We start from the raw sequence: 72,089 nt of genomic DNA, 5'->3' as shown, positions 1-72,089 counted from the left end.
CAAAGGAATAAGAAATAAAGGTAGAGGTATAAAACAGACTTTCGTTTTGAACTTGTGTCAACCGATCAACCTAGAAAAAGTATTTGCTATCGCTAAGGGTTTAATCTTATAATTATTTTCAATATTTCCTGAACATTTGCGTAAATTGTCAGGGTATTGTAAGAGACTTAATGATGAGAATAAAGTTGTAGAATATGCAACACTTGCATAATCTTCCAAATGATACCTTAACAGAATATTTTATTGATCATGTTTCGTGACAGCCTGCGGCATTATAAGCTGTAAAACTTATGACTAATGTGCTTAGTGTTTGTCAGTGGGTGATAATACATTTACATGAAATCAAATGATATATTTATTTAGTCTTTACCTACAGCATGTTAAATGGCTCCATAAAACTGTTAAAAAGCTTTTATTAAAATCAATGAATTCAGATAAAGCAAAAGTTAATATTTATGTTTATATTTCATATTCGTATTTTACACATTGTGGTTTTGTTCAAGTAATGCTTAGGCAATTAAAATCATTACTATTTTATGCATTTATGAAACTAAATTAGTTTTCTATAGAAATGTCTATTTCAGAATGCTGTTAAAATTAAAACTTCACTGTATATTGGGCTTATAACTTCATAAACAAATATTACTCCAATGAAATGTTTAGCTCTTCATATTCATGTCAAATGACCATTGTATGTGTGCATAAAATGGTTTGATGTATATTATGTACAGTGAATGACAAAATTATTTAATTTTACAGAAATATTTACTGTTAAAAAAAAAACTACTCAAATCTCATAAGGCAATATTTTGAATTACAAGAAAGTAACTCAATTTGGCAATAAAACATGTACGTAATTTCAGTGAAAGATGAATTATTAAAGCCAACAACACTATATTTTCTGTGACCTTCCGCAATTATTTATGATTTAAAAATGGGTTTGTTATTTGATTTATCAAAAGTTGAATACATTAATAGGAAACAGAAGAGCCACTAGAGCACACCTAATGAAAAGCATGCTAACTGTGCTCATGTACAATATGTTTTGTCTCTGTTTTTCTGCACTGTAAAAAGTAATACAATCTACCTACTCAATAAAATTGTGGCAACAGATTACAAGCAAAATTATTAATTAAATTCAACATAAAAGAATTGAGTTAGAATTAATCAAATTCCTTAAAAGTCAACCATTTAAAATGTGTGAAATTAGCAAACACCATTACAAAAAACACAAACTGACATAAAAAGCAAAGAGTCAAACCGAACAACTTAATGAAATACCGATCTCCATAATGATGACCAAGCATTATTAATAAATTCAACATCAACATCTAAACCACTGTTAATTCATGTGTTTCTCTTTCCTTCAGTGAAATTCATCATTCATTCCTTCAGGTTCTTAATTCATCTTTGACATCTGTTATTCAGATATTTTTTTTAAATTTTACTTGTTTCAAATGGTTGACATTTAAGGAAATTATTTAATTAATTTTAACTCAATTCTATTTGTTGAATTTAATTAATAATATTGCTTGTAATCTATTGCCAAAATTTTATGGAGTAGATATAGCGTATTACTTTTTACAATGTTAAAGAGAAAAGTAATACATTGAAAACATACAGCAAATTTAATTAGCTTATTCATTCCCATTCTCTCCTCTCTCCACTGTTAGTGTGACTCCACTGTTAGTTATTTCCTTCCTCTTTTCTCTTTTCCCTTTTCCTCCACACACACACACACACACACACACACACACACACACGTTGGGTTTTCATGTTTTATGGGGACATTCCATAGACATGATAATTCTTATACTGTAAAAACTATATTCTATCCCCTAACTCTACCCCAAAACCTATCGATCACAGAAAACTTTCTGCATTTTTACATTTTCAAAAAGCATTTCAGAAGGATTTCAGATATTGACATCTTTGCGGGGACATTTTGTCACCATAACGTAGGGTATACCTGAACCACACACACTTAGCTTTAAATGGGACATTTCATATACTTCTATTGTTTTTATATACAGCTAGTTATAAACACTATAACCTAACCCTAACATCTGTATTTTGTACAATTTAAAACACAATGAAACTCTCACAGTCCAAAATATTTCCAACATCACATATGCAAAAATTATGACACAACAGCTACTTTATTTTAAATTAATTTAATCCTTGAAGGGTTAGCTCACCCCAGCTCTGTTTGGGGTCTGAGAGGGTGGCACAACCAGTCGCTCACATGAGATCACAGTAATTGCATACCACATCCATCCAACGATCAAATCAATTCTCGATGGAGAAAATGAGGTTTCATGAAGCAGTTTCAATCATATATATGTCACAATGGGGAATAAAATACTAACGCAACTTTCATTATATGCTGACTTTAAATGACCTGAATCTCTGAAAGACTGTGCTATCTGTCATAAACTTTGATATATTTTCATAATTATTTGCTACAAAATCTACAAAACAACCCTAGACTGAATTAATGTCAAGTACAAAAGGTGCTGTTGAAAGAGTTACAGTAACAGTATGGGCTAGGAGTACTAATAAAAAAATCAATTGAAAATCAATTTTAAAAATCAAATGAATATCAATTTTACTTCAATTTTACCATCCCAGTCAAAACCTACCTTTAATTTTGTGCATTTTAAAAAGGTATTAAAAATTAATTATTAAAAAATAATAATAATCCAGTGCAGTCAGCTGATAAACGTATGCTTTCAAATGCTCCCGCTTTCAAAATACTTTTAAATTCAAACACTTCCGTGATCATTGTTGCCAATCACAGACATATCTGATGAGCACGTGAACACAAAGGTCAATCAGAGGTGTTTACGAATCCGCTCAACACTCAAAGTGTCACATTTTTAAAATTTCAGTACCGACTTGTTATCGCGGTCCATGCTTTTGACAACAATACATCAACTATGCATTAACATCACAAGTCAAATTAGAATTCAGATGGGAAATTCTACCCTTAAAATTGCTTTTTTGTAGTGTGAATCAGAGACCAACATATCACCTGTGCATGTTTGACAGCACATTTCTCCACTTTCCCCTAAATATCAGCACTCTCAGTTTTAATAAATAAGTCATAATTTCTTTGCACATTTTTTTTCTGTATTCTTATTTCTTGTTTCAACTTATGAAATGCATCCTATGTAATATTGTTGCTCTGAAGTGAAATGAAATTGTACAAACTGAAATAGACATAAGTGCTCGCTTTTAAGTTATTGACCCAAGATCTCTCCAGCTCTTCATCTGGCAGAACCACACTAAGCAGTAACATTGAAATATAAACCAAGTTTTGTTGTTGTTGTTGTTGTTGTTGTTTTTTAGCATTTAAGCATCTAGAAAACATTGTGGGAAATCAGCCCCATTAAGCCACAATCAAAACATCAAGATTGAAAGCTGAGACAAACTAAAGCAGAGTATTTCATCTAAATGGTAAACATCACCCTTGTGACATCTGCAGGATAACTGTGCATTAAGACCTGTTGCTATGGATACAAAAGCTGGTCTATATTACACTTGAGAAATATACTGACGCATTAACAGTCACTGGTTGCAGGGCCACATTTAACCGTTATACAGGTCAAAAGTTTAACTATTATAGGCCTCATAATTGCTCATTTGTGTTTCATAAGAAAGTTCGGTAACACGTTACAATACGGTTTAACATTAGTTAACTACTTTAGTTAACATCACATGAACTAAGGATTAACAATACTTCTACAACATTTATTAAATTTAGTTAAATGTTAATTTCAACACTTACTAATATGTTGTATTTGTTAACATTAGTTGGAACTACCATGAACAAACATCTGGATTTTTATTAACTAACATCAACAAAGATGAATAAATACTGTAACAAATGTATTGCTCTTTGTTAGTTAATACATTCATGTTAACCAATGAGACCTTATTGTAAAGTGTTACTGAAAGATCTGTGATGCTCTGATTTAAGTATGCAATATGACTTCTACATTTACATTTACATTTATGCATTTGGCAGACGCTTTTATCCAAAGCGACTTACATTGCATTATACTATACATTTGTATCTGAGTATGTGCAATCCCTGGGATCGAACCCATGACCTTGGCATTGCTTGGCATTGCTAGTGCCATGCTCTAACCACTGAGCTACAGGAATGTAGCTCCATTTAATTATACACCTACATACACTGCAATAAAAACACAGAATACTTAATTCTAATTGGTCAATCGCTGTGTAACTGACAGTTAGTCCAGACTACATACGTCCTTCTTATAACTCAGCAGTCTCTTTCGTCTCACATTACAAAACTTTTGAAACTCAGATCAATACATCACATGCATTTATTTATTTGGTAAAGAGGTCTTTGGTGTCACATGAACCTTCAGAAATCATTCTAATATGCTGATTGAAGAAATATGGAGCTGATGGGAAGATCTCCAGCAGATAGTTAAAGAGAGTCCTGACAGATGCTCAGACAGACAATCAGAGAGACTGCAGATCTTCCAAAGGTAAAACATACAGTAAAAACAAGAACATGACACCCCCCAAATAAAATGTTCACATTACATGTTTGTTCGGAGCATTTGACTGTAGATTGTTTTATTATCAAGGCACAGTTTAATGGAGAACTCCCAAAGAAACTTGTGTTGTAACTTTGAAAAATGAAGCAGCAAACAGTATTGGATCTGACAGCAGCTACATTGCAAACCATAAGCACTCACAAGTAGCTCACGTGCCGAGCAAAGACATATATGGCGGAAAGCAGACGTGAAGCTGTGTTTACCACTAAACAAGGAGCTACCTCTACAATCTTGAACTGATACACACAGATACATTTTCACTCACCGAACAATGAGTGCTTGAGAGTTTCGCTCTCGTCAAGCACACTGTTTCAGTTCATGTATTTGACGCACATTAAACACTAGTGTGAGGCGCCCGACTCGCCATTACTTTGCTAAGAGCACTCAGCGTTTCTCACACATTCAAAGAGAGAGCGAGAGTCATCTTACATACCATGCAGAATTGACGTGCTACGTTGAAAACGATATTCTTTGATGTATTTTCCTTTAAAAAGTATTTTTTGTTGTATTTTCCTTTAAGATCAAGCAAAAGCTACTGCTGGTTTGTCCGGTAGTGGGCGTAACTAATGTGCAAACTGCAATCTCATTGGCTGGCGCTCACCTATTACTGTCCCTGTTTCAGCAAATCAGATTGAGTGAACGCAGACAACATAATTAATATTCATGAACCCAGCAGCTCATCAATCCTTGGTGAGGTTTATATTAGTAGTAGATTTTTTTTTTTTTTTTTTTTTTTTTTACAGAAACACTAAATGATCAACAATGTCTTAAGCACCACTACCAGTCCTAAGTTCAGTTAAAATGACAAATATGCATTCATACGTTTTCATTCATACATGGTTTTAGCTCCTTTTGTTGTTTTTTTCAAGTGGCAATGCGATATCACTGTAGAGACTCTTGCCTGTCGCACTCATAATCTCTCTCATTGTGATTCATTCACTCTGTCATGCCATTCAAATTAAACAGGATATGATTCAGTAAACAGTGATATTATTGTTCCAAGCAATGGCAAGTGACTATCAGCTTTACCTCATATATGAACAGCCTCCACACTGCATATACAAGCCCTTCCATTTTGCCCCCTATTTAAAAGCTTGCAACAGCTCATAATCGATATATCATATATTTAACAAATTCAAATTATCATTAAGATGAACAGAGCGGCTATGATTATCAGTGTTTTACTATCAAATACTGTTCTCCACTGTGATACTTCTCTGTTGTTCAATCTGACATTTAAAAAAAACACCCTGCACTATTGTAGTATTGCTATGGAAATTTCCTCAGAAAGAAACGCACATTGAAGGGACACAGACCTACGTGTGGAGAGGATTAGAAACAGCGCCAACTGCGAAAAAGTCCAGGATAAAAAGCCACTCAGCCATGATAAGCTTAACATTGAATTATGAGGGCTGGCAAAACTCAGGACCATCCATTCCCCTATACACTCATTCTCAGGAGAGATACTGAAAGAAAGTGACAATAAAGAAGGGTGTGGCAAGAGTTTTGTTTAAGGGAATGGAGTCACAGGAGTTCATTAACATTTACATGGATTTTATAGGCAGTAAATGTATGTCCATCCACATACTTTTACTTCATGAGGTAACAAATCTAAATGATGCACAAAGACAAAAACAGGAAATGGCATTAAGAACACATACTTTGAGAAGAAAGGTGGCAATGTTTTAGAAAGCTTACATTTTACATTTATGCAATTGGCAGATGCTTACATCTCAGCTCATGCATTCTCTGGGAATCAAACTCAAGATTTTTTCTATCGTAGTGCCATGCTCTATTGTTTGAGCTAGAGTAATTTGCTCTGAGATCTAAAAATGTTAGGTAGCAATATTCACTAAAATTTTGAGTTTTGAGAAACATTTTTAGTGCTATTAATACTCCTTCCAAGGGAACCTTATAAAATAAGACTGAAGATGGAAGATAGATGACAAGATAAACCACAAGTTAACCACACAAGTCTGATGGGAAACATATATAACGGGTTTGACAAAAAAAATACTTATTCATGGGAAGAAAATATTTATTCATGTTTTGCACAGACATGTCTAATTCTCTGAAAAATGCATATCTACAGATGAGACATCTGACATCTGGTTTGGGCTTGATAAGCTAAAATGAGATAAGGAAGTATAGAGGTGTAGGATTGTGAACCTATAACCACAAAACCAAGTGATTTTCATGACATTTGATTCTCACATAACATTTCTCGCACACAAATTCTTCCACCAATGCACAAAAACCCTGGAAGTGTCCCCTGTGTCACTATTTAGAACGGAACATACAGTGCCAATGAACAAAGTCTGATTCTCAAGTAAATGATTCGGTTCTTCTTAGTGAATCAGAAACATACAGTCTGACCAGTGAAGTCTGATTCTTGAGGAAAACATTCTTATGAGATGGTTCTTTTTAGAAAATCAAAAACACTCAAAGCTGCTACTAAATTAATGCACATTACAATGTGTCAATAAAGAAACAATACAAGTTTTTTTTTTTTTTTTTTAAAGGAAAAAGTATGTGAATACACTTTTTATTATTTGTCGTTTTTCATTTATTATTGATATTGATAAATGATCAGAACATTTGGCCACATAATTGTATTTCTGTTTTCCAAATATTCAAAAGAATCATTAATAGAACCGGAATCATTAAGAGGAATCAGAACCAGAACGAGAATCATTACAATTGTTCCAGTTCCTATCCTTATAGAGGTATGGTATCTCTAGCACGGCCACTTTTTCACTGCACGGTACTGTTTGGTACGGCTCGGTACGCCTCACTTTTTGTTGCTTTTCCACTGCATGGGACAGCTCGGTACAGAACGGTATGGCTCGCTTAAATGGTACCACCTCGGTTGAGTCTAAGCATGCCGTACTGATACTAATGGCGCTCTTCCATTAGTATCGGTACGGCATGGAACGAATCGGCTCGTTTCGGTTTGCTTACTTTCGGTTTGCTTTTCCACTGCAGTTTAGTACAGCTTCAAAGTGGGTGGGATTATAGACTGATTGTTATACTTGCACCGCCTTTACTGCCATGGATCCGTTACTCGGCTACCAATGAGTCACCTCGTATGCTAACCGTCATTTAAAAAAAGTTGCGTGAACAAATGATACTACGGTGGCTGTTACTGACTATTTAAATCTAGCGGGTTAGGTATCTTGTGTTTCAAATCCAGTGATGCTGGTAGTGATGATTCTCACTGACCTATCAGTCATCTGCAGTGTTTACACATCACATTTGGTATCAGTTCGGCTTGCTTGGAACCTCCACCGAGGTGGTACTATTTAAGCGAGCCGTACCGTTCCGTACCGAACCGTCCCATGCAGTGCAAAAGCGCCAAAAAACAAGATATCCCACCTTCATTAAACAGGTGCACCTCATCATAGCCTACTTCATACTATAAAGTTGGCGAAAAACAGTATTTGAGCTGTGTAGTATGTACGAAATCATAGTATTCATAAAACAGTAGGTGTACTCGGATGATCTACTACTTCCAGTGAGATTCTAAAGTGGAGATTCGACAGACACTTTATTGTCCCATGAGGCCATGGGTGAAGATTTGTAAATGGAGGTGAAGCGACGCAGCTGATGCTGTAGGTCACATGACAATGATAACATGATGGATGCAGTACATCCAAATTTTATTCATACTACACACATTCATACTAAATAGAACATACTTTTTTAACAGTTGCGAAATAAGTTTCAAACTAAATGTAGAACCTACTATACAGTGTGCCATTTCAGACACAGCAACTCTCTTAATGCAAAGATATCAGCATTAATAGCACCTAACATCAAGCCATATGTTGACAGATCAGCAATCCCTAGAGTTCGCCCTCCATCCCTCAGTGCTTCCTGGGCAGGTTTTCCCCTTTTTTTTCTGTAGTTAATAAGCTTAAATTTGTCAGGTGCTCAAGTCCGTCTCCTGGGCTGGCCCACACTAATCCTTTCTTTGATGATACATTGAACCACTGAGGGGGAGGGGAGCGAGAGGTCCTCTAAAGGGCCGCAGGAAGTCTTCGAGCGCACCAGTCCTCTGGGACGTCCAAAGAGAGGAAAGGGAATGGACAATAAGACAAGTATCGGGGACCTATTTGACATGCTTTAGAGGGAATACGGTGAGCCATCCGATCCATCTGTTGCACATGTTCAGATACACACAGAATGCATCCTCCATTAGATTCATAATGCTATAATATAAGCATTTCAAAGACTCACAATTATTGTACAAAAATATATTTGCAACACATATCTTTAGATACGGTGTCATACGCAGATGCTGATAGCTAAAAGACATACACATTTTGAAGTGGGAGTAGAGCAGACTCAATCAATACTGTTTCTACCGAGAGCAGCTGTTGGCTGGGATCTTCAGTAGCACACTGCTGTCGCTATGGTGACACCACCAGCTTCAACAGCTGCACAGAGAGAGAGAGAGAGAGAGTGTGTGTGTGTGTGTGTGTGTGTGTGTGTGTGCGCATGTTTGCTTGTGTGTTGATGATTAATCTGTGTCCACCACTTATCGCCCCACTATAGATGCTAAGGCCATGGGCACTATACACTGCTGCCTCCGAACATGTGATCTGTACAGATAAATGGAAAAAATGGGCACAGCATTCACATCACAAATCATCAGCACCTTAAAAGTGTATATTTTTTGCATGCTTATTTCACTGTAACTCAATGCAAATGAAAAAGAAATGCCTCCATTGTGTATCAAGTGTCATGAGTAGAAAACAGTTTAGCAGAATTCAATTAGGTTTGATATATCAGTCAAAGCATCACAGAAATGATTCATATAAGCTAATCAAATTTTGAAGGATTTTTACAATAAAGAAAAAACAGCTAGGGAATTTTTAGAGCTTAAAACAAATTTGGTGCTAAAAAATATCTGTCAACTATTTAAAAAATAAAAATACCATGTATGTTTTTTAATGTTTGATTATATTTTTACTGTCTTCACAGCTGTACAACCCAATGTCCCACTTTAGTTGCTACTTAAATGTACAACATTTTTAAAAACATCAAATATTAGATCAAATTAGCACAGAATCAAATTTACGATTGCATCAAGGATCTGCCAAATTTACATGTGAATCTTGAAGTTGATGTTAAGGAAAGTGCTGTGGCAAGTTTTTGTGCCATTTAGTGGTTTAGAGGAAAATAAAATCAAAGGCGCCTTTTAGCCCGGGAATTTTTCTCTCTCTCCGAGTGTGTGTATATATATATATATATATATATATATATATATATATATATATATATATATATAAAAACACACACAAAGTGGGTACGGAAAGTATTCAGACCCCTTTAAATTTTTTACTATTTGTTATATTGCAGCCATTTGCTAAAATCATTTAAGTTCATTTTTTTTCCTCATTAATGTACACACAGCACCCCATATTGACAGAAAAACACAGAATTGTTGACATTTTTGCAGATTTATTAAAAAAGAAAAACTGAAATATCACATGGTCCTAAGTATTCATACCCTTTGCTGTGACACTCATATATTTAACTCAGGTGCTGTCCATTTCTTCTGATCATCCTTGAGATGGTTCTACACCTTCATTTGAGTCCAGCTGTGTTTGATTATACTGATTGGACTTGATTAGGAAAGCCACACACCTGTCTATATAAGACCTTACAGCTCACAGTGCATGCCAGAGCAAATGAGAATCATGAGGTCAAAGGAACTGCCTGAAGAGCTCAGAGACAGAATTGTGGCAAGGCACAGATCTGGCCAAGGTTACTAAAAAATTTCTGCTGCACTTAAGGTTCCTAAGAGCACAGTGGCCTCCATAATCCTTAAATTGAAGACGTTTGGGACGACCAGAACCCTTCCTAGAGCTGGCCGTCCGGCCAAACTGAGCTATCGGGGGAGAAGAGCCTTGGTGAGAGAGGTAAAGAAGAACCCAAAGATCACTGTGGCTGAGCTCCAGAGATGCAGTCGGGAGATGGGAGAAAGTTGTAGAAAGTCAACCATCACTGCAGCCCTCCACCAGTCGGGGCTTTATGGCAGAGTGGCCCGACGGAAGCCTCTCCTCAGGGCAAGACACATGAAAGCCTGCATGGAGTTTGCCAAGATGGTGAGAAATAAGATTCTCTGGTCTGATGAGACCAAGATAGAACCGTTTGGCCTTAATTCTAAGCGGTATGCGTGGAGAAAGCCAGGCACTGTTCATCACCTGTCCAATACAGTCCCAACAGTGAAGCATGGTGGTGGCAGCATCATGCTGTGGGGGTGTTTTTCAGCTGCAGGGACAGGACGACTGGTTGCAATCGAGGGAAAGATGAATGCAGCCAAGTACAGGGATATCCTGGACAAAAACCTTCTCCAGAGTGCTCAGGACCTCAGATTGTGCCAAAGGTTTACCTTCCAACAAGACAATGACCCTAAGCACACAGCTAAAATAACGAAGGAGTGGCTTCACAACAACTCCGTGACTGTTCTTAAATGCACCAGCCAGAGCCCTGACTTAAACCCAATTGAGCATCTCTGGAGAGACCTAAAAATGGCTGTCCACCAACATTTACCATCCAACCTGACAGAACTGGAGAGGATCTGCAAGGAGGAATGGCAGAGGATCCCCAAATCCAGGTGTGAAAAACTTGTTGCATCTTTCCCAAAAAGACTCATGGCTGTATTATATCAAAAGGGTGCTTCTACTAAATACAGAACAAAGGGTCTGAATACTTAGGACCATGTGATATTTCAGTTTTTCTTTTTTAATAAATCTGCAAAAATGTCAACAATTCTGTGTTTTATGGGGTGCTGTGTGTACATTAATGAGGGGAAAAAATTAACTTAAATATAACAAATATGCAATATAACAAAGAGTGAAAAATCTTCAGGGGGTCTGAATACTTTCTGTACCCACTGTATGTATTATTATTAAACACATTTTTTTATCTAATTAATTATATGATGTGGCGATTAATTCATCTAAATTAATCGCAAATAAAAAGCACATCAAATTTGGCTGAGAAATGACTCTCAAAAGATCATTTAAAGTCATTGTTGTGTAAAGCATCAAATAGACTCTTTTTAGACCATGAAGGTAAGTAAATGATGACTGAATTTTCATTTGTGGGTGAACTATATCTTTAATGTGTGGGTTTTTTAATGAAATTATACTCTAAATAAGAAACCAAACCTGCCAGTAGGTGGCAGTAAATGTATCATTAGGTAAATTGAATCATTAGGCTTGACTTGAAGCGGATCATCACCATCAGATCGATCGGTGTATGACATCAAAGTACTGCGAAAAATCGATTAGAGAGCAGACGGCTCTGTATGCTTTCGAATTGTACTTTGATGTCATACACCAATCGTCTGTGCAGCGCTGTTTCAAGTCCAACAAGCCTAACGGTTCACACGATTTGTTCAAAACGCGTGTTGCTCAGAGACGAACAGTTCTGCTTTGTCTTTATATTTTTGTTGGCAAAATTGATCAAAACAGACAATTTTGTGTCTAAAATAACACAATATTAACTTCTTATTTATTTAACTGTTGTATAAAATCAGTATCACATTTGCACTCGTGCTATTCTGGACAGAAAAACAGCACTCGTTTGATATTGCACTCATTGCTCGTGTGAGCTTAACTATATCATATGATGTAAATGAGACAAAAACTTAAACGGGCATTTTTGCCCATATATCTTGAATTTTAGGGACATTCTAACTGAATTCTATAGGCTACATCACGCAGTGAGTAGTTGCCCTGCATCATATTCGTCATCAGTCAAATCTAGCGTTAGCGTCAGTTCTGGCAGGTCACGTCAGTCAAGCTTGCATCAGCTGACTCCCAGGTGACTTGCGTCTACCTATAGGAATACGATGCCTATCACAGCATCTATATATAAGCTCCTCAGTTTATCAGCAGCTATTGCATTCTCAGGAGCAAATTACCCTCCTCCATCCCCAGCTCCACCTCTCTTCAGTCAGGATGGTCTTATTATTTCCCTAATCAGACTAATTCTCGAAATATGTGTTCGTTAAATTATGACATTCAATGATATCTGCATATGTTGGTCCTGTTCTGTTTACCCTAGGGGGTTTATTGCTGCTCTCCCTGCTCTTATTCATGCTAGGCTGCATGGAGGCGCAGGGAGTTCTTGCCCAGAACAGAACCATACCGCCAATACAAACTCTATGCATTATCTATCATATTTGACGATAGTGGTCCTGACAGAACTGTATGAAATGTCAGATCTGTATGAAATGTAGGTCTGTAGCGGGTGCGTTAAATGCGTTAAAGGGGTCATGAATTGAGAAATCAACTTTTCCTTGAGCTTTTGATATGTGAGAGGTCATCATACTACAAGAATATCCTGTATAAGTTTCAGAACTAAAAACTTACTTGTTAGTCCAATAAAAGCTTTTATTGACACCAGGCTTATCAAATGACTGATCCTGGAATGTGCCCATAGGTGAAACCCCGCCCCCGCAGAAGAAATCAATCGCCTACTTTATCATTACAACGTTAGTCCCGCCCACTGGTGTGTTAGTGAAATGAGGAGGAAAGAATAGCGATATAGGACAAGAATAACATTACCCTTCAAAAGATCCTAATGATAGGAATATGGTTATTTATTTTCAGCAATGTGAATGTGTTGAGATTTATTTACTTGTATTCGCAATTTCATTGTGGATTCTTCGGTAAATCAATCGCATTTCGGATCGCATTGACATTAATGCCACAACATGTAAGTAACTGTGTTAATTCTAATGCCTGATCTGATATGTAATGATTCATGTACAGTCAGATGTTCTTTGTCTATGTGTCAGTAAATCAAACCAGTGACTAAATGGTCAACTTCACGTTGTTTCCCTTAGTAGGATGAAAATAATCTGTTATTTAAAGGGTGATTAAATTATATAAAGAATCGATCAAGGAACGCTCCCTTTACAATCGCTGGAGCTGTCAAACAAACAGTGCGTGTTTATCAATGACTGAGTTCTGGACACGTGCCAAAACTCCCTTTTATTCAACGAATCTCTTAGGTACAATGTGTTTGCACTATCAGAATCCTGAAATCTCAAAAACTGCTTGGCAAACTCCCAGTTAAATAACATATTTCAAATCACCATCAAAATCTGACATGAACAGTCCAATAAATGTTGTTTCTTATGCTAAAATAGCATTAAAAAAGCTTATTTTTCAAGCTAGATAAGCGCATGTGCAATCCTAAGCTTGAGTCTCAGGTTTCTATGGCAACCGGAGCCTCTAACAGCAGCTACAGTGACGCAATGATTTTATCAATCAGCGATTGGCTCTTTTACTTAGAAGGTGGGACATATTTAGCCATATTTCTGCCATATTCCACCATATTGAGCCAATCACAGCAGTGGGTGTTTACACTGAAGTCTCACAGCAGACACGCCCCTTAAAACAGAGCGTTCAAATAAGAGAGCTAAAATCAGGGTAGGAAAAATGCCTTTTATTTCTAAATTATGATGATTTTTGATGTAAACAGCATACTAACATTATAAGTGCACCCCAGGAAACATTATGAAACAATAAAACAATGCAGTTCATAACCCCTTTAATAATTTTAACGCATTATTTTTCATCGTAATTAATCTAATTATATATATATATATATATATATATATATATATATATATATATATATATATATATATATATTTTTTTTTTTTTTTTTTTTTTTTTAAACAACATCAGTGCCTCCCTTGGATGACAAAATAATCCACAGTACAAACATAAATCAACGGAAATATCACACTTTTTTTTAAAAGAGACACTGTCTAATAACACCACCAGAGGTTAAAGTTACAGCGGGAAGCATCTTGCCTCACCTGAGCCGTGTGTCCCGTGGGTTTGGTGGGGTAATTGAGAATGAATTGGGAAAAGTCACGTGAGAAGAGGCAATGATTGCGCTTTGATTTGCTGTACTAGTGATAAATCCAGTCTCTTGTTTTTGTGTGAATTCTGTAAGTGAATTAGTTTACAAATAATAGTGTTAATGGGAAGATTAATCAAAAAGTAAGTAAACAACTCACCCACTTAGATATCACCACTTTATGTCACATCAAATTCACCTGAAATTACGTGAAAAACACAATCTGTGAGGGTATTTTAGTGAGCAATCTGCTTGGTGAAATCTCTGTGTCTGTGACCATCATGACACCTGCAGTATTTACCTAGCTTTGCTGACTAATGATCCAAAAATAAGAGACTATTAAATAATAATTAAGACTATTAACAGCTGAACTTCAGTTCACAAATAAAATATATAATAAAATATACAATATACAATGTGCCAAAAAAACAAAATAATGACTTTATTCAACAATATCTAGTGATGGGCGATTTCAAAACACTGCTTCATGAAGCTTCGAAGCTTTACGAATCTTTTGTTTTGAATCAGTGGTTTGGAGCATGGTGAACCAGTTGTGAACCATTGAAATTTCGAAACACTTGTGATGTAATGAAGCCTCGTTTACTGAAATCATGTGACTTTGGCAGTTTGATACACGCTCCGAACCACTGATTCGAAACAAAAGATTCAAGGTTTTCAAAGTTTCATGAAGCAGTGTCTTGAGATCGCCCATCACTAGATATTGTTGAATAAAGTCGTTATTTAGTTTTTTTGGCGCACAAAAAGTATTCTCGTCACTTTATAACATTAAGGTTGAACCACTGTAGTCACATGAACTGTTTTAAATACGTCTTTATAGCTTTCTGGGCATTGGAAGTGTTAATTATCTTCCTGGCAATGCAGGCCTCACTGAGCCATTGGATTTTAGGAAAATATCTTAATTTGCGTTCTGAAGATGAACGAAGGTCTTACGGGTGTGGAACGACATGAGGGTGAGTAATAAATGACAGAATATTTCCTTTAAGGATGCAGAAGAGGACAGACAAATACAAGAGAACAGAGGGAATTTGCTGTGAGTGTATGAGAAAGAGAAAAAGGGATAGTGAGAGGGAGGGTTTTTGCCTCACATTCCACTGTCATTTGCCCCCTTGGAAAAAAAATAAAGGACAAAAAATACAGCAGGAACAGAGCTCCTGTCTGGTTACTATAGCAACCGAAAGGCTATTATCGTACCTTGCCATTCATTATGAAAGGGCTTTAGTTGACAGAGTGAGGGTTGGGAAGGGGGGAGAGAGAGGGAGAAAGAGGCAGACAGACAGAGGGAAGAAGGAATATTCTCAGTGCTTGTGGCTGGGAAATGGAGTGAGACAGGAAGGATGATTCAGAGGACGGATGTAAAATATATATTAAATAGGAAAAAGAAATACATAGAAAAGCAAAACAATCAAACACTTTAAAATCAAACATTTTTCAGAAGAATAAAAAATGTTACAAATAGCTCCGTAGACACATTATATATTATACAGAATGCTGATTTCCAGACCCACAGTCTTCTCCACCTCAATCTTCTCCACAGATTTACACAGAAATGGAATGTTGCACACATTAACTGTCCTTTGCATGTTTGCTTACTTTGGTTAAACTGAATATCCCTTTGCCAGTAATACTACTGGAGTACTTTTAGATCCATTTAACACATTTTAGTATGTTTAAATTCATTAATTCATTAAATGACAGAATTGCACATATTTTGCGCAACAAAAAAAAAAACCGTGCTGAAAATGTGAAAAATGTCTGCAGATTCCATCTGGGCCCAGTTATTGCTTTATACCCAGTACATTGTGGAAAAGACAGAAAGACAAACAAAGAAACACAAAGCATACATAAGGTGCACTTGACACACACTCGCACGTACATACAGTACCCACACACTTAAAGGGGGCATTTATCTGGTGCTTGTGCCTGCCTCTGACTGTGAATGCTGACTCCACTCTGCTCTGTTTTCTGTTATAGGAAAGTAGGCTGAAAGCCATCTGAGGACAGAGAGAGGGAGGGAAAGAGAGAGGGCACATGCAAGAGCCAGAGACTGAAAACAAGAGAATGAACGAACAAGAAAAATTGAAAAACACTGCATGCGATTAATCCACCTCAAATGCAGCACACTGACTCCAACATTTTCCCTCCGGACTACATACATCCATATGCAGTTTTCCAGTAATTCGGTGGCCGTGACTGTGGCCGAGTGCTCTGTTGCTCCATTGTGCTGGATCTAGAGAAATCAGCTGGACTGAGGGGGTGAGCTGCAGTCAGGCATGTTTGAGAAAAACTGCTATTTACTCACATTCCTGCTGTTTCACATTCTAAATGACAAGTGAGCTTCAACTGTTGAGCTGCTACTCTCTCTCTCAGCTCTTTCCTGAGTTTTCTCCACGGTTTTTAATGAGTTCACGTTCAAATATATTCTTCTTGCATGTCACTGCTGCTTGTTTAACTGCTGACAACTATTATTCACTATTATTAGTAAGTGTTTGTTTTTCTGTTTTTGTGGACAGACTATAGAGAAATATGTAGGATGCTTTATGCCAGCTTTGACCATATGGCCATATGGGACAACGTCTGTGAGAAAGGGACAACGGTGTCTTCTTACTGCAAAATACGCAGACATGCACACATGGCCAGACATAAAATGAGAAAATCGCGAAGAAAAAAAAAAACGAAACAAAGATGACTTTTTAAAACATTTGCCAGTGTATAGAAATGTATGAAATAGAGATTACTTGGCGGATCTCGATTTGAATTAATCAATTTAACCGACCTGCCTTTCGGTACACAAATGTCGAGATTAAACCTTCAATATATGGAATGATATTTCAAACTTTAAACACTCACAATATATGAATTTTAAGCCAAATATAAAATTTTGACAAGGGCAAAACTTAAAAAAAAAATAATAATAATTATATTCGCTACAAAAATGTGTACGATTTTTTTTTAAACATTTCCCTTTCCAGTCCTGGAAATCACAATTTAAAGACTCCCTGAAAAAGTACAAACACAAGAGAAAAAAGATCCAAAGATCAATTGATGACGGTCGAAAGCATGGACTTTCAAAATGTATCTGAGCGTAACTTTGGCATTTCAGACATTCAAACTTTCGATTACATTGTACCATACATTGATATGAGCTGATTAGTTAGCCTCATAATCATATTGCAGGTGGAGTGAGTGGATTTGTGTGTGTGTGTGTGTGTGTGTGTGTGTGTGTGTGTGTGTTAAACTGCTCAGGGTACTTTGGTACTGCGGTAAAATCTGGGCGTTCCTGGGGCGTGTGCTGGCACTGCAGACCAACTACCATGATTCTGACAGAGAGGGAGAGGAACAGGGTGTGTGTGTGGGAGGAATGGTGTGTGTGAATATTATCAGTGGAGTGACACTTTAAGAAGCCTGTAACTTCAGCAGCATTCCTCCACTGCACAACTGCATCTCTCCATACAGATGAGAGATGCTGAGAAACACAAGAGGCGAAATTTCCATGCCAAACCCCCACAGTGACTAAAGCAAATATCTTCCACCGTCCTGCATTTTCTCACTGACCTTGCACCAGTTTCACACACACACATACTTGTTTGACGAGGTGGGCTGGCATGGTGGGTGAGGTGTGGTGCCAGAGGAAGACGAGGGCACCAGAACAATAGTCTTCATCCAGCACTGCAGAGGAGAGGAAGGGTGCCTGCATGCCCTCGCCGAAGCTAGACACCACAATACACACAACATACCATTTACGAGAGTAAACGGCGAAACATTTACATGAACAATCTCTCATCAAATTCTCACCTGAACTGGATAACGGTTACTGTAACAAACCCTGATGTGAGAAAACACTATGCTGTCATAGATTTATTGGCTTCATGGACCAGTAAATAAGCCTCGGCCAATCAAACATGCTTCTCACTGTATATTTGACATTTGTTGTTTATTGATATTTGTATAATTGTTGTATTATAAATTTCTGTCATAATAATGTTATAATAACTGCAGAAAGGATTACATGCAGCTATTTATATTCTGGATGGACATTTCAATTAACAAAGACAAAGCATGTACAGTCAAATTTTTGATTTTTTTTTTTATATATATATTTTTACTAGTGGGTGCAGGACACTATAGTTCATTTATGTAAGTGAGGATAGCAAAATAAATTAAACTGTGACATATTATCCCCAAAAATTCTTCATACATTGGAGTACCAGTAAAACTGATAAAAATTTGGAACCAAAAATTATTCAGACACTTTGATCTGACCATGTTTTGCTTAAGTGTTATCTGACATAATTAAGATAATTTTTTTCTGACACAGTTTAACTCTGATTTTTATTACCATTTTTTAAACTATAGTGAATAAACTGTATTAATAAATGAAATGTTCAAGGTGTCAGAATAAATTTTGGTTTGACTGTATATTATTAGTCTTATATTAAAGTATGTGTTCATGTAAGATTTCGTCTTTAAAAAAATTAACTCAGCAACAATAACTTACATATGGCCTGTCAGAAATAATATGTACTAATCTGGCAAGGCTTTATTAAAATGTTTCCGTGAATATGTATATACACAGAGTTTGTTTGTATAGAAAATTAGCTCAGTACATAGGAGGTCTTAATACATTATTATATTGGAAGGACAGTATTAGCCTATTGTAAACGTCAAATCATCTAAAACAAATATGTATCCATTTTTATTGCCTTTAATAAATCACTGGTATCACATTAAACTAATGGCCTAAACTATTACCTTAAAAATAATCACAATTTGTATTTAAATTAATTTTCCATTATAAAGACTGTTGATGATAGAAGTTATTAAAGGCCCATATTATCTGAGAAACCCAATACACATCTACTGTATCAATGCACTACATTCTCTCTCCTTGCCTCTCGTGACCCGATGCACTAACATAGACTATATGCTCTACAGTGTAATAAGACACTGAAACACTGCTCATCTAAGAACAAACCACACAGCACATACACATAAACATATTCAAACACAATGAACAAGATGACAAGAACATTCAAAACACAAATTTGCTATGTACTCAAATGCGGTTATCCCGGTCAACAGATGTATCTATCGATGTCGTCAATAAACCAAATGTATATTTCTTTAACTGTATTCCAAGAACAGCAGAGGAGAGTTTCAATAGAGGTAACGGTGAGTATGAAAGTATTCATCTACTTCATAACTGACATGCCCCCTAAAGCCGATATAAATATCCACAGACATCCATTAAATGTACTATAGTGCCAACTTAACAATACAAGCAGAGTATTGTAATTATAGTTCAAATTGAGTTTAATGAGGCACTTAATGATGTCAAGAAATGGGTTGTTAATTTTGCTGATAGCAATTCCCTTTAAATGACCTTTTTAGCAGCTTAATATGGCAACCAATCTTTGAAAATAAACAAATCGTTCTACGTTGCATCGCACTCTTTGACAAATACTGTTGGGGTATAAGAAAGCATAAATCATGTCGCTTTTCTTCACTTCACACAAATATAAGGTGAATTTAAAATAAACTGATATCATAATCCCCACCATTTGAAACACCACAGTCAGTCTTCCAGATAAAAATCTAGTCTGCGGGACCGTTTAAGACCAGGATGTACTCTTGCTTCCGTTCGAAACGTGTAGCCTCTGTTTGACACCGAGAACATCAAGAGGCATTGAAGAGTGAGGGAGACGAGCGAGATTTGGAGCACTACCAGAGAGACGGCTGGCTGTCTTACTCACGATGTCTGTAGGAACGCTCATGCTGCTGTGTGCTTCTGCCGCAGACACACTAAAGGGATCTCTCTACTTTATTTTATGCCATTAACATCCTGCGAGCATCAAAATAATGAAACGTGGCTGTAAACGTGGGCTATATTCATAAATCAGTATGACGGTCAACATGCACACATACTCAATATAATATAGTCGAAAATAACAAGAAAACATGTGCGTGATGAAGGTTTGTATGAGGTCAAACACAAGTGTACCGAGCTATCGATGTCACGCTCTCAACAGTACTTTGTGCTGCTCTCAAATTGGTGGATAAAACACACACACACATGCGTACATGAACCGAAGTCACTGGACATGTCCATCTATGAGGACTTCCTGTATGGAAAGAAGAATTTGGATTAAAAAAAAAAAGAACCGACACACAAAAAGACGCACACAAATATGGGTGCGGAACGAGGGCGTAACAGATGCTGTGGCACAGACATGCACACACACAGCCATTTCAGTGTCCTGACTCACAGTCTAAACATACGCTTTGTTTGGGCCAAACCCTCAATGGCCCAACGTCACCCCAACCTAAAAACACAGATCTCTCACTCTATCTACTCTATCTTCATTTTCTATCCTTTAAACTCTTGAACCACAATCCACAGGCCCAAACTGCGGCACCTTCATCTCACTCATCCCTATCTCGTCCCCTCGTGTCTCTCTTCCTGTTCGTCCTTCCTTCCCTACTCAATCCGCTTGGACGATCTCTCTCGCCGTCCTCTCCTCTGGTTCTTCCTGGATGGGCGGATGACTGAGTGCCTCTCACAGCTCCCGAGAACCCAACCCGTGGACATCGAAGCAGAACGTCACAAGTTAGGGTCTCAGGGAAGGAGAGGGGCACGATGCGGCGCGGAAAACCGAGCGTTCGCCATTGTGTCTCTGCTGTCGTCTCGTCCTTCTCTCCTCCGCGGTCTCTAATTCGGCATCCCTTCGACATTTACTGCGATCGGATACTTAAAAGCAACACAACATAGTTACACACACGCCCATCAGCATGGACTGCACACAAAGACATCGAGTCTCACTCGCAAACACACATGCGCACGGCGGACGGGGACATGCGTGGAGAAGCGGTGCCACACACAGACCCCTCACGCCGGCCACGCACACATAAGACGGATCGAGCATCTGTCTTTCAGTACGCCGAAATGAATTACTGCGGAAGAGACGTTCACTCATCTGCGATGAGATTTTAGAGTATAAAACAGCAGAGTCAATTATAAAAAGGCTGAAAAAGACACGAAACCGAAGCTCTCAAACCACGAGAACAGCGCGACACTGTCAATGCTACTTCATATACAGATACTATTGGGTCACGTCAGCTCTTGTACAAATCACACACATGCACTGAGAGAAGGGGAGTGAACTTACCGAGCTGGTGGCAGCGACTGACCGTGCCTCGGGTGCTGCGGTCCTCCGAACGCCTGTGAGACTGCGAGGACAGAGGACAGGAGAGACAAGGAGAAAAGAATGCTTTTTATGTTGCTCATCCCATGATGCAATGCAACAAAATAAAAGAAGAAGAGGACATAAAAAGACAAGAGAGGACGCTGACAGGCTGATGTCTGCCCGCCGTCTGGAGCCAAGAGCCGCAGAGGAAAGAGAGAGAGAGAGAGAGAGAGAGAGAGAGAGAGAGGAACGTGAGAGAGAGAGCAAAAAAAAGGTGGGAATTTCAAACGGCAGCAGAGCACTGCTGAAAAAGGGAAAACGTGAACAAAGGAAACAAAGAATCTGGGGAGAAAAGGTATCCGGATTAATCAGCCTATAGGACAGAAAACTGAATGGGGATGAGAGAGAGAAAGAAAAAGTGAGAGAGAGAGAGAGAGAGAGAGAGGCAGGGCCATGACACCGGCAACACACACCAGACTTCTACCCAGAGGGCTATAAGATGAGAGATCAGCATAGGGGGTGGGGGCGTTCGCATATGCAAGCACCGTCTCTCACCCCATGTCACATGTGCGACGGGTACATATTCCATCCCGAGGTGGCAAAAAAAACAAAAAAACAGGCGGAACATCTTGATCTAAGAGTCAAAAAGCGGCAAAAATAAACAGTGGCGAAACGAAGCCTCTTCATCTGAGACCCATTCATCTTTCTGTCTGAGCGGGCCGCTCTATCTCTGAGCGCGTTTAGCGGGATACGAGTTTAATGAAAAATCGAGCTCAGAGAGGGAGAGCAGGAGAGAAAGACTGGGATAGAAATGATCCCTTCATTTCCTGCAACAGCTGACACCAGTTAGCGCAAGAGGCCCGCTACCCCCTGAGAGAAAGAAGAGAGGGAAAGAAATAAAAGGAACAGAGACGGAGAAAAGATGAGATTTTCTTCTCACAAATGGCCTTACCTGTGATGTTTTCTCTGTTTTGGAGGAAGAAAAAGTTTCTGAGCGCCGAAATTTCCCTCGTCGCTCACCATTATTCCACTCACTCTTTCTTTCTTTTTCTTTCTTTCTTTCCCTCTCTCACTCCCTCTCTTTCTCTAGCTGAACTGAAGATTGGAGCAGGAGGGAGGGAACTAGAGAAAGAATAGAGAAGGGAGGGAGCAAGCACAGGGAGAGAGAGAGACACGGAGAGAAAGGGAGGGCAGAGGATAAAAAGAGGCATGAACACATGAAAATATGATGTGCTTGGCTTACATTCGATACCGCCTGGCTAGCGCAGCGGCCACAACAGAGGGAGACGAGGAAGAAAACAGAGAGAAGGAGGAACGAGAATGACAGAAGGCAAAGGAATCGGGGAGATGTAAAGTGGAGAGGAGAGAAAAGGGGGGACGCAGGGAGACTGCAGTGGAGGAGACCTCCGACAGGCCACTTTGATGGGCTCTAATCAGCGACAGACAAAATTTCGCATGCACTTTACTTTCACGCATTATATTGTCTCCTGTCTGACTTCACAATCATTTCACGGCTTAACACACTTGAAATTCTTTAGCTAGACTATTTCAAATTTGACGTTTGCTAGCGTGCCCGCAACACACTCATGGCGGTGTCCCTCATATGGAAATGGTGTTAGACTTCCCTCTCCTGGACATAGGCAGCCATTTAACTTATAGTACCGGTTCACATTCTTCACCTCTAGATTATTTTTGGTCCATTTTGCTTGCCGTATTTCACTAAGAGAAGCTACAGTGCTGTGTTAGGCAGACACACTCCTACTCTCTCGACTCTATCCATCTGCATTCTCGTGATTTATATCTGTGTAAATAATACAATATCTCAGGTACCAGTATGAGCCAACAGAGGGCCCCCAACTGCACTTTATCATTCAGGTGAAGGTCACACACACACACCCCCCTAAAAAAATCTGAAAGACAGACCATGTGGATGATTTATAATATCTTACTCAAAGGCACAACGGGGAAAGAGCAAGACTGTGATGTCTCAGTTCTCATTCATGCACACACAAACTAAATTAGTTTAAAATTTTCTTTGAATTACTTTGGACTAATAAATATAATAATAAAATTCAAAATAAAACACTCTCTCTCTCTGTATTAGCCAGTACAGATAAATATGGACAAAATTCAGTCAGATGTCATACACTACTGTTCAAAATGTTAGGGACAGTAATATATTTTTGAAAGAAATTAATAGTTTTAATCAGCAAGGACACATAAAATTGATCAAAAGTGACAGTAAAGACATTTACAATGTTACAAAAAAATGTTATTTCAAATAAATGCTGCTCTTTTGACTTTGAACTATTCATCAAATAATCCTGAAACAAATGTATCATAGTTTCCACAAAAATATTAAGCAGCACAACTTTTCCACATTGATAATACTAAGAAATGTTTTCTGAGCACCAAACCAATTTTAATGATTTCTGAAGGATCATGTGACACTGAACACTGGAGTAACGGCTACTGAAAATTCAGCTTTGCCATCACAGGAATAAATCACATTTTACAATGTATTAAAATAGAAAACAGATATTTTAAATTGTAATAATATTTCACAATGTTACTGTTTTACTGTATTTTTGATCAAATAAATGCAGCCTTGGTGAGCATAAAATTCTTACCAACCCCAAACTTTTGAATGGTAGTGTACATAAACACACAGTATCAATGCTCTTCGGTTTATTATTCATGTAATGTTGAATAAACCACTCACAACACCATAAAAACTGCACGGTTTGACATTTTTGATTGAGACAATTAATCTAGACATTTTTACGCACAGAGAATGATGTCATCAGTGAAACACATTCTCTGGTTCAAATCTCCTCCTTTAACACAAAAGCACTATTGTTTGCCAAGTGTACAAGCAGCCTTAAGGACATGACTGACAGAGAGACAAATATAAAGAGAGAAAGAGAGCATATGAATGTCTATTATTGAGCCCAAACATCTATCAGAAATAAGGTTTTGGCAGTGAAAGGAGTGAATTAAGATGCGTATTATCTAATAATCTGAAGTCATTCATTTCACAAAAGTGGCAATTTGTCATAAATATATGCAGTTTCTTAAATTTCTCAAGCTCATAATATTTCAGCAGGGTTTGACTTTGAGAACTAATTCACAACAATAGATATTTCAGTGGTGAAAAAGTGGTCCAAATCAATCTATCTAAATCCAGACCGGTTACTCCAGAGCATTCTAAACTGTGCTAGTCTAAATGTGGTTTGGTTCTTTCAGCCTTTTTTAGCTGCAGACTTTCATTTCTGGAGCTGGTTTTTCCACATTGACGGCACAGTTTTTGGTGAATTGAGGCTGAACTCTGTACACATTTGGCTTCAGTGCACCATTTTCTCTCCCTGAGGCATTCTGGGTGGCAGAGCGCTCAAAACATTATTTATCCACACTGTGTTTCTTAAGCTGCATCAGAAGTTTGCTGACTCACAATGTCACAAAGAAGGAAACTGTATATTATGTATAATAAACTGGCTTCAAACATTTATTAAGGCTAGGCACTTAACCATATGCCATCTCAGAGGAAGCAGCCCTAACCAGACATGTTTATGGTGGAGACACCTTTTTTTTTTCTTCTTCTTTTTTTTGTGCCAATGTCAATTTTGTCGTCAGCACACAATGAGAACTATTGCACAAGGAAATGTATGTAATACAGATAATATAGATGCATATCATAGCATAAATATTAGCATACCTTAGATAACACAAATATTAAATATCTAATGAGTGGCAATACAAATGTTTAAAAAAAAAAAAAAAAAAAAGTAGTTGAAGTTTTCATCAGTAGAGGAACACATCAGCTGTAATGTTCTGACCAGCACACATCTTTTAGATGCACACTCCAATCTATCGCTTTTCCACAGTCCTTATTCTAGTGAAATTATGAAACAAAAGGCTAACAACCATTTAGTCCATCACCGATACACACTGACTGTAAACTGAAATTTTGATTTACTAAATAAAATCATATGGGGGTTGTTTTTAAGCCCATCATACTAAAAATGAAAATGTTACAGCTAGACCAACAAGTCATACTTCATTTTCACATGCTGATCTGTTCATTTATCTACTGACCTACAAAATCCCAAGACCAACCGATGTAGAAATTAAGCTGTCGAATTAAGTCAAAGGTTCATTAGAGCACTTGAAATGAACTGAATTGACTGCTCCCTAAAATCACTGCGTAATGCAGTAGTTATGTGTTGAAAAATGCAACTCATTGTGCTACTGAAATTGTTGCTTAAATGATTGTTGGACATTTGTAAACTTAATGTTATTGATTACATTTCAGTTTTTACTGTATATCATTGAAATTATATACATTTTTGTCTGTATTGACTATTTATCAAAACAATTAATGAAAAAGCGCATGCTAAATAATTTCTGGATAACCCTCCCTTCCAAAAGTTTTTAATGTTTTGGAAAGAAGTCTAATATGTTCACCAAGGCTGCATTTATTTGATCAAAAATACAGTAAAAACAGTCAAATTGTGAAATATTATTACAATTTAAAATAACTGTAACATATTTTAAAAAAAAATTATTTCTTTGTTGGCAAAGCTGAATTTTTTTTTAGCAGTCATTACGCCAGTCTTCAGTATCACATGATCCTTCAGAAATTATTCTAATATACTGGGGTGCATTTCCCGAAAACACTGTTAGCCAACTATGGTCGCAAGTTCTGTCGTTATCAGCATAGTTGAATGAGTCTGTTTCCCGTAACCATAGTTTCAACAAACATTCGCAAAGTTGTGTGATTGGAACGACAGCTATCGAATTGTGCTTTCTTGTTTGTATGAAATGTGGACTTCATAATTCCTTATCATGAAACTTGACCTGACATTCAGTACAATTTCTATCTTTTATTTAGAATATATACAAATGTTATTTACGTCTTTTAGTTTGTGAAGAATGCACATGTGTGTACGTGCTCTAGTACGTAAGAACAAGCCTGACTGAATCTGGAAATAAAACAAAACTGAAAAAAAAAAAAAGAATTAGTCCTCAGATGCCATGTCTATAATTTATGGCAAAGCTCTAATTCGATCTCAAACGGATTCATTAAAAGAAGTTATTACTCCACCACCTGCGTGACATCATTAACCAACGTGGTTGAACGACAAATTTGGGACAATAATGTTTCGGGAAAAAGTCATGACTAGCTAGTTGATTTCTTCAACCATGCATCGTACTATGGTAGTTAAGCAGCGAGTTACGTCTTTGTATGGGAAACGCACCTCTGATTTGCTTCTCAAGAAACGTTTTTTATTATCATCATCAATGTAAAAAAAGGGTTGTGCTGCCTAATATCTTTACTGTCATCTTATCTTACTGACCCCAAATTTTTGAACAATAATGTGAATATTCACAAGCGAAGTCTTCGCCATTTCGTGAGATCACAACCAGCACCTCCACCATTTGACACAAACTGGCTATGTTTACATACACCCAAATAATCCATTTGTAATCGGATTGATGGCTCAATCAGATTGAAAAACGTTCATGTAAACACCTTAATCGATACGATTGAGGTCAATCCGAATGAAATTTCGATCCGATTGGAAGGGGTGGTTTACTCCTTTTCTAATTCGATCCAACAGCAAAAAATTACCATGCAAACGCTTGAATCCGACTACTTTCTCAATCGTATTCAGAAGTCTCTGGGGTACATGCGCAGTGCAATGTTGACACGCATTACGTAGTGTGCAAGTTCACGTCTTTAGTTGTAAAGATTTATGAACGTGTATGCCAACAGGGCAAAAATAATGACGAGCTCTGTTGGTGTCACGTCCAAGGTTGTCTCCGCAAGTGTGATTGATATGACATCAGACGCAGAGCGTGTGTGCAAAAGTTTTAATCGGAATGTATATAAACACATATAAATGGATATTTTAATCAGATTACAATATTTAGAGTACATGTTAACAGATATGCAATCGGATTCAATTCATTGGGATTGACGAAAATTGGCACGAAAATAAACACAGCCACTGCTCGATTTCCATGCACACAGACATGCTTGCACGTGTACCACTCAATCAAGCAGAAATTTACACTAAACAACCAAAAACACCACTGTCAAATACAATAACCACACCTAAGCAAGCACACACACCTGTGTCAAACCTCACCACGGCACACACAAACTGAAAGCACGGCACAAAGACATTGACTGGAACAACACAACATGCACAAGATTGGAGTGTCATTCGAAAATATCTGCATATAGGCTGCCATGCGCTCAAATATTTTGTCTGACGCAGTGACTGCAGCTGAACTGCAGATGCTGCCTCCTACAAATTGGTGGTACCAATTACTAGTTTAAATTTGCTTTTACCATCTTTTCAGGTCACCACAATATATTTTCCATGTTTTGACATCTTTTTGAAATAGCCACATATGCATGAATACACAACACCAAATATTTGCCCTAAAATAGCTATTGCAACAGCCTAATGTCTCCATAGTATAGCATTACGACTCTCGAAGCTCTTTGGTATGCATTCTGATAAAACTAAGCAAACTTGTAATAAAATACATACAAGCAGGTAGAAAGGTAAATAGATAACTAATACTCATCTACTACTGTTACCTTTATGGCAGAATTTGTACCTAATCTCATTTATATATATATTTTTTTATTAGCACTTAAGCGAGAGAAGAAAAAGAAAAAAGAAGAAGCCATTTCTCAGTTATAAATGTGTTTTCATATGAATGATGGTCAAATAAAATCCAGAAGGAAATGGTAAAGAACATAAGGCTTTCACAGTTTCCATGTGTATTTTAAAACTTGTTTGTGGTGCAGAACACTGTAGGATACCATGTTAAACACATTGTTACAATGAATGTGTGGTCATTTGATAGAAATGTAACATTTCTATTCTCCGTGGGGACACAATGCTGTTTTCATTAAATGCAACCACTTTCATTCTAGGCTTGCAGGGTGCTAGCAGATTCACCAAATAAAAATAATCACAGCTATGGGATAAAGCTTTAAATAGAGAGTGATTTAAAGGAATGGTTAAATTATGTACATACAGGTTCTACTGAAACTAGACTCTACTGGCTAAAAGCCTGTTCTCACCAAGAACTATATTAGTGTTCACACCAACAGATGATAACATACTGTTTTATTATAAGCGCATGTGGCAGTTATGCCGTCTTCCTCTGTAAATGATCCAGTTCGTTAAAGTCTGCTGGATTCTGATTGGCTGTCACGTTTTTATCTTTCATTAGCTGAAAATCATTCTGAAAGTGTTTACAACGATTTCGATATTGTGTTGTAATCATTATAGTTGTGGCGCAGACTTCCCAATTCTCATAGAATTAGAGCGTTTAAAACTTTATAGTTTATAGTTCCTCCTCAGTGTTATTTGTTGTAAACACTTGCCTAAAGAAATTTCAAATTCAAAATGCTGACATTCTGTCAAACTCCTTTACATCAACAAAGACCATCATACTCCACATATAACATTTACAATCACCGTTGTACTGCTTTTTGCACGTCAGGGGAGCATGTTAGTTGCAATGCTAGTTGCATTAGCATTAGCACTGTAGCACAAGGGCGTCTGCTCGGGGAAAGCTAGGAGGCTGTACAGTTATCTCCCATGTTGTAACTCTAAACTATACAACCTACTACCTCATCCCGAGACATCGCTGTAAAACTTGAGGGGGGGAGGATAGGAGAATGTCCCCGCTGCTTACGTTTGTGCATATGCAAGTAGCAAAACTCAATGTTGAAAATAGGTGCAATCAATTCATGCTAATAAATAGATGCTAACATTCATGCAACCACCTAAAATATCCTAATGGTTGATAATTTTACAGCTAAAGTGTCAACCCTGAGCAGAAGTTTCTAGTCAACAGCAGTGGTGGCAGGGAAGACTGTTGCATTCACCTCGCAGACACATACCTATAGACACGAGCTTGTGCACAGAGTCACCACAAGTTCGGATCTACGGGTTTGTGGCAGCTGGCATCACTGCACTGCGTCACAGCTAGACCCACTCCACCTTTCACAGGACACCAAAAATAATATCCACTGCAACAAAAACTAATTCTTATGACTGTTGTTTTTCTTGTACCAATTTCAACACACTTTGACGAATCAGTTTAAAACAAAAGACAGCCATAGACGACCATGATTGGAAGTTAAGTATTTTTTTGAAAAAACATAATGGCCTCGCCAGGTAATACAGAGGAAGAAGATCATTATGTATGTCACCTGAAATTCATGAAAAGGATAGATAGAAGATAAGGTTAGGAATAAACAGAGAAAGTATTGATCCTGTAAAACGAATGGCTTTTTTTTTTAAATATGTAAAGCATAATTACAACAGCTGCTGAACATTGAAACTATGAAAATTACCCATGTACCTTTCCACAAGTGTACAACAACATAAGCAAGTAAAATATATGTGACAGTGGAATTTATGGGGTAAGAACAAAATCTGAAAAATAAATATCAGAAAAAAATAAATTTGTAAATTTACTTTAATGAGCAAAGAATATTGCTAACATAAGTCTTATTGATTACACAAGTCAACAAATTCAACAAATTCCCAAATATCGCTGCAACTCAAGTAATTAATCAAATAATTTGATGCAGAATTATTGGGTGTGGTTCAACAAAAATGACTTGTGTGTATATTGTTTGATAACTAATTAGAGACGTGACTAAAATGGGAGCTCCCACCAACAATTTTCACCATAAATTCCTTGTATTTCGAATCACTACCGTTTAAAACATCCTTCAGAGTGAAGGTCAGTTTGAAAGACACAGGTGGTGTTTGCCGTGCCCAGATCAGACAACACCGCTACTGTTGGATCAAATATGCTGCAGTGACTGACATTTGAGAAAGCAGCATTAGCAGAAACGCTTTATTTATTTTTTATATCTACACACATTTCTTGTTTATGCAACTTAAGCGCAAGTATAGAAATACTAAACTGTTTTTTTGTTTTTTTTGCAGTAATAAACCTAACATTTTCAACTGTTTTAGTTTGTTTTAGTTAAATATACATTACGCACATTAAGTGTATTTTTTCGTTTACCCATTACTGCCATTTAATATACAGAAATAAGAAATCACAGACTGCATCAAGGGCTTTCCCAGTCTGCACTACAAGTTGTAGGTGCAACAAGCTGCAATTAGAAATGCCATGATTCATGGTACAGTGCCACTCCCTAAGGAAATCAAAGGTTATTCCAGAACAATGGAGTAAATGTTAAAGATATCTGCTTTATATACTGACCTATTTCTACAGGGAGACACACTGTATTGTATTATGAGAAATGCCAGAGAGAAAGAAATAAGTTGTTAGTGAATCGAATCCTGAGCATACATCCAGTACACAGTCTCACATTTCAAATGTGTTTCCATGGCATCGTGCGACCACTCAGAAGCCGTTGCTGTTATTTTCTTGCTGATTTCTAACCACTGGAAACAAATGAATTGAGACTTGTCAAAGAGTTTGTGTACACAAATATCTGACAACAACCGAACCAGCGAAATTATTATTATTACTTTTTTTAAGTCATGTTAAATGTTTGACCGCAATTGACCTACATTTATTTTGGATATGACCTTAGCCTAAAGTGGTCTACTATTTGTTACTAAAAAAAAAAAATTAATAAAAAAAAAGAAACAAAAATGTTTGCTTATGGAGCATAACGGAATGTGGACAACTGTGGATACGGAGACTATTTTTACAGCAATACGGACAGCTTTCACGACTTTTAAACTAAAAAGAAACGTCAACGCGATAGTAAACAAGATGCAGGTTAAAAAACGTTCAGAAAAAGTTATGACTGAAAAAGAACTAAAAGAATGGACAGAAGAAAAAAGGGCATAGGAAAGTAGCGTACCGGTGGAGGAAGTCTGTCTGTGGTGCTGACCAGTTCGATGTCCATACCAGAGTCAGCCTACACCTGGCGGCAATATGGAGTCAGGCTTAGGGTGCAGACTAGGCCAATTCTGTTGCCCGCAAAAAATCTGGAGCAGGAAAGAAAGACAGCATGTTAGAAGGAAGTATAAAAGTGCTCATTCACACGTTCAAACCATTAATACACAAACACGTCCTGACATGAAGGAAGAACACATACAGCACCTACAACCTCGAAAAAGAAGCCAAAAACGGCATCCCTAGTTCAACAAGAGCAAATCGCCAAGTCATCGACAGACAACACTGAAAAAGCCCCTGTCCCCTCTTTCGCCCTCCTGTGCGGCCGGTCCTATCCGTATTTACCGTGGAAAAAATGAAAATCCTCAAAAATGGGTCAGAAAAGGTTCCGTAGAAGACTGAGAAGAGAAGGCGGAAAGGTCGAATGCGGTGAGATGTGGTCGAGGAGGAGCTGCGGCACTGCCCTGGCTACAGGGAGAGTGGAATTTGTGACCATGCAAAGGAAAGGGTGGTGTTTTCTTTTTTTTCTTTTCTTTTTTTTTTTTTGGCGCTTCGCTGTACTGGGGTTTTTTGGATCTCAGCAGGGTCCTTGGCTGCAGTTCTGACTCCCCTTAGTGGTGCCAAAATGTGGACGTTTCCCTTTGTCTTTAACTCCCATGAACTCCCAACAACTGAGGGGCGATTAAAAACAAGCAAGGAACGAATTGAAACAGAAACAAACTGACAGAGCAATGAAATAAAGCTATAAAAACGATGAGAAAAAAGTTTATAATGGAGAGAAGCAGATGCAGAAAGAGGGGTAGAGCGTAGTGCAGAAAATAAAAAGCAGCTTTACGGACGACAGAACAGTCTAAAGAGTGAAGACTGAAAAGGACTGCTTTCACACCACATTACTCTTTCTGCAAATATGCCATCTCTCCGTCTACACGAGCAGCGCGCTCTCTCTTGCTCCTACTCCTCCCTCCTTCCTTCCAGTCGGCGTCCAATCCACGCCACGTAGTGAGAGAGAAAAAGAGATACACTTTTTTTCAACCTCATCAAAATGGCAGAGACAGAAAGTTACAAGCAAGAGAGAGAAAGAGAGCGAACGAACGAACGGGAGCACAGCTCACTGTCCTGTTCTGGAAAAAGCCACGGGCAGCGGTCTGTCTTGATTCTTTCTTTTTTTAAGGCGCAAACTCACTCGGATCAACAAAACGACAGCGAAAAATATTTTTGTTATGCCCCACGATCAAATATAGTGCCCGCTGCAGACGGGGAGCTGTGCCCGCCATGCTAATCGGATGCAATTAATAGCATTTTGTCTCTGTGTCTGTCCATCCATCTGTCTCTCTGCCTGTGTCTGTCTGTCTGCTTGTCTCCATATCTATTTGCTTGTTTACATGGCTGCCTAATCCAGGCATTGGCACAGTCTCTCCAATGCTCCCTGTGTGTGTGTGTGTGTGTGTGTGTGTGTGTGTGTGTGTGTGTGTGTGTGTGTGTGTGAGTCAGTGTGTCAGTTGGTCACAGTCTGGCTGGCGTTCCGCCGCTCCCCAGACAGTCAGACATATTTGAGTGCTATTACCTCACGTTCACAGAGACTCTTTCACCTACATTATTCACCTAAAAAAATGATTTTCGTTCTTCTATTTATAAATAAAACACTTTACATTTCTTTATTTCGCATCCTGACAAAAATACTTTCATAGCCGAATGGTTTTCTACACGAAGAAAGGAGTGTATCCGAAATAGTTGCAGAATCACATGGGAATTACTCATGAAATGGTTCACAAGATCTCAATATGGCTTCCCTTTTATCCTGCAATGCAGCCCAACTCATCTATGGTGTGCAACATGGCAGGAGGGGAATAATTTCAGGGGTGCACATTCTGCAGCCAGCATGTGGTGCAACATCATATTCGTTCCCCACATTTCTCCAAAGGTGCCAACGTGATGTGAACTGCATCACAAGGCAGAGATAATAAAAGTCTAATTAATTTATAGGATCGTTTTCAAGAAATAAATAAATAAATAAATAATAAACATGAATTTGGATCATGTTTCAAGATAAATCTTGTACTCGACTGTCTCGTGATGTCTAACTAAAAGTTTAGAATTATATATATTTTGTATATAAATTATTAAATATACACTACAGTTTAAAAGTTTGCGGTCAGTAAGATTTTTTTATAGAAATTAATACTTTTATCAGGCAAGGCACATTAAAATGAACAAAGTGACACACTGTAAAAAAGATTTGTTGGTTTAACTTAAAAAAGAAAGTTACCTGGTTGCCTTAAAATTTTGAGTTCAATAGAATGAAGGTGATTGGTTTAATCAACAGAAACTCAAAATATTATGTTATCTGAACCACATTATTTAAGTTGATTTGACAAACGAAACATTTTTTTAATAATGGTTAATAAGAAATGTCTCTTGAGCAGCAAATCAACATATTAGAATGATTTCTGAAGGATCATGTGACATTGAAAACTGCAGTAACCAAACTTTTGAACAGTAGTGTATAATACTAAAAAATATAGTTAATGTTAAATAAACTAATATTAATAAATATTTCATGTGTTAAAAGTCAATAAATTAGGTTGACATCTGCTCGTAAAGAATTGCAACATAATGAAATTGTCTGTAGGAGCTTATAAGAGGGTCGAGGGGGGTACAAAGTGGCTTTTTAAGTCTCTTCCACATCCTGCTCCTCTTGAATCTAAATGAGCAGATTTGACTTTCAGGTGTCTGCCAAGCCCCCTTGTCTGCCCCTTGTTTGCCCTGTGCCCGCTCTTCTTCCCTCCCCCCTCAAACCTCTTGCCTGCCTTAGCCCATGCCAAGCTTTAAGAGCGGGCCTCCAACATAAGGGTGAACAAAGAGGGCATTAGGATAGGGGGTAGTGTCCTCAGCGGCTGGTTCCAACACAGGGGAACAAAGGGGGAGAAGAGACGGATGCAAAGAGAGAGAGTGTAAGAAATATGAAACATTAACTAATTGAAAATAAAAGATAAATTTATAGTGTTAGTAAACTGTCTATTCCATAAACTGTCAAAATGTAGATTTTTGACCATTTTTAAACATTTTGTGTTGAAATGGCCCGCACAAACCGCTAAAAAAAGATCAGTCTGAAAAGGACCTTGTTAAAAATAAACTTCAGCCGCTCGTTTCTAACATTGGATTCTTCAGAGGGATATGCAGAGTGGCAGGTGCTACACTCAGCCCAGAAAAGCACAAGGTTTGACAGACAGATAGGTATAGTATAGTATATATATAGATAGATTAAACACAGTGCTTGCCATATCACTTTCCTCTCTTCTTGTTTGTTGCCACTACAGTTGTTTTATGTTTCTTGTAGTGTGAGACAGAGGTGCAACAAGATCTTATGACAGGGGTATGCAAGATGCCTTAGTTCTGTCATCCCTTTGTGAAGACTAAAATCTTTATTTAACAGTTATATTTAAACTCTTATGCTTATGCGCATAACAGTTTCCAAGTTGGGTCAACTTCTTTTTTTCACTTTTATCTTTTCCATTACAACAATAAATAAAATTGCCTATGAAAAAATCTATGACAGAACAGCCAGTTATTTATCACATTAAAATTAAACACTCCCAAAAACACCTGTTAACTAGACATTTATTTATATGTAATCAACTGTCATGTTAGCTTCCCCTTTAACCGAGTCTAATATTGATTTGCGAAACTCAAGATTCTTTGCTGTAATTGGTGCATGATCACTTCTACCATTCTACCCTTTCCATCCATCATCGAATGTGGAGATACTGTCACACTGAAGCAACGCCAGGTAAAATGAATAAAAGAACGAAAAAATAAGACCACCCACGGTAGTACAGCCATAGTGAGAGAGCGCATTTAATATAATCTGAAATCCACGCCCACCGGTGGGGAAAATAATCCAACCGTCTCCATTGACTTTGTATTGCGTGAGGCTGCCTCCTTGTAATTTCTGACTTGTTACAAAAAACAGAACAATGCCTAAAAGCTGCTGTTTGACAAGGTGTACAGCTAACAAGCTAAAAAACCCAGAAAAAAGTTTTTATAAGCTGTCAATCCCAAAAAACGAATGTTTAAGGACACAAAAGTGGATACAGGCAGTGAGACAGAGCGCAACGGGTCATATTACTATACAAAATACACTGGAAGGGAACGTAATCGACGACAACAACATATGCTAAACAAACAAACAAACCATTCATTATTTTTAACCATGTCAAAGAATTATTTCACCTGTGGCCGATTACGTTCCCCTCCATCATTTTAGAAATAACAGAGGAATGAGCCATTGCTACGCAGTTATCGGGTAGATAGAGGATCAGAGAGAGCGTATGAATGTGAATTACTCGCATATGTGCGGCTTTCTCGAAACTATTTTATTGATAAAGTCACTTGAGCTTAAAGGGTCATGAAACCCCCATTTTAGCTTGGTCGTTTACACCTCTAAGCTGGAAAAACTCTGTAAAAATGGGCATGTAAAGCTCTGGAAAAGTGGGAGTGTAGGGGGGTGGGGGGGCATACAACACACTCATTATACAGAATAATGAATATGTGCACAGAGAAAAATGACAACAAACTCCCAAGCACAAGGGAGAAATGCGAAAGAATATTTAAAAGGGCTAATAATACTTTCATTATGTTTACGAGCACTACAGTCTCATGATAAACGACACATACAGTGGGTATGGAAAGTATTCAGACCCCCTTAAATTTTTCACTCTTTGTTATATAGCAGCCATTTGCTAAAATCATTTAAGTTCATTTTTTTCCTTCATTAAAGCTGCTGTCCGTGATTTTTGGCCCTCTAGCGGTTAATAAACAGAACTGCACGCGTCTTGTGGAGGAACATTCTAGCTGGAACTACTTTTCTCCGTGTATGTCTATGGCGAGTCACGCAGTTACTGTGATTGCGAGTCCTACCAGTCCGGTCTGAAATAGTCTGAATATAAACACTTATTATAAGTGTACTTATAATGTGAAATGATTCAGGATAAGACAAAAACACGGTTTGGTAAATGGATTCATGTTGTATATTCTCATTATATAATTTTTGTAAATTTTCAACACAAAAAAAGTTGCAGACTGCAAAAAAAGACTGCAGCTTTAATGTACACACAGCACCCCATATTGACAGAAAAACACAGAATTGTTGACATTTTTGCAGATTTATTAAAAAAGAAAAACTGAAATATCACATGGTCCTAAGTATTCAGACCCTTTGCTGTGACACTCATATATTTAACTCAGGTGCTGTCCATTTCTTCTGATCATCCTTGAGATGGTTCTACACCTTCATTTGAGTCCAGCTGTGTTTGATTATACTGATTGGACTTGATTAGGAAAGCCACACACCTGTCTATATAAGACCTTACAGCTCACAGTGCATGCCAGAGCAAATGAGAATCATGAGGTCAAAGGAACTGCCTGAAGAGCTCAGAGACAGAATTGTGGCAAGGCACAGATCTGGCCAAGGTTACTAAAAAATTTCTGCTGCACTTAAGGTTCCTAAGAGCACAGTGGCCTCCATAATCCTTAAATTGAAGACGTTTGGGACGACCAGAACCCTTCCTAGAGCTGGCCGTCCGGCCAAACTGAGCTATCAGGGGAGAAGAGCCTTGGTGAGAGAGGTAAAGAAGAACCCAAAGATCGCTGTGGCTGAGCTCCAGAGTTGCAGTTGGGAGATGGGAGAAAGTTGTAGAAAGTCAACCATCACTGCAGCCCTCCACCAGTCGGGGCTTTATGGCAGAGTGGCCCGACGGAAGCCTCTCCTCAGTGCAAGACATATGAAAGCCCGCATGGAGTTTGCTAAAAAAACACCTGAAGGACTCAAAGATGGTGAGAAATAAGATTCTCTGGTCTGATGAGACCAAGATAGAAATTTTTAGCCTTAATTCTAAGCGGTATGTGTGGAGAAAACCAGGCACTGTTCATCGCCTGTCCAATACAGTCCCAACAGTGAAGCATGGTGGTGGCAGCATCATGCTGTTGGGGTGTTTTTCAGCTGCAGGGACAGAACGACTGGTTGCAATCGAGGGAAAGATGAATGCGGCCAAGTACAGGGATATCCTGGACGAAAACCTTCTCCAGAGTGCTCAGGACCTCAGACTGGGCCGAAGGTTTACCTTCCAACAAGACAATGACCCTAAGCACACAGCTAAAATAACGAAGGAGTGGCTTCACAACAACTCTGTGACTGTTCTTGAATGGCCCAGCCAGAGCCCTGACTTAAACCCAATTGAGCATCTCTGGAGAGACCTAAAAATGGCTGTCCACCAACGTTTACCATCCAACCTGACAGAACTGGAGAGGATCTGCAAGGAGGAATGGCAGAGGATCCCCAAATCCAGGTGTGAAAAACTTGTTGCATCTTTCCCAAAAAGACTCATGGCTGTATTAGATCAAAAGGGTGCTTCTACTAAATACTGAGCAAAGGGTCTGAATACTTAGGACCATGTGATATTTCAGCTTTTCTTTTTTAATAAATCTGCAAAAATGTCAACAATTCTGTGTTTTTCTGTCAATATGGGATGCTGTGTGTACATTAATGAGGAAAAAAATTAACTTAAATGATTTTAGCAAATGGCTGCAATATAACAAAGATTGAAAAATTTAAGGGGGTTTGAATACTTTCCGTACCCACTGTAGTTTAATTTTTAAGTCTTTTGTTCATCAGAATAATCGTGTCATCATGTTCAGATACACTTATCAGTGTCCAGTTTGCACATATATTTCATTTGAAGACGACTTGATGAAATATGTGTTCACACACCATGCTGGTTCATGTTTGGTGCAGGAGAATGTGTTAAATATGTCTATAAATACTTTAAACATGGATACTTTATTCTGTATGTGAGCTACAGCCTAATCCACGTGGCTAGTGTTGTTAAACTCATCATGGAGCTTCGCGCTGAAACCGATCATATGCGCGCTCCGCGTGTATATCATAATCTTATTTTTCATGTGTTCATATTCAAACTCCAGGTCTGACCACATTGCGGGCAAAATACAAACAACACTCATGTGCTGCTGTGCTGAGGGAAACATACACACGGCTCACGTGTCTGAACGCAGAGCAGGCAGAGGTGAATGAACAGCACTTTTGTGACATTTGAATTACCTCTGTAATGCGATCTCATGCGAACATATTTTCCATTTGTGCTGGTAGCAAAACAAACCACATGCACCCAAACTTTTGCTCTGGTCGCGTCGTAGGGAAATGCATTTTTGTTGTAGCACTGAGGAAACAAACACAACTATACGACCCATGTCTCTGAATGACAACAGAGACAGAGGCAAGAGAAGTGATACTTCCTCATGCATAGTACCGCAATTATAATCTTATGCGTACTACAGCGCAGTGATTGGATTGAACGTGCTTTTTCTCATGAATAAATGCAGAAACGGTTGATGTCAGCATGTTCGACCATCCCATACTGGAGCCAGTCAGCACTCCTGATCTTGCCGGTAGTACACAATGACGTCAGATTTTGTAACGTTGCTCTGACTTTGCTTTTCAAACCAGCAAAAAAAAATTAAAAAATTGCAAAAATAACTAATTTCAAATTATAAATAAAATTAATGACTTTAGTGTTTTCAATGATGTGCAGCCTATACATATCTGCTCACAGCTCAAAAAATGTGTTCTGGGGTTTCATGACCCTCTAAATGTCTTGTTGTGTGTGTGTGTGACAGAGAGAGAGACACACAATGCACTGTCCATAGATCAGTGTTTTGTTCTGTTTAAAGCCAAGGACCCCCAAATATAATAATATTGCAGGAGATATAATTCCCATCCTGAATTATAAAAGTAGCTATATTTTTACATGTATAAAGACTCACTTATTCTGTATGAGAAAATTGCATCATGAGTATAAATTTAATCTTTTTTAAATTAAATAACTGGCTTTTATTTTGCCACTGTACTAAAGCCAAAGCAAATTTAATAAAACATTATATGGGAATTTTTAATTTGTATTAAGTTATTTTTTCTACCTACTAGCATAAAATGAAAAATATTAAATTCAGATTTATCTGTAAAGCACTTTTCACAATGAATGACCTGGAACTACTTCAGCCATGCAGTAGACTTGAAAAATAATAAAACTGTGAACCAATTTTAAAATGTGCTGTATTTATTTATTTATTTTTATCAAAACAAATGTTACTAATAAACCAGCAACATAAAAATACTTTTTTCTTCTTTTTTTTTCTTGTGGGGTGGCAGGTTGCGGGGGAGGCTTCAAGTGGCTGGGTAAAAAAAAACACTTTTTTTATTAGGACTACACCACTGATACTAAACAGCAATCGAAAGCACAAATGCCTATGACTCCATAGGGCATCATCAACCTCAACAGGAAGAACAATGTCGTCTTGTGCTCAATGTCTCCAAGTCTGTTTATGGTGACATACCGGTGAGGTCTTATTGGTTTTCAAAGAAAGAGCCTTGGCAGTGGTTCTGAGGAGTCAAATCCTCTGAAGCCAGAAGAGAGCAATATAAGAAAAAACACCCACTCAGCACAAACAAGGTAAGGAAGAGAGACACAGATTAAGTGATAAAAAACAAAAATTATGAATCTGCCCATGAGAAGAATAAGACACGGGTGATCACTGAAACCTCCTGTGTCAGCTGCCATGGTCAGCAAGCAAATGACAAGCAGCATCTATTTTTTAAAGAGGTAAAAACTTGCTTTTGCAATTCTTTTTTTAATTCCCTCTCTGTCACAGAAATTACTTTGAAGAGGTAGAAGCATTGAGTACTATCTGATTATTTGTTTATTATTGACAAACTCAAGTAATTCAGCATTAGGTAGAGAAAAATGCAACAATTAATTAGGAAATAACTAAATATGTAACATTAAATTTTAATTACGCATTCAGAAAACAAACTGCTCCTGCTTCAATTACCAAAAAACAGATGTTCATTTAAGAGGGAAAGGAATCTACTGAGTCTTTGAGAATTCACAGCAGGAAACCAGCTGAGTATAAAAAAAGATCTTTAAATAAAGTTGCAAGTTTCCAAGACATCAATCTAAATATTGAATCTGTGCTTCTGCAAGTCAATGAAAGTCCAGAAATTCTGTTTCAAATGGAGATTTAGTAAGATCAAAGCAAAAGTAATGTACTTATTTTATCCTGAGTTCAGTAAACACATTAAATGTCACATCATATACTCACAAATATATATACACATGTATATTATGAATGAATCAAGCTGGCTTTGTTGAAGTAATTTTAAATATCAATATATTAGATCAGGTAAAAATAGCTTCACTTTTAACAATATAGATAGTATACAACTGTTAAGAGGTTTCTAATTCCCTGTTTTTAGCTTTTGGCATCTCTGTTTTCTGTTTAATATAGAAGTATAAAAGAAAGTGATTAAACCCAACTACAGCTTCCAATATGACACAACACTTCTGAAGATAGTTGTAATTTTGTACTGGGACTGAATTTGTCCACTGCTTTTCTTCCTTTTTTTCTTTCCCATTCCAGGTCTCTCTCGTCTCTCTGTCTGATATTCTCCTCATGTGCTACTGCGGCACCCACACTACTGCATCCTCCCTATTAATCTACCACTCAGATATACAGCATGTCACTGTCTTCCATTCCCAGGATGCATTGCCACAGGCAGAACATGAGTCAATGGCTGAAGATTACCATTGTAGAAAAGACTACTAATCACATTGTCATTTCAGTACCTTCAGTACTTCAGTACACTGTTTTGGTCAATAAATGTTGGTTGCTTTTCATGCTGTGCCATGTAACTGACAGGCGATTAGATCAGCAGTAAAGATACAGCACTGATCTGAGTAGAGCCAGGTAACTTCTGAGTCCTATTATTACCGTTTTTTTAATAAACCTTTAGGACAGATGACGTTGCAGCTGGTTTAAACCAACAACTATTTTCTGTGGAGATTATAAAGTAAGTATAATATTCCATTCAGAAAAGCCAAAAAGAGTGCCAGTAACTGAATTTGCAACCAGCACTGCAGTGTATGAAACTCTGTAGCTCTGTCCCAAGATCTAATAAGCTACAAATTTTTCTTGATCTTCCGGTGAAACGACAGACTTCTCTCTGGTGACGTATGCCAGATTTCTCCTATTTGTTTTTTCTCAATAATCCATTTCATTTGGATGAATGTCACAATATGGAAGAAATGATCTGTCGCTACTTTCCTTACATTGCAACTTGTGCATTTTTTTTTCCTTTTCTATGAGACTGTTGCAATGCATTTTGGGAATTGGGATTGCCATCTCCGTCATGGATACATATGATGCTGCCTGAAAAGTTGTCTAAAACTAGTTGAATGGGTAAAGATGTACAATATATCCTCACCATATTGGTTCAGTGGATTGCCATGCATTTTTAGATATTTAGTACCAGTTTTGACCAGTATTGTGTATTTAATCACTTCTGCTTATTTTAGAATTTAGATCAAAGATTCAACAATTCAACCAGCATCCCAGAGGTCCCTCCTCCATTATCATGAGGGCTTATTTTTCACTCATTCAAACAGTATACTTATTTCACTTTTTAAAATGAATATTTATTAATCTTTTACTTTACTTTACTTTATTTAAAGATATATTATGTAGATTGTAGATTTATAATATTGACCACTTAGCAGATATTGGCCATAATCTTAAAAATAATATGTGCTTAATTGTATCATCCAAAATATACCTACCTTTTGGAACCGCCTTTGTGTCAGTAATGTAGACAACTCACTATATAGGACACATGAGAGCACATGACTTTTCTTCACATCCAGTATGTAATGCAATATTTGCTCAATATCAATACAATCACACGATATAAAACAACAACAAAAATCTAAATCTTCCAAAGTGGCATAAACAGTTAAATCCCCTTTAGACTGAAGCAAGCAGGTGGCTAAAGAGACACAAAAATGGAGACAAAGAAAGAAAACAGCCGGAGTCCTTCTTATGAAGGCGTGAGGTTGGACCAGGAAGAAATGGGAGAGGGGGGGAACCTAATTACGATATTAATCAAGCTTTAATTTCAATTCATCTCCAGTAACCGTCACACACGCTCACTAATCAGAGGAGCAAGTAACACAGCCAACTACACAGTATTAACACATCTCAGCCCTTCGGCAGGATGGAAAGAAAGGGAGAAAGGGGCTGATGAAGAAATGTATACTGTCTCAGTGAAATCAAACTGACTGATGCCTCTCATCCAACCAGAAAATCAGCACAGCACTGACAGAGAAAAGAAGAGAGGGGGGTTCAGATACGTGGCGTGTGCCAAAGAAGGGAAAGGGTTGGTTGTATACTGTGGTGAATATTTTAAAAGGATGCATCGCGAGGAGGAACTCTGAGTGCATTATTCAACAGACATTTATCTTCAAAACCACTATAGCTGTAGGAAAACCTTTTCAGTTACATCTTCATTGAATTCTGAAACTGTCTTTATAACAGCGCCAACTGCAAGAGCTTTTATTCAATGTTCTTTCATCCTTTTGCTATACCACTGAGATTATTATTATTATTGCACAGTTATACACATAAGACATTATTATGATTATATTATGATTTTACCTGTGCTTTGGCAATAAATAACAGCTTGAATTAAAATAAAAAGAAAGAGAGAAAAAGGGGTTAGAGACAGACAGAGAAAGCTGAGTAGGTGGTTGCTGGGACTCAAGGGGACACAATCTACTAATTCATCTCATGCCAGTTCCTTTTCCAGCGGCCGTAAAAAAGATGTCTCAGTAAATTTTAATAATAATATAAAAAGCCCCTCTGGCCTCAAACTCTGGCCTCCCTTCTCCCCTCTCTCTTTAGAGCAGGGGCTTGAGTTCAACTCAGATTTGGAGAGAAAAGAGTTCAGGAATGCTCATTGTGTGAGGTAAGTGCCTCTCTCTCTTGCATGCTTGCATTCTTACTCTCTCTAGTTCTGTTTTTCCCTCGTCGCTTAACATTTTCTTCTCTCTACCTTCTAACACCGTATCTACCCTTTATCAGTGCCCCATCTCTATTTTTTGGTCTCTCTCTTTCGATTTCTTTTGTCTGCATCTCCGTCTCATCCTTCTCTCTCGCTCTCTCTCTCTCTGTCATTCTCAGAAACGAACTCACTTTCTCTCCATGCTCTTTTCCTCTTTAATTTACTCCGGAGGAGAGCGGAGGGGGCAGCGCCATGGTTACCTGGCGTTGTGCCATCTCATTACACCGCCAATTGATTCTGGAGCACCGCCACGTCCGTTACCCCTTTTCCCTCCCCTCCTTCAGCCCTCATTCACCACCTCCCCTCCTCTCCTCTACCCCCAACAGTCAACCTCCCATTATGCTGCTGAGACTGTCTGCAGTGTGGTCTGAATACTGAGCACCATCTCACATAGACACAGACCTACATGCACACATGCTCATAAAAACTAAGCTATTGGACCACTTTACTAATTGGGAAGCTCAGAATCTGTTAGATCGTTAAATCTGCTGAGTCACGCACGTGAAGTGGCGTCTACGCATCTACCTGCGGTGATGCCGCAAAGTGTTTGGTTCGAAACATGTTCGGCATGGCTCATAGGCCACTTAATCTAATTTAACGTTGGATTCTGCTCTCTTGTCCAATCAAACAGAAGCTAACTTATCATGTGACTGCTGGTCTGGTAACATAGCATGACTATCAACCTATCAAGCTCTCTCACGCTCTAGAACTCCTTCAAACATGGCCATGTTCTCTGTCTCAGGTACCGCACAGTGTTTTGTCGGCTCTGATAATGCGATGTGTTATCATTAAACTGCGAGTTTATATACAATATATGACAGAAGATTTGTTTGCTACTTTTTTATACATATTTAAAATATGAAAACAATTTAAAACAGTAATAATAAAAATAATTATTCAAAAAACATGAAAATTCTTTCATTGTGTGTATATATATATATATATAGAGAGAGAGAGAGAGAGAGAGAGAGAATATTTGTAGAATATATAGAAATGTATATCCTCTGCAGAAAAATTGTAATAATTTGATTTTGAATTTGAAAAATTTCTATATAATTATAATAATAATGAATTTATAAAAGACCTGAGACTATAGTCATTAATTTAAAATACATATAATAAAACAAAATGTATTGTATATTTATTCTAAAAATGTATTATAGAGAGATAGACAGAAAGATAGATGGATAGACAGATATACAGAGACAGAAAGACAGATTGATGGATAGAGATTGATCAATTAATGGATAGACGAATAAAGGGATTCAATATGGGCCAGAAAAAAATTAAAATCGCAATAATAATAATTCATTTTTACTAATACTATTAAAATAATTTTTAACATGTACGCTACGAAAACAAGTAGCCACTCTAACTCTCACAATCACAAAAACATGTCTAAACAGCTTTCTGTACCGCTGTCAGAGGCATTACACTATATAACTATATTGCGGACAGAGCAGTAGAGCTGTAGATTCTGAGCTGAGGCTGAAGTGGGCCTCCCCCAGATCGTGGCCCCTTTCCTGTGCTCAGCTCGGGTTGTCTGAGGACACGGTGAACCAGGCCACCCGATATGAAGGAGAGGGCCCTGCTAAGGGGCCTGTGAGGGACGCAGCGCCACATCTGGAACTCTAGGAATCCTGCTCGGCATGATGGAAAGAGGAGGGGAAGGACGGGGCGCTTACTGGTGTCCAAAGGAGCAGGATTGGGCAGTGTGGATGGATGAAGGGTGGTTAGAGAATGGGCGAGGGGAATAAAGATGAGATGGGAATAGGAGACCGAAGAACAATGAATTAGAAGGTAACGTCACAATGGACAAGCTAATTTGAGGGTAAATAATCAAGGTACAATGTATCCCAACCCATACTGAGTAGGGTACTGGGAAAGCTGGATGATAATTATACTTTTAATACCTAGTCTGCAAAACCAATCTGGGCTTAATTCACAACCATTTTTTTTGCTGATCAGCCATTCATAATGGTAATATGAATGTTTGATGTTTAAGCCTCCACAATCTCAGTTTGATCCCCTGTACTCTTTCTCACTCACTTTCCCTCCCTCCCTTCATCTCTTTTGTCAATGCTAGGAGTATATGAATACCCTCACTGTGAGACTTTCTCTCTTTCTGTTCACACTGCTCTGCTCCGCACAGGGATGCCTGAGCGGTGAGGTAAGAGGGCACTATACCTCAGTGAGCCAGAACACACACTTACTCACTCACACACACACACACACAAAATTAACAATGCTTCTCATGTTAAATGTCTCGCGCACACAAAAAATGTCTATATTTTCCTGACTTCATCTCCAGGACCATCTACGTATTGCTGCATTATCGTAAATGTTATCCCTCACACTTTAATAAACACCAAATACAACAAGGAAACACATTCTGGATACACATGATTGGGTATTTGAATACTATGCATGCACACACACAGACACACAAAGAATGAGTCATGCAGTGATGAAAAGGCAGTCTTTTCAGAATGAACCCTCTGACCCATTCTTCATGTCCAGGAGCCCATTCTCTTTTATCAGGCTCTGACAGATTTCCTTTTCAATAAAACCCATTTAGACACCCAGCACTGGCCCAACGTCCACCGTAACAATGCAGCTACCTTCTTAAGTGAAACTGCTTCTTTTGTGAAGATCCAGGACCAGATGCCTCAATGCAAATCTTAACCTTCGATAGATATATAAAACACAAAAACTTAAATAAAAACTGAGATTAAAGGGGAAACAATAAGTCAGAGGAGAGGCTACAAAAGAAGAAGTTGCGGCAACCGTAACTTTAATGACACAGTAACCACAAGCTCTTGTGGTCTGATTGACAAATGACAAGTTATGATTGACAAGAAGATAAAAGTTAGTCACAAGACATAATAGTTGACTGATTATGTGCATGTCTAGAAATGAATGGGCACTTCAAGAGAGAGAAAAGAGTTTCAGAGAAAAGCCAATCATTTCACCTACTGAGGCAATCCACTGCAAACCCCAGAATAATAAACAAACTCTGACCCAATTTTCTCACACATGATCGGCTGGCTAAAGCGACATGTGTGAAAAACCTTGTTATTCAGATGTGATCACAGCATCCAACAATTTAAATTAAATCAGTTACGCTTTATGTTCTCTCTGGCAGCCACTTAGGAAAGGTTGCAGTTAACTCACAAACTGTATGTTACAGCTATACAGCACAACCTCTCTGCCAGATTGACAAATCTCTTTCAAATTTCTCTTCAGAAAACAAAGAAAAAAGAAAAGCTTGTTTGCAAATGGAAACAGAGTAAATGAATGGACAAATTGGAACATCTCCCAACAAGTTAACAAACATCAGAACAAAGACTGTTAAAGTGTTGGATAAAATGACCAACACTCTCAAATATCTTAAAGGAGTCGTTCATCCAAAAATGAAAATTTTCATCCTCATGTCATTCTTAAAGCATACACTGTTTTTCCATGAAGGACCCAAAAGGAGAGATTTGAGGGAGGTTCATATAGATAGACTGCAGCTATCACGGTCTAGCAAAAACACAGTAAATGCACCATAAAAGTGGTAATTTTTGTCATTTAATAACATTATAGAAGGATCACATTCAAAAAAGGATGTAGTGGTGCATCATATGGGCCACTTACATGGTAGTTTTATAACCGCCTGTCAATTGTTGTTGTATGGAAAGGAGCTGTGTGAAGACTCCTTTTGTGTTCCACTAAAGAACAAAAGTCATTCAGGTCTTGACCAACATGAAGGATGAACTGTCATTTTAGGGTGAACTATCCCTTTAAAGTAGCCCTTAACATTGAGCACTACTCACAAGTGAGAGGACTTCACAACTTGAGAGGGTGTGCATTTACCGCAGTGTGTGTTACTGTGGCTGTAACTAAGAAAAATTAAAGGAAAAACAGGATGACATGTGAGTTTTGAAGTGACACTGTAGTGCACTACAAAGAGCTTGAGTGAAAATGGAGGGCAGTGACACACCATTTCCCAACACTTTGGAATACATTAAGAAACCTATATTTGTAAACACATTTAACATTTCTGGGACGGTGATTAAGTCACCAGTGCGGTCAGTGCTTACAGTACCACTCTGAGATCTAAGTGAATAGGGGTGTTGACCAGAGAGAAGAGTCAATCTCAGAGTGTGTTTACACAGGCTAAAGAGTTGTAATGTTTCAGCTGAGAGGGAGCAGAAGTGCCTGCCGTCCCCCTAATGGGCCTCAGAAAAATATCAGGCAGAAAGGGCCTAATTATGACAGGACCATGATCCCTCAGCAACAGATGAGGACAGGAAGAGAAAGAGAGACAAAGTGGGAAAGGATAAAGGGGGGGAAAAAGAATATATATATATATATATATATATATATATATAATGTAAAGCACTTTGAATTACTACTGTGTATAAAATGTGCTATTCTATATAAATAAACTTAAGACAAAAACAGAAAGATAGAAAATGTCAAAATCTTTTCTTAAGTCATGATCTAGAAAAGTTAAACTGAATGAGAGAAAATTGCAATTATCCACTGATGAAGTAACAAAAAAAAAAAAAAAAAAACTTTTGGTTTAATTTTTTTTCTTTCATTTTTGCATTTGCATTTTACGGTCTGAAAACTGAATGGTGAAGCATTACATGAGCAAACTCCACTAGCTGACTCAAAAACGTGATTTGGGGGATGTCACACCTTCAACTGTTTTCTCTGAATTCTCATCCTCTTCTTCTGTCACATTCACCAATTAAGAATGGAGGAAGGGTGACAGACTAAACAGCTGCACTAAACTGATTAACATTTTGCAGCAAATCAACGTGAATCTTGCTGAAACAAGCAAAAGAGTATCCTGCCAACATGAACAATAGACCAAATTATGTGCAAATCATGACCAACTCTTCTGAGTCACCAAACATAATGTTCTCAAACAGGTTTTCTGAATACTGCCCTATCTTCAATTGGCTTGACAAAAAGATAGTCCAGCCCAAAACTCATGCCATTAGCTGAGATGTGTTGGTTTGATCACAGTGTTTATACTTTTCGGTGGAATCAACCATCTCCATATGGTCTCTGCATACTACACTGTGAAAAGAAACAGTATGTTTTTCAGCTTTAATTAAGGGTTACCACACTTTTTGAATTTCCATGACTTTCCAAATCCTGGAATGCACAATTTTAAAATGCTTAAAATAATATTTCTTTGACCATCACCATTTTTGAAAGTATGAAAGTATCACTTCACAGATGGCCTGTCCTGTTTTAATCATATCTTGGCATGAATCTCATGTCTAAAAGCCACTTATGTTTGTTTTCTCTTTAAAGTTTACAAGTGATGCAGTCAAGAAATGTTCCAATTTTGGCACATTTTGGGAACTCAAAAAACTAATCCAGCCAAGAGGCTTGAGTACTATTAATTAGACATCACTTCAAAGATTTACATCATAACTGTCACCTATATCATGCCAGCTGCAAAATGCTCTTATGCAAAACAAACACACTGCAAAAAAAAAAAAAAAAAAAAAAAAAAAATAATTAATTTAAAACCTTCAGTATACTTATAAATAGTAAGTCATGGGACTGAAAACCAATAGCAAAAAATCTTTTGCCTTGATTAAATAGCAATTCTATTAATGTTAAATACAGTTACTCCCTTCATTGGTGTGACTTTATAATAAAAAGGTGAAAAAACATTACAGTTTAAATAATTTAAGAACCGTATAGAAAAAAAAGAAAAAAAAAGTAGTTATGCAAGTGTCAAATGAATACTACTTCAATAAAACTGTAATTTCAAACACAAGTCCATCTGTTCCCTGCACGTATTACATGAAATTTTGGTTAGTCTCTTTATATAACGCACAAGGGCAGACAAGCACACGCCTGCAATCTGTTCAAGAATGGGAAACACTCTTTTTTAATCAGCCAGTATCCAAAAGGTGTATCTTGGGAAATGCAAATGTTATTTGTGTTATATTTAAGTATTTGAATTGTCACACTTTGTGTGTGCACAATTAGGCAACGCAAAAGCAAAATGAGTTTGCAATCACATCTGATTTTTGACAATATGCTAATAACGCTAGTCTTCAGACTGAGTGCTTGTTATCTGTCTGGATTTCTCTGTGTGCATCTCATCACATATATAGAGATGTTGTACTTATCTCATTGATATATTTGTGATATCTGGCTGGCAAGATATCACAAATCACCTTTACCTTTATTTATATAGCTCTTTTAACAATGCAGATTGTGTCAAAGCAGCTTTACAGTGATAATTGGTATATAATTTTGGCTGCACAGCAGCTCTTAAAGAAAATAGTGTCATTGTCCATCTTAAGTAAATTCAGTATTGATTCATTCCGATGTAAGAATCAATAGTTATTAATTTATCTATATCAGCACTGGAGTAAACAGATGTCATCATCCAGCTCAGTTCAGTTCGCATACAATGGTGTCAATGCAGGCAGATCAAAACACTGTTGAATATCAAATGTCAAGTGTCCCCAACTAAGCAAGCCAAAGGCGACAATGGCAAGGAACCCAAACTCCAACAGGTGACATCAGGTGGCAAACAGGTGTTAAAATGGAGAACAAAACCTTGGGAGAAACCAGGCTTAAGGGGCGGTCACACTGCACTTTTCGTTCCATTGACTTCCATTCAAACGCATGCGAATGCGTCAGACCGGAAACGCAAGCTTGTGCGAAGAATTTCGCATTTCGCTGCGTTCCAAAGTTCAAGTTTGGTGAACTCTGACCTGCGAATTCGCATCACATGAAGACGTGCGACCAGTAGAAGATCGATTCGTCACAGCATGACCTCTTGGCTGAATTAAAAGAATTATATTTTTGCAGTAAAGTCGAGTAGGTTCTATGTATTGCTTTAAGTTATGTGTTGAATTCATGTTTATAAAAAAGACGTTGTAGACCGTGACGTCATATCACGACCGTTACAGCATCCGAATAAATTTCGCACGTTCAAAGTCTAGTGTGACCGCGGCTTTAGTCCGGGGGCCAGTTCTCCTCTGGCCAACAGCGAACAGTGCTTTATTATGATTCAGGTAGCTTTCATAAGTCCAATGGGATTGCAACAGTCAAAGTATTAATTCCAGTTCCATCCAGTTGAGGATCGTATTCATCACGCCGGTATGGACGGTTTGTTGAGGATATAACAAAACAATATTAAATTAAAATTTACATACATCCTGCTTTTTCCATTTTCACGTTTCTGTTTTCAGATCTGTTTTCTATGCATATTTTCAGCCTTTTCTCTTGTGAACGAAAAAGTTATTTTATGGTAATCCTTTGGTGCAAATTTGCTTATTTTCAAATGATCAAGCTTGGAAAGTGTCAAAAACAGAAAAAAGTACTGAAGCTGAGTACAAGTATATTAAATACTGAAAAAATGACCAAAACACTGGAAAAGTCCTACTGAATATACTGTCGAGTATGTGTATACACTGCCAAAAAATTTTCATCATTTTGTTGCAACATTTTCTGTACATTAAATACGAGTAGGTTTATGTTATCTTCTCTTGGGAGAGTGGCCTTAACACATTTTACAGATGAAAGAAACTATCTAGAAAAACAAACAACCATGTAAGGCGTTTTCCCACTGAATTATCTCATGTTTATAGCAAATTATCTCACGTTTTGCGAATGACGGCCCTTGGGGTTATATTGTTTGTGTGTGAGCTCCATCCTGCCTTTCTGTATGAGTCACAGAGCACTTTCACTGCTGGCTCAGACTACTGAACAATGTGATTACTCCAGTTGTCATTAGATCGAGCGATTTACACTGAACACCCAGCGCATGCCTCCTGAGTCACATCCTCTACACAAACCCGCACACATACCTCATGCCTGCTCATATCCGACTCTGAGTCATACCTGCAACACACACACATATTAGAAAGAACACACCTGGCCTAGCCGAACCCACACACACACACTATGATTAAAGAGTAATGTGCTACTCATACACATACTTTTGCAGAATCATACTAACTCATCAAATTCAGCACACACCTGTCATTCATCACTCAAACCTCATATCTTCCCACTCAGACTTTATGCTTGAATTTACCGTAAAATCTTGCATCTTTCTCTCAATTTCTATCTCCTTTGCGGTTGGTGAAAAAGAGATGGTAGAAAGTCAGGCAGAGGGACATAGCGGGGTGGAGGGTGAGGGATGTGTTGCATTCTTCAGCAGGCATTCAGTGGGATAATGTGTTGGTATGAGCAGTATGTGGCGATCTGCCCGAGTGGCTTCCAGTGCTGCTTTAAAGAATCATAAAGTAATAATAAAAACCCTGATCCACATAAGAACAAAGATTTAAGTCTATAGACATGCAGAACTATCCAAACAAACACATATATGCCTAGTCCAACAGTAAATATAGTGTGATTTACTAATATGAATTATTCTGCATTATGTGGTGACATTATAAAGGTGCCAGGCATATAGAAGCATGACATCATGGGCATACAAACAGAAGCATTAAAAATATCATCTAAGGCAGTGGTTCTCAACCTGGGTGCCTCAGCAAACTTACACAGATCCACAGGGTGACTAAAAATTATTTAATTATATATATAAAAAAATTAAAATACTAAAAATATATATGAAATACATAAAATATAAACAGAAATTTCCCCTCAGTAACTATTGATTTTACAGAAGAACATACAGAATCAGAATTTAGAATCTTATAGGATCACAAAATGAACCATGGTTAAATTAATAAATCAACACTCCCAATTTCTGTTAATAAAAAAAAATTAAATCAAGAAGCATTGGCATAATTACAGCAGAAACTCCAGAGGAAATATCGTAGCCAACATGAGAGGCTTTTGAATATTTTGTTGGTCAATGGGGCCTTCAAGTTAAAAAGGTTGAGAACCAACTGATCTTATTTTTAACCTTTTTGTAATATAAATTATGAGTAGGTTATAGCTTGGCAAGCTACTATTTTCAAGTAGCATCCCAACACTGATATATTGAGAGTAGCACTGAACCAAAACAATTAAATTAATAAAATAATGAAAAACAGTTACATTCACAAAAATATTTGCCAGTATGTGTGTTTCTGCATGTCGTTTATGCCAACTCAACCCCAAACATCTCCTAAACCTATGATGGAGACAGTCCAACTGAATTTTGTGGATCAACCATCTTTTACTATATTTTACCATTTGAAGTGATACCAAGTGGTAGATGAACCAAACTGAATATTGTTGAAAAATGTTAAGGCAGGAACACACAAAGCTGACGGTCGGCCGTCTGGCAGTTTTTGTTCATCGGCCGACTAAGTTTTCTCAGTGTGTTCCACACCGTCGGCTGAAGTTGGTCCTCGTCTGCTTTTTTTCGGCCGATTCGAAATGTTGAATCGGCATCGGAGCGTGTCGGTCCGTCGGGCCATCTGATCATTCTGATTGGCTGCGTATGTATTGCATGGTCTGCACCAACATTTTACCATTATGAAAGTGCACCAGGCAGTGCAATAAGAAATTTCAATGGAACACACATTTATAGACAAAAATATTACAGACCACAAACTTTTGTATGTATGAAAGCTCAGATTGTGGGAATACCCACACTCAGCACCTTATGATATATTTTTGAGCAGTACATGATTCAGCAAGCCAGTAAATTTTATTGGATTCTTCACATGTGTTGCATTCTAAGTATATGCTGATGAACCCTGGCAGGAGATACAAGGTCCGTTATGCATGTACAATCAGTCATTTTCACAAGTCCGTGAGGTCAAGTCTCAAGTCTTTGGGGTCCAAGTCAAGTCAAGTCAAGTCAAGTCTCAAGTCTTTGGGGTCCAAGTCAAGTCAAGTCAAGTCAAGTCAAGTCTCAAGTCTTTGAGGTCCAAGTCCAAGTCAAATCTCAAGTCTTTGAGGTCCAAGTCAAGTCAAGTCAAGTCTCAAGTCTTTGCGGTCCAAGTGAAGTCTCAAGTCAAGTCTTTGTTCTATTTTTATCAATACATTTTTTCAGCTAGTTGTTATTGTAATTAACAGTGTATTTAAATATCAAAACAGATTACTTTTACTTTAAAATTGTCAAATAAAGTACACAAAATACTACTTAAATCATTTCAAATCATTACTTTCTAACTTTATACAAAATTATACCATTTAGAACCACCACAAAGAAAAAGGTGCTGTGTATTTTGAGCTATATGAGTAGCCGTAGTTTGCTGTAGATCTCAAGCAATGCTGGAAAATGTAGTCTTCCAGTGAGCGCCTGTGGTAACAAAACCTAGGTATAGACAAGCGTTACAGTAAACAAAACAACGAACAACATTTCCATCTGTGTGTCTCGTTTGTGATAAGGCGATATAATAAAGCACTGTGACTTAGCAAACTGATCTGTGGAAATGAGTCGGACATACAGGGTCATAAAATGCGTATGGACGTGTTCGTCCAATCCAATCCAATTTAACATGGTAAATCTGGATATTATATGCATTATCAAATACTTGGGCAAAAATAAATAAAAAAATTAAAAAGGACATGTACGTCTTGAAAATGGACCACAAGCAAGCCTCTGCAGCAGTGCAACACCACAGCTTCCCTTCAGATTAACTGACTGCTTTTCAAATGAAATGACAAAATTTATTGCAAGGTAAGGCTTGGCTATATTGTTATTATTTGTTGCTAATTTAACAAGTTTTCTAATGGGTGATGAATTTGCGTGCCTTCAGATGCATCACGCGCTCGATGGCTTGGTGTGTAGATGATTTGAGATATTCGCTGCTGCAGCACATATTCGGGAATGAATGGATAGTAAAATGTGGAGTTTCGTGCCATCATGTGGGGTAGTAAATGGAGAACGTAATCTGGAATATAATGCCAAAAGACTTGTATTTTTCACAAGTCTATGTCTTCAAGTCCAAGTCAACTCTCGAGTCAAGTCTCGGGTTAGTAGTTCACGAGTCGGACTCGAGTCGCAAAAATAAACAACTTGCGACTTGACTTGAAGTCGCAGACTCGAGTTTCCATCTCTGTGTACAATCAATATAAATACTCATTTGTTCCTTTGTCAGTAAAATTGATCAATGAGCAATTCCAGCAGGAGAGGGATACTATTAGGGGCTGCTGAGATAATTGTAGGTACTATCAACTGCTTGCATTTTACATGCAATTGTCGTGATTTTCAAGTAATTTATGAATTTTTTTTTTTAGGAAGTTTTCATAAAGTGTGATAGTCTGTTAATGTCTGTAGTATGTATGTTTTGTTGGTTAATGTTGCAGCAGTTCTCTCATTCAAAATTAATTTCTCCCATGGGAGACTATAAACAGTACCTTGAACCTTGATTATATATTAATTACTATTTGGGTAAAATTGCTTTTCTCAGAGGACCCCAGAGTTAGTTAAAAATAAAGGAACACTAACAAAAAACAAAACAAAACAACAACAAAAAAAACGTACCTTTAGGGGTTCAACAGCTTGTCATGTTAAAATATATTTTATACACTTTTAATATATTTTATACACTATTTTATACACTTTTATATATGGTACTAATATGCTCCAGGTGTATACCCTTGAGGGTTCTTCCCCAATGACAAGCAAAAAGTGCAATTTTCCACTTTGTTTTCCTGAAAGTGTAATTTGCTCTGTAATTTTTAATCAAGTTTATTTGTGAAACAAAAATTAATCTGACCTTCTTCTTTAGATAATGTTGCCCCACTGGATGTTTGTGTATTTTAAGTCCATGTTCCTTTATGTGTTGTGTGTGTGTGGTGTCTGAGAGGACTCTTGAGGAGATTAAACAGTGGTCAGGAAATGGAAGGAAGACAGAAGATGAGAAGATGGAGAGATGAACAGACAGAAGGATTCTGCAGTCCTAAAGCAGAATGCAAAGCAATGCAGCTGAACTCATTCAATCACCTCTCTTCCCTTTATCTATGGAAACAGACAGAAGGACAGATAGACTCTCAGTGTGTGTGGGAGCTCTGCTCTCTGTCCATTCCTCCATCACCTCTGCTTCTCCTGGGTCATCTGTCTATTGATGGCTGGAAAAGGATGAGCGATATGAGGCGGAGGAGTCAGTCTGCTACACTAACCAATTTCTCACTGGTGAGTGAACTTGGCGAATCTTGGCAGGAAGACGCATGGAGTGTGTCTGTCTCCTGCCCTGAGGTCCAGAATTCACAATGTAGGTGTTACTATTCAAAGAACACAGGCAGTTACGGTTGTTACAAAATTGCACAAATGTTACAAAATCCGCACAACATCTGGGTGTGTGCACATGTGAAGAAAAATGACACTGTGATTGTTCTGGACAAACAGAGTTTGAGAACGATCAATAAGTCCAGCAGCAATCGATACTCGTTGCTTCCTCTCCGACAAACAACATGTTCTTTTCTCCTCTATCTCGATTTCTATTTTTCTGCCTTGTGCCAAGTCAATCCCTCCATCTTCCGTTTCCTTTGTCTTTTGCCTTGTCTCTCTCCTTTCCACCCCCCACCCACCTGCTTGCTCTACTGCAGTGCGCTCTGATTGGATGAAAGCTTGTCTCGAACCATTTTAACTTTGTCCGAGTTGGTTATACCATTGGCTATCTCGAACAGGCCTGGGCGAGAGAAAGAGGGAGGGCGGGGGACATTCCCCTCTGTACCGTACCCGCTGCAGGGAGGGCGCAGTGGGCATGACTTTGCAAGCGAGGCCCAGGCAGACTGGCGGCCTGCCTGGATAGGACTGGATGGAGCCGGACCGGCCTGTTTGGCCTGGAGGCCTTTAGAGATTAAGGTTTATTTGATCGGGCACATCCATGGGCAGCTATCCCACAACAAAGATGGGCTCTAAGAGGGTGCCAGGAGACTGCTGAGTCATGTTTTCTTTCTCTTGCTTCATGCACAGATGTGCCGAATCCTGACACGATTACTGTGGTTTCAGAAAGCAAATACTCTTGCAGTTTTATAAATGCCTCAGTATTTATTGGATGCCCGTTTCCGTCTCAGAGTAAATTGCAACTTTATTCTCATAATTCTGACTTTTTATTTCAAAATGTGACTACATTTTATAACTGCAACTTTATTTCTCACTTTTTCTACATCTCACAATTGCAACTTTATTTCTTCCAAACTGTGACTTTATATCTCACAGTTGTAACTTTGTTTCTCATAGTATTTCAAAATGTATCTTTATTTCTCCCAATTTTAGTTTTTTTTTTTTTTATCAATGTCGCAATTGCACCTTTAATAATAATTGCAACACAATATGACGTTGTATCTTATGTTTTTCATTAATGCAACTTTATCGCAATGTGACTCACTATGTGACGTCATTTGACTTTTTATCTCACAACTGCAACTTTGTGGGATAATAAAAATCTCCAGAGAAAGAAAGTCACAATTAGGAGACACATTGTCACATTGCATTTTGTGTTATGTAACACAATCTCACAATGTGACTTTGTACCTTGCTATGTGACTATGACTTACAATCCAACAATTACCTTTTCATTTTTTACTCTCAGGTGTTTTTCCACCTGTACAGTGACTGAATGCACGTTCGTGCTGTCCACATAGACTGTAAGAGATGGAGAGCAGAGTGTAGTATGTATGTGGAATACCTTTCCAACTATAGGATCACACAGGGGACTCATACATGCACAACTGCTGTTCTTCTAGCCAAATTATGATGATGATATCTGGTTGACTCATGAATTGTGACTACAGAGGGGCGGTGCCACCAACCACTCCCTTATTATAACACTGTTCTGCTGGGTCATGTTTTGAAGACAGTTGAACAGACAGCTCTAACAGGACACTGGAGTGACAGTCTGCCACCTCTAGGTTCTCTACAGTACTGCAACCATGCATATCAAGGGGCATATAACATTGATCTTACCTCTATGTGGGAAATAATCAATTCCATGTTGAATTTGCAGGTTCATCTGTAAGGGACATACAAAAAAATACCCCAGTTTAGTGAAAGAATATTATAGTTAAATCTTTAAAGAAATGTTCTCAGAAGTGTCTCAGAAACAGACACTGCGGTTCATGTCTGAACTCAATGCCTTCGGCTGACGTAGACACGTCATGATCTTTACTCTACCCCCCATCTCTCACTCTGCCACAATCTATCTTGATCCCTTCATTTATTTCTCTGTGTACTCTGGAATTATTCTTTTCTCCTGTTCTAAACCTACCTTAGTCCCTCCCCTCTGCTTTCCTCCCTCCCACGTTGTCCTCAGATGCCCCGGCCTGGCGCCCTGTTTAGCTCATGTTGGTGCTTTTCCTGTCTGTCTGTGTGTGTGTGTGTCCGTGTGTGTGTGTGTGTGTGTGTGTGTGTGTGTGTTTCTGTCTGTGTGTCTTAATGTTTCAGTTTTTCCTTGTGCTTCACTGCATGACAAATATTTACACATTTTTATTGCCAAAGCAAAAGTGGGTAAGGCAATCATTATTAAAATGAAAGAATATAAAAGAAAAAAATATATATAATGTAGGTAATATATTTCCCTACTTGCAAATTACAGTTTTTCATTATTTGGCATTGTGTCAAATTTGTGAAAAACCCGTTTAATTATGTTGGACTTCATTTCACGTACTTCATTCAACTTCTCACATACAGAACCGAAATCCGGATTTGTCTCATTTCCTTTTTATTTGCATTGTAGGCAAAGTCTAACCTTTTATCTTGTAGAAGCTATGCTTTTCTCTCTCTCCCCCCCCCCCCCCCCCCCACTTTCTCTTTCCTCACTCTCTGGTTATTCCCTGCTTCCATTTTAATTAACGTTCTATCGCTCTCTCTCTCTTTCTGATGAGGAAGGGGGTGGGAATTGGGGTGGATATCCGCATTGGTTGCCATGGCACCAGACAGCTCCATTTCTACCAATGCACATGAGTAAAGTGTATGTGTGTGTGTGTTTGTGACTGTGAGACACTGTGCAAATTGTGAATGTCTGTGTCTTAGACTGTCATTCAACTGTAGTGTGACTAATTCACAAGCTACATTTAGTTTTTTTGTTTCCTAAAACAATCAAAAGTTCAATGACAGATTAAAAAGAGGCCATCAAAAATTGCCTACAAGCCAGGCTAGTGTGCAGAAGAGGGTGGGGATGATCTCTTTTTTTTTTTTTTTTGTTACTTTCCTGAAGATGGATTTAACCATTTTGGATTTCACTAGTTTGGTTTGGTGTTTCGCTTCCATTAGGGGCTATTTTAAGAGCACATCTGCTGCAAAGCTTTCTATTCCTCTTAGTGTCTCTGATCTGTTGCTGGCCTTATTCTGGCCTTTTCTCCTCTCTCTTCCCAGAAGAGGGCAGTATTGTTTTACAGACACCCCTTAAACAGAATTCTGAACTATGACCACGGATCTGAGGTCTTCAGGTTCAGTGCTATTGAACATGTGGCCCTTGTCACTGGGAGCTGAGAATGATTATAACAGTGAGAAATAAAAAAAGCTTGTGGATACTGATGTATGATCAAGTCCTTTACAGGAAAACAAGCAGGTACAGGACAGTTTTTCATGAGAAACAACAATGAAAAACTCTTCATGGGTCCTCATTTAGCATCAATTTTAAGAAAAATGGGACAAATGTTTATTTGTTTCCATATGTTTTTGTAAATGATTGGACTACACATTACATAAAAATACTGTTTAGAAATATCAAGATGCAAATAAAATAAAAGTTCATACAATAGGGGAGTTTTTTGGTCTTTTGGTGAGAATCAACTAAAAAAAATTCTTCATGGAATCTATATTTAGCATAAGCAAATTTTAAAAAGCTGGGACAAGAAACTGGGGGAAAATACATTGGTCTGGTTTCCATGTGTTTTTGTGAATTTAGGGACTCTACATTTAAAAAAAAAAAAAAAAAATGGTGTTTGGAAACCCCAAAATGCATTTAAAATTTCCAAAAAAAGTACATAAAATAAATATGTTTGCTTCAGGTGGTTAAAGTATTTTTCAGTAAGAAGACATGCATATTGACCATGATATCAACACATTTACCGAATAAATTCCTAAATAAGCATCACAAAAGTCACGTGCTTTGCAAGATTGTATAACTGAATAATTTGCTCAGAGAACAGAAAGAAAAGATGTTTCTCTGGTCATTTAAAAAGTGGGAGCCAAAGCCAGTCCATAAAATGTTTGCCAAACAGTTCTGAGAGGAAGTAGCCAATTTCTACAGAAGTGATGATTTTGTTCTCTTGAGCATGGGGTTGGAAATGTCACGATTTTATTTGCAAACGGTTTTTGCAACATTCCTTTTTCTCACCTAAATTAATTTCACAACTTGAATGTAAACACAGCTAATAACTGTAATAACTAAGCGGGGCCACCGCTTGCTGTATCCTTGGAGCGTAGGCACTAAACAAACTTGCAGAGACACAGTGACATTCGCGCATACACACATACTCTACAAGCACATACACTGACTACACCTCAGTGTAAGCGTACAGTACTGTTGAGGGCCTTTGCTTTGAGGATGATCCTCTTCACCAAGTTAAACAAAAGGGCCTCTCCAGTGGCCTGTAAGACAAACACTCTTCCTAGAGAAAACACTGGCACAGTTACACTGTAACCTATACTGCGTAAGAGAACGCCCGTGCATGCACACACACAGCTGTGCAAAGGCCCCATGGAGAGGTACAACTATGCGGATGTCTTGAGCCCAGAGCAAAGTAAAGACAATAGAGCCTTTGACAGTCTGACTGTTTCTGTATTTCACTACAGTCTTCATTTTGCCTGTAGTTGTCCTTTCTTTTTTCTCTTTGGCCTCAGACTTTCATATAATTTATCTTTTATAAAGTTTGTTGTTGTTTTTTCTCCACACATCTAATTCAGTTAGATTTTAGTTGTTTCAAATCAGCTCAAAGAGGTTCAAAATTGTTTGACAGATTTACATATACTTGACAATTTTACTTGAATTTTACTTTAACTTGATCCATCTGTTCGATCCTCCTATTTTTGGCTTTACTAGATTAGAAAATGCTCATTACAGGTAGGTTTAAAGGAATATTCTGCATTCTGTACAAGTTAAGCTCAATTGACATGACTTGTGGCATAATGTTGATTACCATAGAAATTAATTACCACCTTAAATACTCACTAGCTGGGTTTCCATTAAAGATTTGCTAAATTATTACTATTAAACTATTGCAAAATGTGTGTTTCTGTTAACTAATGTTATGCAAGTAAACAGTAATTTTTGTGGAAAATCATTCTAAAAATCATGGCAACGGATGTTAGTAGGTTTAAGTATATCGCAGCCACTGCACTAGCTATTATTTTTAATAGAAGGAGACTTAGGCGTGTTATCCAACCATTAATGGCAAAGGAAGCCCCTTATACTTGGGAACAGCCATATTTGAAGTGTTTCTGGGTGTTTCTCCCTCCTATCTCCTATCTGGTCTTGATAAGTTGTGGCATTTCTTTGTTGTTTAGTTAAATCATGAGTTTAATAAAAAAAACTGTCTCATCTTCTGTCCAAACATGCCACGCCATCTTTAAAGAATGATCGACTTTTACGTACACCAGGTGACCTGTAAATGAGGAAAAAAACTGTTTCCAGTACAGTTTTGCAAAATATTCCTTTTTCGAATTGCCTGAAAAAAACACCTCATACAAACTTTTTTGAGATATATGGGAGTTTATGCGAAATTGGGTTTCCATTGGGCATATTTTCAATTCAGTAGCATAATCCCAAGATGTAAACAATGCGTGTTAACGTAATTTCAGTTTGAAAATTAAAAAAATCCAACTTCATTGTCATTACGCCTAAAACCGTAAACACGAGAACAACTTTACAGCTCAAATAATACACAAGTTTTAACTAAAGAATTGCTTTTATTAAATTAGGCATCACTTTTTTTGCTTTTAAAAGGTGCAGTAAGCGATTTCTGAGAAACGCTGTTGATATTTGAAATCACCAAAACAAACATGCCCGTACCCAAAATGATCACACCTCTATCTTGATAGCTCCGCCTCCAAATCCACAATTATGCTATGCAACACAGGCACCTCCCTAATGAGAGTATACGCCCCTTACTGCTGAATGGTTTAAGTGTGTTTTGGTGCTCTCTCCGATCCACTTTCAACAGCGTTTCCGAAATTGCTTACTGCACCTTTAAAACCTCAAACATTGGTCCCATTTACTTCAATTATAAGTGTCTAAATGTAAAAGTGTAATGTAAAAAAGTTTAAATAATTTTTTGTGGTAATCAACATTATGCAACAAACGTTGTGATTGAGATTAACTTGTATTGAACCCAGAATATTCTTTTAACTGGACAACACAAAGAATCAAAATTGCACAAAACAGCCATGGGTTTTTAGAGAGAACAAACTTGGTTTCCACCCTAAGAGGCCTCTCTGGGTAGGTGAGCATGTTAATGTATGTCTCTGAATGTATGTGCGTGAACACTGTAAACATACAGTACTGCTCTGAAAAAGCTGCACCCTGTGACCCTGGAAACTGCTGCAGTGCATCAAGTTCATTCATATACATGCGTACAGCGGAGGCCTCTCTGGGAGAACACACATGCCTTCTCCATGTGACACTGCCAGCACACACACACACATATGTGCACATGTTTGGCTCCTTCCTTTCCTGAGCGGCAGACAAATGCACGGAAAACACGGACCTCCTGCTAATTATTGCGCTAGTAAAAACATAATTTCTGTCCATTAGGGTGAAGTCATATGTCCATTATACATACAACACTGATCGTGCTGAAAATGGACTAGGTTTGAATTTAGAACTAAAAGATTAATATAGTTCTAAAGCAAAACAGTCCTAGACACTGTTTGTACTCTAAAATATATTTTGGTCAAATAAGAGACATTCTGTGGCTGTAGATGTCCAGTGAACGGTGAAAAAAAGAAGAATGAAGAAAATCATCCCTCAAAGTGTTGCTCAACAAATCCTTGTTTGGACTGTGGCCAGATGTCCTGAAACTGTATCAACATACATGTTGCCTGTCAAGCTACATTCCAGACCTGTTCTTTCTCTTTCTGGCTTGAGAACGGACACCTCAGTCATTTACCTTTTCATGAGAACCCACAGCTCTTTCATTGTTACTGGTACTCTGGCTTCTCAGTTACCACTGAAATGGATGTCTTAAGGGGGGTTGGGTTTCCAGTCTCACATTTTGCCATATTTTCTGACTGAAAATAGGAAGCCTTTTGAGAAACAAGCTGTTCAGAATGTCTCTTCAACCAGAGAGGTCTAAATATGGCCAGAATAGCATTTAAAGTCAATCAAAATGTATTCTATTTAGTTTTTAAATGTATGCTCATGGTCTTATTATGAATGATTTATCAGAACATATTATTCAAAAGAAAAAAACAGTCTTTGTAATATTTAATAATAAAAAACTTTTTTCCTTCTAGAACAAATTTCCCTTTCTGCTGACGTCACTATGTCCTTGCAAGCTATTGGATAAAGCTGCTAAGGAATTGTTTTCGCAAACATTTATTCTGGTCTGTAACGCACACTTTTTATCATCCAATCAATTCCCAATGGACAAAAAGTCATACACACTGTACTGAACTGTTAACATCAACATGAATTCCTGTTACTTATATAGTGACGTACATTATAGAAGTAAAGTGTTGTGAAAAGCACTTTACGGTTGAGTACAGTGTGTGTTTTGTGTGTGTACAGCTACATGACTTACCACATGCTTCTCTGGACATCAACATATGAAAGTATAATAAACACAGCGGCCACTTAGCTTTCTTCAACTGCTTTGGCTGACTTTCAAACACAGTCTCATTCTGTCATGTGTAATGTACACAGAGAAGCACTCATGTTTTGCTAAGAAATGCTCAAAGTCTAACGATGTTTTGAGACATTTCTGCTGGATAAAGTGAACAAAGACAAGGAGACCGTTTCATATCTGCAAAAGAAACCCTTTCAGCTGCATGACAAAGAGAACACGAAGGACTTAGACAAGAATTCATAAACAGATGTTTCTGAAAACCATTACACTGTGCTCTGACGTTTCAGAGATCATTTACTTTACCGAAATTAATCCACGAATTAACACTGGAATGTGATTTCTCTCAGTGGTTGGATTTACTACACAGAAGAATGACTGGAACGTGTTCTATGGCACCTCCCTAAAGCAGTGCTGCAGGAAGCTGGAAGAAAACCAGGAGTGTGCTATTTCCAAATCGTTTCAATGCTATCTGTGTGGTTCTCATAGGAAAGAAAAATAAATAAATTAGATCTTTTTAATATGTATAATATATTATATAATATTATAGTTGTTTCTACCAGACAGCATCAAGATTAAATTGAAAGCAATTTTGTTTGCTTAAGCTTACTGCTTCTCTGCTTCTCTTCTCCCGAGAGAAAAAAAAAAAAAAAAAAAAAAAACTAGTAGTATCTCATAAATTTCAGAAGATGGTCACACACTGCAAAGATTTATCAAAACATTAAAAGTCAGTGATTTCAATTATCTTTCAATCTTTCAGTAGAAACATCTAAGACAAAACTGAAGCTTTAATAAAATATTAGCACACATTAAATTTGTGGTCAATAATTGTGAAGGACAATAATCTGTTTTGTCTGAATTATAAATTAAGCACTAAAAACTACAATCAATAATTTTTAAAGCAACAAGTTCATTTAGGCATCAAAACATCAATGCACAGAGTAAAAAATAGTTTTTTAGAATTTTAAGAACATTTAGATGACAGCATAGCTAATCATTATGTAAAAATAGGGGAAATGAGCATTTTCCAATAACGCATATATGATACCAATATATTACAGAAAGGTTTCCTGAGCTATGAAGGAACAATCTCTTGATGTTTCTCTGAATTGCTGTCATTAGGTATTGAAAAACAAAAACTAAAAACACAAACACATAGCAAAAGGGAAACGTTTTACAATACAAAATACTCATTTGCCTGACTGTCAGACTGTATTTACATATGTGCGAATTTGCATCACTAAAGCTTATAATGCACAACCATAAATATAAACATGCCTGAGCAAAGAGTAGTGAAGAACTGTGTGTTCTTGTCACACCATTTGTCAAATGTCCCCAAGAAGCTGTGTGCATGTACCATTATAAGCTGCTCAAATTCTGTTCCTCCAGTCTCCAGTCACACATACAGTTGACCTGCCTGACCCCTGCAACCGTGGCAACCCACTTCCTGTCATTCTTTAGACTATTCTGGGATGCATGTAGATGCACTATTCTAATCTCTGTAGCACCATTCACAACCATAAATGCTAGAATAATTGTAGTAAGAGAAAATCTTTTTCGTCACCATAGCAGCAGCATTCCTCTCAATACCCATATAATCTAATAAATAAAAAAACAAGCAAAGCTAAAAGAACTCTGTCAGGACTCTATAGTGTAATTTACAGCACACTACTTCTGATCTATTTCTGGATGGAGAGTTGTGTCCCTGTTTTGGTTGGAGGCACAGGGAGATAAACAGTATCTTTAGTAGACGAGAGTGTATGAAAAAATAGATGGTATTTTTACACAGCTGGGTCAGACTTAGCCCAAGGCATCTCTGTCTCAGACTCTCTTTTTTCATCTACCTCACGACTAACTGTGTCAGAAGTCTCTCTTTCTGTTTATCTGTCCTGTTTTCTTCCGAATTCTCCTCTTGATCTTACAGCTCTTAAACCTGTCAGCTACTTGCATCATTAATGTTTGTGTTTGGCCAATTATAATGAGGTCACAAAGTCTACATCTGTTTAGTGCGTCAAATGAAACAGAGTGTGGAGAGATCTCTGAAGAGTTCCTCATGCAATATATTTTGCATTATGTTTTTGTGGTATATGGTACTTAATATGTTGAGTCACTTTAACTTTTGTTAAAAGTATACTATCTTAGATTAAGACTACTAATAAGACACACAACCGTTCAAAAGTTAAGATTGTGCCCCTTTTTTTTTCTTTTATTAAATAAGGTTGAATTGATCAGAAATGTAAAGACTTTTATATTTATATATTCAAAGAATCCTGAAAAAGCATGGTTTCTACAAAAATATTATGCAGAACAACTGATCTCTACATTAACAATAAAAAGAAATGTTTCTTGAGCTTCAAATCAGTATATTAGAATGAAATCTGAAGGATCATGGGACACTGAAGACTAGAGTAATGCTGCTGAAAATTCAGCTTTAATAATTACATTTCAAAAGGTATTGAAATAGAAAGTTATTTATAGGGCTGTACCCGAATATTCAACTAATCGTTAGTTGACTAGAAGAGGCTCAGTCGACCAAAAATTTTATTAGTCGGTTAGTCGCAGAAGAAAAAAAAAAAGCCTGTGGCGAAGTCAAGCAGTCCGTGAGGGACAGATCGTTAATGGCAGGTCCTCGTGGTACATTATGTCAGGCAGGAAATCCAAACGTTCGTATACTCCATAGACATGCAAGTAGTAGCAACTTTACATGGCTGTGCTCGCTCTAGCGTTAACCTGGATAAATGTGCACTATTATTAGCCGCATATCCATGTGTTTGTGCGGAGTGTGGAAGCTGAAGTATATCGCGATTACTGCAAGACATGGAGGTGCCGGTGCATTTTTTCTTGATAACAGCGGAAAGAACTCAAAATACTCTGTCATTTTTGGTCATACGAACACAACATTCGAAACGGTAAAGGGTCTATTTTTATTTGTGTAAACTCATTAACAAGAAAACGTTCTGCCGTTGTAAGATAAAGAAAACAAACAGGATGCGCTTTCTGCCGTCTTGTTCTCTGTGAACTTGAGCAAGTCAAAAAAACAAGCTAAAGCTTTGTGTATACTTGCCTCACAGACATGAGAAATAGTCATGTATAGAAAGCTTGAAATGTCAAACGATTGTCAATTAATTAAAGTGGAAAACAAATATTCTCAAATTGTGTAATCTGTACGAAACGTGCACTACTACGGCGATTACGAGTCAGCATCGTTGACTTAATTTCTGCAGTTGAAAACAGAAAACATTATCAATAAATTATGAAACTGTTTAGACAGATTCCTTGCTGTTTTTTCACAACAATCATTACTTTTGCCGGTGTGCTGTGGCAAGCTTTATGTGTGCGCTTGTGCTATGATTAGGCTATGTATTATATATAGGCAATTAAAGGCTCATTATTATCTTTATATGGCTTATTAATATACAAGTGCGATTAATCGACTAATCGCTTAAATGAATGATTATTTGTCAACAAGAAAAATCTTTAGTCGATGGTAGCCCTAGTTATTTAAATTTATTTTAAATTCCACAATATTAGTGTTTTTACTATATACTTGATCAAATAAGAGACTTCTTTCAAAAACATTAAAAAAAAAAATAAATCTTACAACCCCACACTTTTGAACTGTATGTTCTGTTGAGTTTCTGACCATATAGATACTAAAAACATCTGTGATCTGTCATAATGGCAAATCAAAAACCAGATATAGGCCTAGTACTCAATGTATTTTCAACATTGCTGCCCTTCTAGTTGCCACACACTAAATTTACATACAGACTGTCAGACTTAATCTAGCTCAAACAATCTCATATGCTCCTTTTGCATTTATAAGCTGAGAACCGAATTTTATGCACAGGACAGTCAACTTTACATGTGCTGATAGTCGTGCTTCAGTCGGCACATTCTTCTCTTCTGAATTTAGCAAGCAAAATGCAAAGCACTTGCTAATTATGGATTGAGCAATATGATGCTTGTACTTTTTTCTTCATTAAGGCAACCACAAGTGAAGTGCTGCTTTGTATCCCAACAAATAAGCAGATGAGCCCACAAGTGATAAACGTAATTATGATACTGTAAGCAATTAAACATTTTTACTGGTATTAGCGAGATAATAATATAGCTTAATTTTACTTTTATACTACTAAACATGCTATGAATAAAGACCCTGGATGGATTAAAAAGTGGATAACATCATTCAATTGAGCTAATAAAAAAAAAAAATTGTATTATAAAATACAATACAAATGGGAATACAAGTGCCCACACAAAAGCGCACTGACTACAGGTGCAACTCTTTTCTCTCTCCCTTCCTATGAACTGACAACAGAAAGAAAGCAGAAAAAGAGTAATATAATATGGGCAAGAGAGAGAGGTTGGAAAAGGCACTTTTGGTTAGTTCATTTGAGGCATGGCGGTTTTGGCAGTTGCTCTGGGCAACATGCCATTGTTTACATGTGGGAGGGATTAAAGCAGTTCTGAGCGACACCATTGGCCGAGGTCAAGTTACACTCTATCAACAACTATTTTGAAATCTTGTTGTGAACCCAGCAGTGCTTCCAATTCACCTCACAAAGCCTGAAATGTAAAATTAAAATAACTTAACTAAATGAACGTTAGTGCCATGAAATGATCAGACCTCAATTTTCTGACACAATTTGAAAAAAATTTATATTGATATAACTGGGTTCATACACCTCAGCATCATGTGGTGCTTTTCAAATAGCAATAGTTCATATGCACCTTAGATAGTTTCTCATTAATTATATATGAACACTGTGCTTTAAATAATTTATTTTTTACAAGGCAGAGTGTGAAATCTTCAGACATTACGCAACAGCGCAGGAAGACAGAAGTAGAGCAAAGGTAAGGAGGGGAGGAGAGTATTTACCAAAATCCCACGGACACTAAGAACAAATAAAAAAAAAACTCTTTCTACAACATCTAAAAAAAACACATTTGCACCATCATCAATCAAGAAAAATGTAGAACATTTAGTTTATTCACATGTTCTAACAAACTCATATCTGCAAGAAACACCCCCAGTTATTATAATGTAATCTGATGGGTTCTCCAGTCATCATCTTATTCAGTTCAGCCACTAAAAACAGCATCCAACCAAGAACACAGCTTGCCCGTAATCTGAACTTTGACCTCTGAAGGACCAAAGTCTCTCATGACCTCATCGTCTCCTTTCACAAAAACAATGGGAGTCACTGTGACCTCTTGCTCCTTGGTATGAGCCAGCTGAGCCAGCAGAGCAAAAACATGAGAACTAAAAAGAGTAGGAAAGGGAGGAAATCTGACTGAATCAGACACAACAAGAAAGACTTTTTAATCACAGATGCCTCCTCTGTTTGATTTCGGTCCACTTTTCTCATTCTCTCTTAGTGTAACAGAATCAAGCACTGAAGACTTGAAGTTGGAGTTTTCATCAAGTGCTAACAGACAGGCTTGTGAGCGACACAAGTGTTGAAAGTCCACTCTGTGACCAGTGGTGTGTGTGTGTGTGTGTGCAAGTGGACAGTATGAGAGGATGATGATGACTGAATGACCTTCACATGTGCCTGTTGTTATTTTCCATAGGGGTCAGCCACTAAGAATGCACGGCATGCAAAGACTGCATGTGTCTCTCTTCCTAGTAAGCCCTTTTCTCTCCCTCATTCTCAGTCTGTATCTCTACCTCCCTTTCTGCTCGTTCACTCTGTTTTCTTTCTGTCAGTTTCTCTGCCACATATTCTTTCGTTCTCCATAAGCACAAAACTTGCGACAAGAGATTGAAATGAAGTTCAAAAAGTATGGCTATTTTAGGCGGTTTCCCCTCAGGATATCCTTTTGAACATGTTGTATATTTTCAAACTCTTGTGCAGATTACCACCCAACCACCCCTGAACCCGTACGTACGCTTGTGCAGAAAGTTACCCGTCAACTTTTCCAGGCTGTGCGCACATTGCTAATGCAGCATAAGCATAAACAATTCAAAGCCCTTAAGCAAGTAACTGATGAGCGATTGTATGGATTACAGAGCGACAAGAACGAATCAGAGCTTTTTCTTGCATCTCTTGGCTTATCAGTCAGTCGGCAGCATATGCAGACAGCTGTGAAGAACTGCTTTGAAGCCGTCTGAAACTATGACTCTATATGTGCCCCCTCAAAACACTAGGGAGAGGAAGAGAGAGAGAGTCTCTAATTCTGGATGCAGTAGATGTCTGGACGTCTGAACAAAGGAGACATAGACGAGACAGACGAGGAAAAAGACGACAGCTGAGTCCATCATACACTGCAGCAGTGAGCAGCCCCTCTGTTAGGATTAATACACATCTACAACACACACACGAACACTCCGGATGAGTATACGACACACACACACACGCATGCATGCACACAGACTCGTATGATATTCATTCAAGTATATAAGCATAACTCACATACAGCACATGCACACGGATCCCAATAGATCTCACTTTTACAGATTTTATAGAGTAGACATAATGTCAACAGTACTTTTATCAAGTATGTACGTGCAAATCAAACATTCTTGTCTGCACAAATATAGTCTTTTTACCCTTCTAAACTGATCATATGCTTCCCAAAGTGGAATACGGTTACATTTTTGACATTTAAACCGCCATGTGTTTAGATGAAGAAAACCTGTGTGCTAACTTTAGACCCTCCCATTGCCATGAAGTGAAAAACTGTACTGAGAAAACATGCTCATGGTATCCAAACTTAACCTCACAAACACACTCACACACGGCACTCAGCCAGACTCCAGAAATCTACTTACCCACTACTCCACGACTTCAGCCATCCGTTCAATGTCTGAAAAATTCAATGTCTTTTTCAATATCTGAAAAACATGTACAACATACTGCTCTGCGAGTCTATTTCACTTTACTTTTTTTCCTTTAGGAGTCAGTTAAATCCAGTTTCAACCTCCACCCTGAGCAACAATAAGAGCGAGAGAGAGAGAGAGAGAGTGGTAGAAGCTAGTGAACGCTCCAGACACAAACGCTCAGTGAAAAGACCACTGCCACTTTTCTGCATACTCTTCCACCCCCCACCCTCCTCTGCTCTGCTCTCCTGCCCTCCCCTCTCAGAGACTCAGTCCTGTAGCAGAGCAGAAGCCATCTGGTACAGTCCAAAGTCCACTGCAAATGCAGCGCGTGTGTGTGAGAGAGGAAGAATTAAAATGTACTGTTTGCACTGTATTGAGTTTGCATCCCCACAGCGTGTGGAGTTATGTGGGCATTCAGTATGTTTTTTGTTTTGTTTTTTTGAGACAGGACCATTGGAAGTCGTGGCTTACTTGGTGCTATTGGCAAGTAAAAACATGGGGGGAAAAAGAAGAAATAAAACACTTTTTAACAACTTAGTAGTTCTAGTTTAGTATTACAGTAGGCTACAGCTTTCAATTAACGTGCATAGGGCATGATGCTTCTGCATATATATATTTGTCTATTACATGTTTGTTTTCTTTTAAGGTGCAATTGACAGACATAAAACAGTGCGAAAATAGCATAAAACTTACCATTTAAGTGCATCTTAGCTATTTTAAATGTCCCTAACTTTGTTTTGGAGGTCTCCTTTAATAGGTTTAAAAGGTCACACTTTAATTTTCTATATTGCAGCATCAACTAATTTCTCACTGTGTCTGAAACGGTTCATTAAGGATTCGACCTCTCTAAACCCCTTCTTTCTGATAGCCTACTCTGCTCTTTTAGGTCCGATGGCCCAGTTGGTTGTGGTTGGAGAACTGAAATGAAATGAAACAGCCATTAACATATCTGAATTTCAGATCCGGAGGCTTCCTCAGCACTTGTACACGGTGAAACAAACAGTAACAATGGTGTCGGTTTTACCATCTCAACCTCATCCTTTGGAAGTGCATGCATAGTAAACTTTCGTAGTGCATAAAACAGTCTTTTCAACATGTCGACAACGCGAACCAAACTTTTACTACAGTGTTTGAGGGTGGGTCAAAGTAGACGTTGTTCACGGGCAGCCAATGAGGTCTATGATACAAACCAGGGGTGGTTATAGGATTTGATCTTCAAGGGGGCTCAGCCCAAGAGACCATCGCAAAAACGTTGCCTCTTTAAATCGGCACCAGTATATTACTATATAGAAAGTCAAAAATAGCCTACCGGTACTAAAAATTGGTACTAAGTCATTGATTACAAGTTATTGATTTGGTAATCTTGTGATACCAACATTTTAGATCCCAGTGAAATTTCACAATTCTCAAATTACAAGCAATAGCACAAATAAATACAACAGATAAAAGATGCAAATTGAACACTTCACAGCAGGCCTATTGTGAAAACTGTATTACTGTATGAAGTAAATATACACAGATACTAAAAGCTACAGAAGTTATTTAGTTAACTCAGTGAGTAATTTATCTATTTTTCTTTTGGTGTTTGATTAACATTATTGAAACATGAGGCTGCTGTCTGTCACTTTAACGCCTAATGCATGGATCCGTTATGATGACACACACATAGCCTATATTCTGTTTACATTCAGTTAAGACTGTGTATTTGCTCAAGAAGATGCGAAAGATAACTCGGTACTCCAGTGCTGTCTGAGAGGCGGCTTTCAATCACAAGACGCTGTGAAAGAGAACTTGCGCGCTGTCAGTCAGAAAGTTAAACTATCTGCATTAGCATTAGCCCGATCATTCAGAAAGGTGATTATAGTTTTAGAGGTACTGAGATGACAGATGGGGCCTAAAGCCCCCCTAAAAACAGCCTAGAACCACCCCTGATACAAACCTATGTAAATTTGTGCAAGAAGTAAGACTGGAATTACTGACGACTCATTTCAGGGAGTTCAAAATTGGCT

The 72,089-nt window shown here is 37.8% G+C and overlaps 1 long non-coding RNA gene across 2 annotated transcripts; it reads right to left on the bottom strand.

Annotated features, from left to right (window-relative positions):
* Positions 1 to 27,496: 27,496 nt before the first annotated feature.
* Positions 27,497 to 70,278, bottom strand: LOC125266747. Of its 2 annotated transcripts, XR_007184549.1 has the most exons (4): positions 70,141 to 70,278; positions 70,030 to 70,064; positions 57,433 to 57,478; positions 27,497 to 31,707 (listed from the first exon to the last, which is right to left on the bottom strand). It is a non-coding gene; the product is annotated as an uncharacterized LOC125266747 (long non-coding RNA). The 2 variants fall into 2 exon arrangements; XR_007184548.1 differs by having other exon boundaries at positions 70,030 to 70,190.
* Positions 70,279 to 72,089: the final 1,811 nt, after the last annotated feature.

The sequence above is a fragment of the Megalobrama amblycephala genome, linkage group LG4 (assembly GCF_018812025.1).
Source record: "Megalobrama amblycephala isolate DHTTF-2021 linkage group LG4, ASM1881202v1, whole genome shotgun sequence".
Lineage (NCBI taxonomy): Eukaryota > Metazoa > Chordata > Actinopteri > Cypriniformes > Xenocyprididae > Megalobrama > Megalobrama amblycephala.
Note: the sequence above shows the minus strand (reverse complement) of the source record. Positions and strands in the feature narration are given on the sequence as shown.